Source organism: Apodemus sylvaticus, chromosome 20 (genome assembly GCF_947179515.1).
Source record: "Apodemus sylvaticus chromosome 20, mApoSyl1.1, whole genome shotgun sequence".
Taxonomy (NCBI): Eukaryota; Metazoa; Chordata; class Mammalia; order Rodentia; family Muridae; genus Apodemus; species Apodemus sylvaticus.
This window is the reverse complement of record NC_067491.1, coordinates 56,831,597-56,901,021: the sequence shown is the minus strand read 5'-3', so window position 1 is coordinate 56,901,021 and position 69,425 is coordinate 56,831,597. Positions and strand designations below refer to the sequence as shown.

Genomic DNA, 69,425 nt, shown 5'->3' with positions numbered 1-69,425 from the left:
CATCTTTCTACATACCAACTGCCAGTTAGACCAGCACAATTTATTAAAGATGCTTTCCTTTATCCATTGTATATTTTTTACTTCTTTGTCAAAGATGAAGTGTGCATAAGGGTGTAGTTATATTTCTTAGTTTTCCATTCTGTTTCATTGATCAACCTGTCTGTGATGTACCAATACCATGCAGTTTTTATCACTATTGATCTGTAGTATAGTTTTAGATCATGGGTAGTGATTGCCCCACACATTCTTTTATTGTTAAGAATTGTTTTTGCTATCCTGGCAGGTTTGTTTTTCCATATGAAATTTAGAATTGCTATTTCCATGTCTTTGATGAATTTTGTTTGAATTTTGATGTGGATTGAAATGAACCTTTACAATACTTTTGGTAGGATGGCCATTTTTACTATGTTTAAACTATCAATCCATGAGCATGGGGGATGACTCCATTTTCTGAGGTCTTTTTAGATTTCCTTCATGAAAGACTAGAAGTTCTGGACATACAGATCTTTCACTTGTTTGGTTAGAGTTACATGAAGATATTTTATATAATTTGTGACGATTGTGAAGGGCATTATTTTGATTATTTCTTTTTCAGCCCGTTGATCATTTGTCTAAAGGAAGGATACTGATTTTTTGGAGTTAATTTTGTATCTGGACACTTTGCTAACGTTGGTTATAAGTTGTACTAGTTCTCAGGTAGAAGTTTTGTGGATGTTTACATATACTATCATATCATTTGCAAATAGTGATACCTTGAATTCTTGCCAATTTGTATCCCTTTGATTCCCTTTTGTTGTTGTAGTTCTCGGGCTACACCTTCAATTACTATATTAAAGAGATATGGGGAGAGTTGGCATCATTGTCCTTTTCCTGATTATGGTGGAATTTCTTCTAATTTCTCTCCATTAATTTGATATTGGCTGTTGGTTTGCTATATGTCACATTTATTTTGTTTAGGTATGTGCCTTGAATTTTGGTTCTCTCCATTATTTTAACATGAGGTTGTGTTGATTTTGCCAAATGTTTTTTCAACATCTAATGAGATGATCATGTGATTTTTTTTTCATTTAGATTGTTTATATACTTGATTAGGTTAATGTATTTTCACATATTGAATCAACCTTTCATCCCTGTGTTCTTGTATTCAGTTTCCTAGAATTATATTGAGTATTTTTTCATTGACATTCATAAGGGAAATTGGACTGAAGTTGTCTTTCTTTGTTGGGTCTCTGTGAGGTTTAGGTATCAGAGTAATTATGGAATCATAAAATGAACAAGGTTGTGTTTTTTTCTGCGTTTGCCTTAAGAAATAATTTCAGGAGTATTATTTTTATCTCTTCTTTGAAAGTGTGGTAGAATTCTACACTAAAGCCATCTGGGCCCTGAGCGGTGTTTGGTTGGGAAATTTAATTTTTTTTAAGTTTTTTTTTTTATTTGATATATTTTTTATTTACATTTCAAATAATTTCCCCTTTTCTTTTTTTTAATTTTTTTATTCGATATAATTTATTTACATTTCAAGTGATTTCCCCTTTTCTAGCCCCCCACTCCCAAAAGTCCTGCAAGCCCCCTTCTCTCCCCCTGTCCTCCCACCAACCCCTTCCCAATTCCCCGTTCTGGTTTTGCCCAATACTGCTTCACTGAGTCTTTCCAGAACAGGGGGCCACTCTTCCTTTCTTCTTGTACCTCATTTGATGTGTGGATTATGTTTTGGGTATTCCAGTTTTCTAGGTTAATATCCACTTATTAGTGAGTGCATACCATGATTCACCTTTTGAGTCTGGGTTACCTCACTTAGTATGATGTTCTCTAGCTCCATCCATTTGCCTAAGAATTTCATGAATTCATTGTTTCTAATGGCTGAATAGTACTCCATTGTGTAGATATACCATATCTTTTGCATCCACTCTTCTGTTGAGGGATACCTGGGTTCTTTCCAGCATGTGGCAATTATAAATAGGGCTGCTATGAACATAGTAGAGCATGTATCCTTATTAAATGGTGGGGAATCCTCTGGGTATATGCCCAGGAGTGGTATAGCAGGATCTTCTGGAAGTGAGGTGCCCAGTTTTCGGAGGAACCACCAGACTGATTTCCAGAGTGGTTGTACCAATTTGCAACCCCACCAGCAGTGGAGGAGTGTTCCTCTTTCTTCACACCCTCTCCAACACCTGCTGTCTCCTGAATTTTTAACCTTTGCCATTCTGACTGGTGTAAGGTGGAATCTCAGGGTTGTTTTGATTTGTATTTCCCTAATGACTAATGAAGTTGAGCATTTTTTTAAGATGCTTCTCCGCCATCCGAAGTTCTTCAGGTGAGAATTCCCTGTTTAACTCTGTACCCCATTTTTTAATAGGGTTGTTTGGTTTTCTGGAGTCTAACTTCTTGAGTTCTTTATATATATTGGATATTAGCCCTCTATCTAATGTAGGATTGGTGAAGATCTTTTCCCAATTTGTTGGTTGCCAATTTGTCCTCTTGAAGGTGTCCTTTGCCTTACAGGAACTTTGTAATTTTATGAGGTCCCATTTGTCAATTCTTGCTCTTAGAGCATACGCTATTGGTGTTCTGTTCAGAAACTTTCTCCCTGTACCGATGTCCTCAAGGGTCTTCCCCAGTTTCTTTTCTATTAGCTTCAGAGTGTCTGGCTTTATGTGGAGGTCCTTGATCCATTTGGATTTGAGCTTAGTACAAGGAGACTAGGATGGATCAATTCGCATTCTTCTGCATGCTGACCTCCAGTTGAACCAGCACTATTTGTTGAAAAGGCTATCTTTTTTCCATTGGATGTTTTCAGCCTCTTTGTCGAGGATCAAGTGGCCATAGGTGTGTGGGTTCATTTCTGGATCTTCAATCCTGTTCCATTGATCCTCCTGCCTGTCACTGTACCAATACCATGCAGTTTTTAACACTATTGCTCTGTAGTATTGCTTGAGGTCAGGGATACTGATTCCCCCAGAATTTCTTTTGTTGCTGAGAATAGTTTTAGCTATCCTGGTTTTTTTGTTATTCCAGATGAATTTGATAATTGCTCTTTCTAACTCTGTGAAGAATTGAGTTGGGATTTTGATGGGTATTGCATTGAATCTGTATATTGCTTTTGGCAAAATGGCCATTTTAACTATATTGATACTACTGATCCATGAACATGGGAGGTTTTCCCATTTTTTGAGGTCTTCTTCAATTTCCTTCTTCAGAGTCTTGAAGTTCTTGTCATACAGATCTTTCACATGTTTGGTAAGTCACCCCAAGATACTTTATACTGTTTGTGGCTATTGTGAAGGGGGTCATTTCCCTAATTTCTTTCTCAGCCTGCTTATCCTTTGAGTATAGGAAGGCCACTGATTTGCTTGAGTTGAGTTTATAACCTGCCACTTTGCTGAAGTTGTTTTTCAGCTGTAGGAGTTCTCTAGTTGAGTTTTTTGGGTCACTTAGGTAGACTATCATGTCATCTGCAAATAATGATAGTTTGACTTCTTCCTTTCCAATTTGTATCCCTTTGACCTCCTTATGTTGTCAAATTGTCTGAGCTAGAACCTCAAGTACAATATTGAAAAGATAAGGAGAAAGGGGGCAGCCCTGTCTAGTCCCTGATTTTAGTGGGATTGCTTCAAGTTTCTCTATTTACTTTGATGCTGGCTACCGGTTTGCTGTATATTGCTTTTACTCTGTTTAGGTATGGGCCTTGAATTCCTGTTCTTTCCAAGACTTTAAGCATGAAAGGATGCTGAATTTTGTCAAATGCTTTTACAGCATCCAATGAAATGACCATGTGTTTTTTTTTTTCTTTGAGTTTGTTTATGTAGTGGATTGCATTGATGGATTTCCGTATATTGAACCAATCCTGCATTCCCGGGATAAAGCCTACTTGATCATGGTGGATGATCGTTTTGATGTGTTCTTGGATTCGGTTGGCAAGAATTTTATTGACTATTTTTGCATCGATGTTCATAAGGGAGATTGGTCTGAAGTTTTCTTTCTTTGTTGGATCTTTGTGTGGTTTTGGTATCAGCGTAATTGTGGCTTCGTAGAAGGAATTGGGTAGTTTTCCTTCCGTTTCTATTTTGTGGAATAGTTTGAAGAGAATTGGTTTTAAGTCTTCTTTGAAGGTCTAATAGAAATCTACACTGAAACCATCTGGTCCTGTGCTTTTTTTGTTTGGAAGTCTTTCTATGACTCCTTCTATTTCTTTAGGCATTATGGGACTGTTTAGATGATCTATTTGGTCCTGATTTAATTTTGGTATTTGGTATCTGTCAAGGAAATTGTCCATTTCCTCCAGATTCTCCAGTTGTGTTGAGTACAGGCTCTTGTAGTAGGATCTGATGATTTTTTGGATTTCCTCAGTTTCCGTTGTTATATCTCCCTTTTCATTTCTAAGTTTGTTAATTTGGATACTTTCTCTGTGCCCTTTGGTCAGTCTGGCTAAGGGTTTATCTATCTTGTTGATTTTCTCAAAGAACCAGCTCCTGGTTTTGTTGATTCTTTGTATGGTTCTCTTTGTTTCTACTTGATTGATTTCGGCCCTGAGTTTGATGATTTCCTGCCTTCTACTCCTCCTGGGTGAAATAGCTACTTTTTGTTCCTGGGCTCTCAGGTGTGTCATTAAGCTGGTAATGTATGCTCTCTCCATTTTCTTTTTGGAGGCACTCAGGGCTATGAGTTTTCCTCTTAGCACTGCTTTCATTGTGTCCCATAGATTTGGGTATGTTGTGTTTTCATTTTCATTGAGTTCTAAAAAGTCTTTAATTTCTTTCTTTATTTCTTCCTTGACCAAGGTAATATTGAGTAGAATATTGTTCAGTTTCCATGTGTATGTGGGTTTTCTGTTGTTTTTGTTCCTATTGAAGACCACTTTTACTCCATAGTGATCTGATAGGAGGCATGGGATTAGTTCGATCTTCTTATATTTGTTGAGGTCTGTCTTGTGACCAATTATATGGTCAATTTTGGAGAAGGTACCATGAGGTGCTGAGAAAAAGGAATATTCTTTTGCTTTTAGAATAGGATAGAATGTTCTGTTTATATCTGTTAAATCTAGTTGGTCCAAAGCTTCAATTAGTTTCATTGTGTCCCTGTTTAGTTTCTGTTTTCCTGATCGGTCCATTGAGGAAAGTGCAGTGTTGAAGTCGCCCACAATTACTGTGTTAGGTGCAATGTGTGCTTTGAGCTTTAATAAAGTTTCTTTTATGAAAGAGGGTGTCCTTGCATTTGGAGCATAGATGTTCAGGATTGAGAGTTCTTCTTGTTGTATTTTTCCTTTGACCAGCAAGAAGAGTCCCTCAGAGTCTCTTTTGAAGACTTTGGGTTGAAAGTCAATTTTATCTGATATTAAAATGGCTACTCCAGCTTGTTTCCTGAGATCATTTGCTTGTAAAATTGTCTTTCAGCCTTTTACTCTAAGGTAGTGCTTGTCTTTGACCCTTAGGTGTGTTTCCTGTAAGCAGCAAAATGTAGGGTCCTGTTTACGTATCCAGTCAGTTAGTCTATGTCTTTTTATTGGGGGCATTGAGTCCATTGATGTTAAGAGACATTAAGGAATAGTGATTGTTACTTCTTGTCATTTTTGACGTTATTTTTTTAAATTTGATTGATTAACCTCTTTTGGGTTTGATGAAAGGTTACTATCTTGCTTTTTCCAGGGTGAAGTTTCCCTCCTTGTATTGGTGTTTTCCTCCTATTATCCTTTGTAGGTCTGGGTTTGTGCATAGATATTGGGTAAGCTTGGTTTTGTCATGGAATATCTTAGTTTCTCCATCTATGGTGATTGAGAGTTTTGCTGGATATAGTAGTTTTGGCTGGCATTTGTGTTCTCTTAGAGTCTGCTTGAGATCTGCCTAGGATCTTCTAGCCTTCATAGTCTCAGATGAAAAGTCTGCTGTGATTCTGATAGGTCTTCCTTTATATGTTACTTGGCCTTTTTCTCTTACTGCCTTTAATACTCTTTCTTTGTTTAGTACATATGATGTTTTGATTATTATGTGACAGGAAGTATTTCTGTTATGGTCCAGTCTTTTTGGAGTTCTGTAGGCTTCTTGTATATTCATGGGCATCTCTCTCTTTAGGTTAGGGAAGTTTTCTTCCATAATTTTATTGAAGATATTTTCTGGCCCTTTAAGTTGTAAATCTTCACTCTCATCTATGCCTATAATCCTTAGGTTTGTTCTTCTCATTGTGTCCTGGATTTCCTGGATATTTTGGGTTACAAGCTTTTTGCTTTTTGCATTTTCTTTAACAGTTGAGTCCATGGTTTCTATGGTATCTTCAGCATCTGAGATTCTTTCTTCTATCTCTTGTATTCTGTTGTTGATGTTTGCATCTATGTCCACTGATTTCTTCCTAAGGTTTTGTATCTCCAAAGTTGTCTCCCTTTGAGTTTTCTTAGTTGTTTCTACTTCTGATTTTAGATCCTGGATGGTTTTGCTTAGCTCCTTCAGTTGCTTGTTTGTGCTTTCCTGTAATTCCTTAAGAGATTTTTTTGTTTCCTCTTTCATGACCTCAGCCTCTTGACCAAAGTTCTCCTGTATTTCTTTAAGTGTTTTTTGTGTTTCCTCATTATTGGCTTTTGTATTCTCCTGGATTTCTTTCAATGATTTTTGTGTTTCCCTTGCAAGGGCTTCTAACTTTTGATCCATTTACTTCTGAATTTCTTTAAGTATGTTCCTCATGTGTTCCTGTACCAGCATCATGACCAGTGATTTTAAATCCAAATCTTGTTTTACTGGTGTGATGGGGTATCCAGGCCATGCTGGTAAAGGAGAATTGGGTTCAGATGTTGCCATATTGCCTTGATTTCTGTTATTGGCGTTCCTGCGTTTGTCTTTTGCCATCTAGTTCTCACTGGTGTTAGTTGGTCTTGTCAATGCTGGACTCACCAGTGCATGCTGCCCCTTCCCAGGTGGCCTCTGGTGAACAGCTTACCTCCTGCACTGCCTGGAGACAGGGTGCTGATGCCCAGGCTGTTCAGATCCCGAAGCAGACACCTGAAGGCTCCCGCTGGGGCATGCTGGATTCACTGGAGCACACCGACTTCTCCCTGCTGGGGGCCTGGAAGCCCCTCTTGCCTCTTACAGGACCTGGAGATGAGGTGTTGCCGCCCAGGCTGATCTGGATCTGTAAGCGGAGAGATCTGAGGGCTACTGCCAGAGGCCTCCAGACTCGGGAAGTTTAATTTTTCAATTTCCTTAGATGATATGTCATTTGATGGTGTACCTGATCCCAATTTTATTTTGGTACATGGTATCTGTCTAGGAAATCATCCATTTCATTTAGATTTTCCAGTTTTGTTGAGTATAGGCTTTTGTACAAAGATATGAATTTGTTTTTAATTTTTCGGCTTCTGTCGTTATGTCCCCTTTTTAATTTCTGATTTTGTTCATTTATATTCTGTCTCTGGGCCCTTTAGTTAGTTTGGCTAGGGGGTTTATCTATAATGTTGATTTTTTTAAAGGAACAGCTTTTGGTTTCTTTATTTGTATTATTCTCTTTGTTTCTACTTTTTTGATTTTGGTTCTGAGCTTGACAATTTCTTACCCTCTCCTCCTCTTGGGTGTGTTTGTTTCTTTATGTTGTGGGGCTTTCAGGTGTGCTGTTAGTGTGTTAGTGTGTTAGTGTAAGATCTCTCCAGTTTCTTTACTAGGGCCCTAAGTGCTATGAATTTTCCTCTTTTCCCTGCTTTCACTGTCTCATAAGTTTTGGTTGTTGTGCCTTCATTTTCATTGAATTCTAAAATGTTATTCATTTCTTTCTTTAATTCTTCCCTGATGAAGTTATCATTAATAGAGAGTTGTTCAATTTCCATACGTACATGGGTTTTCTGGGAGTTTTGTGTTGTTTTTGAAATCTAGCCTTAATCTGTGATAATCTCATAAAATGCACAGGATTATTTCAATCTTCTTGTACCTGTTGAAGCTTGTTATGTAACCGATTATATGGCTAATTTTAGAAAAGGTAATATAAGCTATGGAGAAGAAGGTATATTCTTTTGTTTTAGTGTAAAATGTTCTCTATATATTTGTTAGATGCATTTGAGTCATAACCTCTATTAGTGTCACTGTGTCTCTGTTTAGTTTCTGTTTCAATGACCTGTTCTTTGGTGAGAGTGGGGTGTTGAGGTCTTCCACTATTACTGTGTATGATTCAAGGTGTGTTTTCAGCTTCATTAAAGTCACCTCTTATGAATGTGGATACCCTTACATTTGTGGCACAGATGTTCAGAATTTAGACTTTCTCTTGGTTGATTTTTCCTTTGATTAATATGAAGTGTCGTTTGCCATCTCCCTTGAAAATTTTTGGTTGAAAGTCTATTAGCTATTAGAATGACAACTCCTGCTAGTTTTTTGGGACTGTTTGCTTGGAAGACTTGCTTCAAGCCTTTAACTCTGAGGTAATGTTTACCTTTGTCATTGGGGGTGTGTTTCTGATATGCAGCAAAATGCTAGATCCTTTTTGCATGTCCAGTCTGTTAGCATATGTCTGTTTATTGGGGAATTGAGCCTGTTGATATTGAGAAATACTAATGATGGAATATTTTAGTTCCTGTTATGTTTGTTGTTGTAGATGGCATTATATGCACGTGATTCTCTCCTTTTGATTATTTTGTTCTGAGATAACTCTTATCTTCTTTTCTTATTGGTGAAGGTACCTTCCTTGTGTTGGAGTTTTCCTTATAGAATCCAAGTAAACATCAAAGCAGTCATCCACCATGATCAAGTAGGCTTCGTCACAGGGATACAGGGATGGTTCAATATACAGAAATCTATCAATGTAATCCACTATATGAAGGAACTCAAAGGAAAAAAACACATTATCACTTCATTAGATACTGAGAAAGTATTTGACAAAATCCATCACCCCTTCATGATACACATAATCCACTATATAAAAAAAAGTCAAAGAAAAAAAATCACATGACCATTTCATTAGATGCAGAGAAAGTATTTGACAAAATTCAATACCCTTTATGATAAAAGTCTTGCAAAGATCATAAATTCAAGGACCATACCTGATAATAGAAAAGCAATACACAGCAAAGCAGTAGCCAACATCAAACTAAATGGAGAGAAACTTGAAGCAACCCCTCTAAGATCAAGAACTAGACAAGGCTGTCCAGTCTCTCCCTACCTGTTCAATATAGTACTCAAAGACCTAGCAAAAGCAATTAGACAACAAAAGAAGGTAAAAGGCAAACAAATTGGAATGGAAGATATCAAAATATCACTATTTGTAGATGATATTTGCCTAAAGGAGTACTACTCAGTTATTAAAAACAACAAATTCATGGAATTCTTAGGCAAATGGGTGGAACTATAAAATATCATCCTGAGTGAGGTAACCCAGTCACAAAAGAACACACATGGCATGCACTCACTAAAAAGTGGATATTAGCCCAGAAGCTTGGAACACCCAAGATAGAATTCATAGACCAAATGAAGCTCAAGAAGAAGGAAGACTTCAGTACTTCTTAGAAGGGGGAACTAAATACCCACAGGAGGAGATACAGAGACAAAATGTGGAGCAGAGACTGAAGGGAAGGCCATCCAGAGACTGCCCCACCTGGGGATCCATCCCTCATACAGTCACCAAACCCAGACACTATTGTGGATGTCAGCAAGTGCTTCCTGAAAGGAAGATGATATGGCTGTCTCCTGAGAGGCCCTGTCTGTGCCTGACAAATACAGAAGTGGATACTCACAGCCAACTAATGAACGAAGCACAGGGTCCCCCAAGGAGGAACTAGAGAAAGGACCCAGGGAGCTGAAGGATCTTGCAGCCTCGTAGGAGGAACAAAAATATGAACCAACCAGCACCCCCAGAACCCCCAGGGACTAAACCACCAACAAAAGAGAACACATGGGGGAACCCATGGCTCCAGCCACATATGTTGAAGGGGATGGCCCTGTCAGACCTCAATGAGAGGAGAGGCCCTGGGTCCTGTGAAGGCTCCATGCCCCAGTGACGGGGAACGCCAGGATAGGGAAGTGGGTGTGGGTGGTGTAGTAAGCAGGTGGAGGAGGGATGGGATAGGGGTTTTTGGAGGGGGAATGAGGAGAGGGGATAACATTTGAAATGTGAATAAAGAAAATATCTAATAAAAACTGAGTGAAATAAAAAGTAACAAACACATTGAAAGTAAGAGCATTGTTACATCAGAGCAGGAGGAGGGAGCAAGCTTAGAAGAAGAATACAGAGTTTAATATCTTAAATATAAGGCAACTTTATAAAATAAGAGCAATATGCACAATGCAGAGAAAAAGAGGCAAAAACAAGAAACTACAGAGAGAGTGGAAGGAGCAGGTAGGACCCTCCTTACCACAGGACAGAACATGTCTTTTCTTAAAAGCAAGGCAAGCTTAGTTGTACTAAAGAGGACAAAGCGTTCTGCTATGGACTTGGGTTAAATTCATTTAGCAACAAACTTGAAGAAGCTTTTTTTTCTCTATGCAATAAATATTGGAGCTCATTTTTCATCCAGAAAGAATGATTTCATTCTGTGCTGGTGCTTGATGTTTTGTTCCAAATGCATTTGTAAGTATAGATGTGTGTGTGTGTGTGTGTGTGTAATTATGAGATAAGGATGTAGTTTGGCCCAACTGGTTTTAATGGAGATATATGAATGTGTAAGCATGAATCCATATGTAATTTTATGTGAGTTTATCCATGTTTACTTATGTAAAAACATTCTTCTGCAAATTTGACTCTTCTTCTGGTTCAATAGAAGTTTATTGCTCCAAATCTCTCCCTAGCCAAACAAGCAAGAGGCATCTGGACATGAGGGGAAGGGTTCTAGCAAGCAATCCCTTACTTAATCCACCACTGTTTTTTTTTTTTGTTTTTTTTTTTTGTTTTTTTTTTTTTAGTTTTTTTTTTATTATTCGATATAATTTATTTACATTTCAAATGATTTCCCCTTTTCTAGCCCCCCCACTTCCCGAAAGTCCCGCAAGCCCCCTTCTCTTCCCCTGTCCTCCCACCCACCCCTTCCCACTTCCCCGTTCTTGTTTTGCTGAATACTGTTTCACTGAGTCTTTCCAGAACCAGGGTCCACTCCTCCTTTCTTCTTGTACCTCATTTGATGTGTGGATTATGTTTTGGGTATTCCAGTTTTCTAGGTTAATATCCACTTATTAGTGAGTGCATACCATGATTCACCTTTTGAGTCTGGGTTACCTCACTTAGTATGATATTCTCTAGCTCCATCCATTTGCCTAAGAATTTCATGAATTCATTGTTTCTAATGGCTGAATAGTACTCCATTGTGTAGATATACCACATTTTTTGCATCCACTCTTCTGTTGAGGCATACCTGGGTTCTTTCCAGCATGTGGCAATTACAAATAGGGCTGCTATGAACATAGTAGAACATGTATCCTTATTACATGGTGGGGAGTCTTCTGGGTATATGCCCAGGAGTGGTATAGCAGGATCTTCTGGAAGTGAGGTGCCCAGTTTTCGGAGGAACCGCCAGACTGATTTCCAGAGTGGTTGTACCAATTTGCAACCCCACCAGCAGTGGAGGAGTGTTCCTCTTTCTCCACACCCTCTCCAACACCTGCTGTCTCCTGAATTTTTATTCTTAGCCATTCTGACTGGTGTAAGTTGAAATCTTAGGGTTGTTTTGATTTGCATTTCCCTAATGACTAATGAAGTTGAGCATTTTTTAAGATGCTTCTCCGCCATCCGAAGTTCTTCAGGTGAGAATTCTTTGTTTAACTCTGTACCCCATTTTTTAATAGGGTTGTTTGGTTTTCTGGAGTCTAACTTCTTGAGTTCTTTATATATATTGGATATTAGCCCTCTATCTGATGTAGGATTGGTGAAGATCTTTTCCCAATTTGTTGGTTGCCGATTTGTCCTCTTGATGGTGTCCTTTGCCTTACATAAACTTTGTAATTTTATGAGGTCCCATTTGTCAATTCTTGCTCTTAGAGCATACGCTATTGGTGTTCTGTTCAGAAACTTTCTCCCTGTACCGATGTCCTCAAGGGTCTTCCCCAGTTTCGTTTCTATTAGCTTCAGAGTGTCTGGCTTTATGTGGAGGTCCTTGATCCATTTGGATTTGAGCTTAGTACAAGGAGACAAGGATGGATCAATTCGCATTCTTCTGCATGCTGACCTCCAGTTGAACCAGCACCATTTGTTGAAAAGGCTATCTTTTTTCCATTGGATGTTTTCAGCCTCTTTGTCGAGGATCAAGTGGCCATAGGTGTGTGGGTTCATTTCTGGATCTTCAATCCTGTTCCATTGATCCTCCTGCCTGTCACTGTACCAATACCATGCAGTTTTTAACACTATTGCTCTGTAGTATTGCTTGAGGTCAGGGATACTGATTCCCCCAGATTTCCTTTTGTTGCTGAGAATAGTTTTAGCTATCCTGGGTTTTTTGTTGTTCCAGATGAATTTGATAATTGCTCTTTCTAACTCTGTGAAGAATTGAGTTGGGATTTTGATGGGTATTGCATTGAATCTGTATATTGCTTTTGGCAAAATGGCCATTTTAACTATATTGATTCTACTGATCCATGAGCATGGGAGGTTTTCCCATTTTTTGAGGTCTGCTTCCATTTCCTTCTTCAGAGTCTTGAAGTTCTTGTCATACAGATCTTTCACATGTTTGGTAAGAGTCACCTCATGATACTTTATACTGTTTGTGGCTATTGTGAAGGGGGTCATTTCCCTAACTTCTTTCTCAGCCTGCTTATCCTTTGAGTATAGGAAGGCCACTGATTTGCTTGAGTTGATTTTATAACCTGCCAATTTGCTGAAGTTGTTTATCAGCTGTAGGAGCTCTCTAGTGGAGTTCTTTGGGTCAATTAGGTAGACGATCATGTCGTCTGCAAATAATGATAGTTTGACTTCTTCCTTTCCAATTTGTATCCCTTTGACCTCCTTATGTTGTCAAATTGCCCGTGCTAGTACCTCAAGTACAATATTGAAAAGATAAGGAGAAAGGGGGCAGCCTTGTCTGGTCCCTTATTTCAGTGGGATTGCTTCAAGTTTCTCTCCATTTAGTTTGATGCTGGCTACCGGTTTGCTGTATATTGCTTTTACTATGTTTAGGTATGGGCCTTGAATTCCTGTTCTCTCCAAGACTTTAAGCATGAAGGGATGCTGAATTTTGTCAAATGCTTTTTCAGCATCCAATGAAATGACCATGTGGTTTTGTTCTTTGAGTTTGTTTATGTAGTGGATTGTATTGATGGATTTCCGTATATTGAACCAACCCTGCATTCCCGGGATAAAGCCTACTTGATCATGGTGGATGATTGTTTTGATGTGTTCTTGGATTCGGTTGGCAAGAATTTTATTGAGTATTTTTGCATCGATGTTCATAAGGGAAATTGGTCTGAAGTTCTCTTTCTTTGTTGGATCTTTGTGTGGCTTTGGTATCAGCGTAATTGTAATCCACCGCTGTTTTAAAATAAGGTGCTAAGTGCCCGTCTGATTTGAAGATGCTATAATTTTGGTTGTATGGTTTTGGCTTCTTTATCAAAAGACAAGTGTCCACAGGTGTGTGGGTTTAATTCTGGGTCTTTGATTCTATTCGGTTGATTAACCTGACTGTCCATGTCCACTATCACGCAATTTATATCACTATTGCTCTGTAGTACAGCTTGAGGTCAGGGATGGTGATTCTTTCAGAAGTCTTTACTTGTTCAGAATTGTTTCGTTCATGTGAAACTAAGAATTGCTCTTTCCATGTCAGTAAATTATTGTGTTGCTATTTTTATGGGGATTGTATTGAATAAGTAGATTTCTTTTAGTAAGATGCCCATTTTTACTGTATTAAACCTATCAATCCATGAGAATGGGAGACCTTTCCATCCTCTGATTCCCCAGTATGGCAATTCTAAACCTTCCTTCTTTCAGTGATCTACTGTCTGGGAAATCTAAAGTCCCACCTCTGTCTCCCTGTCAAGTCATTTGCTACCAGGAAATTTATTTAGCATTTAGCACAATCTGGGAGGAAGGACAGTGCCTCACACTTAGACATGCAAATTCTCCTATAATTTGGGAACCCCATTAAGATAATATTAGCAATAAACCAAATCTATAACTGTATATTCTTACATGTAAGTGGATATTAGACAAAGAGTAAAGAAGAAGGTTGAGGCTTGACTCGGCTGGCATCAGGGGTGAGCCTGGGCAGGGCCATGCTGCACCACTTCTGATGGGGTGGAACCAACCCTTCAGGTTCCAGGATGCAGTGACTCATCAGGCGTCCTAGGATCCTGCTGGACGGAGGACACCGGGCTCAGGAGGCCAAACTCAACTGCTCCGTTCACAGCATGTGGGGCGGAGGCCCTGGAGTCTGAGCTGAAGGCACGACCGAGGAGTGGAGTGGCTTGTGTGAGGCGCTGCTGTGGCTGCTGCTGGTCGCTGCCATGGGAGCGCTGAGCTGTGGCTTCCTCCTCAGGCTCCTGGACATGAGTGGCAATGAGCTTGCAGCTCTGGGACCTGAGCTGCTGACACTGAGTGGCCCGCGCATGCTGCTGGTCAGGAACAACCGGCTGGGTGGCCCAGGCTTGCTGCCCAAGGGCCTGCCTAGCCCAGTTGCTGCTCTGCTGCACCTTGCAGGTCCTCAAATTCAGTGGCAACAGCTTCCAGGAGCTGCCTGCCTCGCTGTTGGAACTGCATGTGCTTCAGACCTTCAGCCTGGGCTGGGCAGCAATTAGCTGCAGAGCATCCTGGCAGAGATGGAGAACTTGCAGAGTTTAGAATGTTTATACCTTGGAGTAAATGTCATTGAAGAAATCCCACCAGAAGAATTAGCAAATCTGCCTTCTCTGAGTTACTCGGTGCTGCATGACAAGATCCAAAGTGTGCTTACTCAGCAATCACAGTTGCCTTCGCTTCGATCCTCAGTTTTCATAACTTGGTGACATACCTGCCTCGAGAGATCCGCAATCTTATTCCCTGGAAAAGTTGAGTTTACGAGGAAACCCGTTGGTTGGTTGTTTTGTTAGAGATTTTACATGACCATACAGCTCTTCTGGAATTAGCCTTAAGGACCATTAAGATCCGAAGTATTTCATACACACACTATGGACTTCCTGGGAATCTTCATAGATCCTTGGGTTCAGCCAACAATTGTCCAAAACCCAAAGTGTGGTGGAGTCTATTTTGACTGTGGTGTCAGACAAATTAAGGTTGTGGGTTTCTGTGGGAAGTACCGTCTTCCCTCATGCACTGCGTGCTCCAGAATGCTCCTCCCACTGCACTCTGCCTCACACAACTCCACATCCCAGAGTGAGTCTGACTCAGAAGATGCAGCCAGTGCACACAGAATGCAGAAAGTTCTTCATGGTTGGGGAGCAGTGGGTATTGATAAAACACAGAGCAGAAGTGACTTAAAAAGAAACCGGGTCTTGAAGTTGATTGGAGACCTGAGCGTTTTTCGTCTTGAATGTCCATGTAAGACTTTGCCATGGTGTGAAAGAAAGGTTTTGCATTTTATCTTCACATTTGGCAGGAGTGAGTCTGGTCCCGAGTTTAGATTCTTTGAGTGTAATTTATTATCAATGGCAGTTCAAAATTAAGCTGATTGACCACAATTTTCATGTAAGTCTTTGAAGAAACACTAACAGCATGGTTCATTCTGAAGAACAGTCATGTTTGCAATCAGTCAGAACAACCTCGGACAGCTGAGTTGATTAACGAAGTCATCACAGTCCTCTTACCATGGCTGGTTTATGCTGAACACTATACACAAATAAAATGAACCTTCTCCTTGTGTTACCCCTGGACTGTTGAAAGCCTTTCTAAACAACTAACTTGACAGTAAGGCCTATAACTTTTAATATATTTAAACCAGCTCTTGGCTTGTGTGATTGTTACTAACTTTATATAAACTAGCAATTCCTTAATCCTAGCAAGATTATGGAAGCTTAATATAGAAATTATTTCAGGGCAACCTATAACCTGACACTGTGCAAAACACTTGGAAATATACTTTAACTAGCTGAATAATTGTATACATAATACCTGAGTTCTGAGGGCCTGGAACTCTGTAGAATGGACTGGCCTGGAACTAAGAGATCTCCCTGGAAGAACTCCCAGAGGGGACATCTTCCAGATGGCAATTCTAGGGGTCCTCTGCCTCCCTAGTTGCTGATATTATAGGTGTACACCAACATCTGCTTCCATGGCCATCTTAACTTTATTTGTGTTAACTGCAATGATCTCTTCTAAGTAAATGTCTTTTACACTTAATGAGAGGATAAAGTCTTGATCTGTGTATTCACCAAGAGGCAGAATAATAGTTTTGGACCTCCCAAAAATCTAGATGACAAGTAGTCTAAGAACTGCTAAGTAGTCTAAGAACCTGCTTTACAACATCAGACTAAATGAGGAAAAGTCGGGCATAGTTGTGCACACCTTCAGACCTGCACTTGGGAGGTAGAGGCAGAAGAACAGGACTTCAGAGTTAACCTACGCTCCATAGTACATTTGAGGCCAGCCTGGGCTACACACATGAAAACTTGTCTCAAGGTGGAAGGGGGCGGATTTTAACCACCACGCGTGTCTCCTTTGTTCCTCTTGTTTACTAAGCCAAGACTTCCTCTACATTTAAAAGAAAAACTACAACTACATAAGTATAGTGAAGCAGAGCCTATTGTGTTCAGTAGAGGAGTTCACAGAGCCAGCAACCACTGAACACGGAAGAAAGCATTGAGAGAACATTAAATACATTGTATCACTAAGGTGGGGAAGAAAAATAGTAACAGAAAGTGTTGTCATCGGAAATTAATAAATTTTACTAACTAGTTGATTAGGAATAAAATACTAAAAATATAAGCTAACATTAAAAAGCATGTAACTGTCACTGCTGATCATTATCCAACCTGTAACAGGAAGTCTAGTTGGTAAGTGCCAAAAGTAGTTTAAGATTGCAGTGGGGCATCAGGTGATCTCTTGAAGAGTGCTTTATTAGAAGCCAACTGTATACAGAATCCTTGCATATTACATTTCTTTTTTATTTTTATTTTTTATTTTTATTTTATTCGATATATTTTTAAATTTCAAATGATTTCCTCTTTTCTGGTCCCCCACTCCCCGAAAGTCACATAAGCCCCCTTCCCTCCCCTGTACTCGACCCACCCCTTCCTACTTCCCTGTTCTGGTTTTGCCTTATACTGCTACACTGAGTCTTTCCAGAACCAGGGGCCACTCCTTTCTTCTTGTACCTCATTTGATGTGTGGATTATGTTTTGGGTATTCCAGTTTTCCAGGCTAATATCTGCTTATTAGTGAGTGCATACCAGGACTGATCTTTTGAGACTGGGTTACCTCACTTAGTATGATATTCTCCAGCTCCATCTATTTGCCTAAGAATTTCATGAATTCATTGTTTCTAATGGCTGAATGTATATATACCACATTTTTTTGGATCCATTCTTCTGTTGAGGGATACCTGGGTTCTTTCCAGCTTCTGGCTGTTATAAATAGGGCTGCTATGAACATAGTGGAGCATATATATCCTTATTACATGCTGGGGAATCCTCTGGGTATATGCCCAGGAGTGGTATAGCAGAATCTTTCGGAAGTGAGGTGCCCAGTTTTCTGAGGAACCTCCAGACTGATTTCCAGAGTGGTTGTACCAATTTGCAACCCCACCAGCAGTGGAGGAGTGTTCCTCTTTCTCCACATCCTTGCCAACACCTGCTGTCTCCTGAGTTTTTAATCTTAGCCATTCTGACTGGTGTAAGGTGAAATCTCAGGGTTATTTTGATTTGCACTTCCCTGATGACTAATAAGTTGAGCATTTTTAAAGATGTTTCTCTGCCATCCAAAGTTCTTCAGGTGAGAATTCTTTAACTGTGTACCCCATTTTTAAATAGAGTTATTTGGTTTTCTGGGGTCTAACTTCTTGAGTTCTTTGTATATATTGGATATTAGCCCTCTATCTGATGTAGGGTTGGTGAAGATCTTTTCCCATTTTGTTGGTTGCCAATTTGTCCTTTTGATGGCGTCCTTTGCTTTACAGAAACTTTGTAATTTTTTTTAAATTTTTTTTAAATTTTTTTATTCGATATAATTTATTTTCATTTCAAATGATTTCACCTTTTCTAGCCCCCCACTCCCCGGAAGTCCCGTAAGCCCCCTTCTCTTCCCCTGTCCTCCCACACACCCCTTCCTACTTCCCCTTTCTGGTTTTGCCGAATACTACTTCACTGAGTCTTTCCAAAACAAGGGGCCACTCCTCCTTTCTTCTTGTACCTCAATTGATGTGTGGATTATGTTTTGGGTATTCCAGTTTTCTAGGTTAATATCCACTTATTAGTGAGTGCATTCCATGATTCACCTTTTGAGTCTGGGTTACCTCACTTAGTATGATGTTCTCTAGCTCCATCCATTTGCCTAAGAATTTCATGAATTCATTGTTTCTAATGGCTGAATAGTACTCCATTGTGTAGATATACCACATTTTTTGCATCCACTCTTCTGTTGAGGGATACCTGGGTTCTTTCCAGCATCTGGCAATTATAAATAGGGCTGCTATGAACATAGTAGAGCATGTATCCTTATTACATGGTGGGGAATCCTCTGAGTATATGCCCAGGAGTGGTATAGCAGGATCTTCTGGAAGTGAGGTGCCCAGTTTTCAGAGGAACCTTCAGACTGATTTCCAGAGTGGTTGTACCAATTCGCAACCCCACCAGCAGCGGAGGAGTGTTCCTCTTTCTCCACACCCTCTCCAACACGTGCTGTCTCCTGAATTTTTAATCTTAGCCATTCTGACTGGTATAAGGTGAAATCTCAGGGTTGTTTTGATTTGCATTTCCCTAATGACTAATGAAGTTGAGCATTTTCTAAGATGCTTCTCTGCCATCCGAAGTTCTTCAGGTGAGAATTCCCTGTTTAACTCTGTACCCCATTTTTAAATATGGTTGTTTGGTTTTCTGGAGTCTAACTTCTTGAGTTCTTTATATATATTGGATATTAGCCCTCTATCTGATGTAGGATTGGTGAAGATCTTTTCCCAATTTGTTGGTTGCCGATTTGTCTTCTTGATGGTGTCCTTTGCCTTACAGAAACTTTGTAATTTTATGAGGTCCCATTTGTCAATTCTTGCTCTTAGAGCATATGCTATTGGTGTTCTGTTCATAAACTTTCTCCCTGTACCGATGTCCTCATGGGTCTTCCCCAGTTTCTTTTCTATTAGCTTTAGAGTGTCTGGCTTTATGTGGAGGTCCTTGATCGATTTGGATTTGAGCATAGTAAAGGAGACAAGGATGGATCAATTCGCATTCTTCTGCATGCTGACCTCCAGTTGAACCAGCACCATTTGTTGAAAAGGCTATCTTTTTTCCATTAGATGTTATCAGCCTCTTTGTCGAGGATCAAGTGGCCATAGGTGTGTGGGTTCATTTCTGGATCTTGAATCCTATTCCATTGATCCTCCTACCTGTCACTGTACCAATACCATGCAGTTTTTAACACTATTGCTCTGTAGCATTGCTTGAGGTCAGGGATACTGATTCCCCCAGAATTTCTTTTGTTGCTGAGAATAGTTTAACTATCCTGGGTTTTTTGTTATTCCAGATGAATTTGATAATTGCTCTTTCTAACTCTGTGAAGAATTGAGTTGGGATTTTGATGGGTATTGCATTGAATCTGTATATTGCTTTTGGCAAAATGGCCATTTTAACTATATTGATTCTACCAATCCATGAGCATGGGAGGTTTTCCCATTTTTTGAGGTCTTCTTCCATTTCCTTCTTCAGAGTTTTGAAGTTCTTGTCATACAGATCTTTCACATGTTTGGTAAGAGTCACCCCAAGATACTTTATACTGTTTGTGGCTATTGTGAAGGAGGTCATTTCCCTAATTTCTTTCTCAGCCTGCTTATCCTTTGTGTATAAGAAGGCCACTGATTTGCTTGAGTTGATTTTATAACCTGCCACTTTGCTGAAGTTGTTTATCAGCTGTAGGAGCTCTTTAGTGGAGTTTTTTGGGTCACCGATGTAGACTATAATGTCGTCTGCGAATAATGATAGTTTGACTTCTTCCTTTCCAATTTGTATCCCTTTGACCTCCTTATGTTGTCGAATTGCCCGAGCTAGTACCTCAAGTATAATATTGAAAAGATAAGGAGAAATGGGGCAGCCTTATCTGGTCCCTGATTTCAGTGGGATTGCTTCAAGTTTCTCTCCATTTAGTTTGATGCTGGCTACCGGTTTGCTGTATATTGCTTTTACTATGTTTAGGTATGGGCCTGAATTCCTGTTCTCTCCAAGACTTTAAGCATGAAAGGATGCTGAATTTTGTCAAATGCTTTTTCAGCATCCAATTAAATGACCATGTGAGTTTGTTTATATAGTGGATTGCATTGATGGATTTCCGTATATTGAACCAACCCCGCATTCCCGGGATAAAGCCTACTTGATCATGGTGGATGATCGTTTTGATGTGTTCTTGGATTCGGTTGGCAAGAATTGCGATGGTTATGGTTCCTCTTCACAGCAATCAAACACTAAGATGGAAACTGGTGCCATGGCCTGTGGTGTTGCCAAGATCAGACAAATCATGCTTTCATCTGGAGGAATACAGAAGACTTTCAGACTTTGAACTAAAGTGCAGATGGACAATTCAAGCAAGGTTTATTGGGTTATAGTAGTAGTATCATGGAAGACAGTGATGCTTGGGGTTATTTAAACTGTGAGGGCTCAGGTAGAAAGATTCAGGGGAGAATATTATTAGTATGGTGCCTAGAAAAATATTCTTGTGATATTTTGTCTAAGAGCATTGCTGCTTTCTACAATTATGTTAAGATCAATCTGAGGCTAGATTGAACATAATATGCATTAAAAGTTTTGACAGAGGACACTTAAAGCAGCCTAGCATTGCCTGTGTCATGTGGTTCTTTTTGGTCTGACTTATGAAGTTTTATAATGAAAAGGAACAATCTGAACTAGGAAAAATACAAAATGTACAGTCTGAAAAAGAGAGCACCAGGACATTTAAAGCAACTAAATCCTGTACTCAAGGACATTTAAAAAAATTAAAGAAGTGCCTGATGCTAGATGAAATACAAGGAATGGTTGGCATCAAGGTAAGACAAGACCCAGCCAAACTTCCAACTCATGAAAAGGCCTGAGACATACCTTAATACTAGCACTAGGTAGGCAGAGACAAGTAGACTTCAGAGTTCAAGGCCACCATGTTTCTTCAGAGCAATTTCTAAGCCGTTCAACCTCAGGCACTGAAGAAAACCATTGAAAACAGAAAGCTGGTGAAAAATGTATTTGAAAAATAAGAATGTTTTAATAAGGAGGATATTTTCAGCACAACAAGCAACAGAACTTGGCAGTCTTGGCCTTGTGGTCATGTCAGAGTCAAGGTTACAAGACAGGTTGTGAAATCTCCCTCCATGTTGAAGGGAATTCTCAGAGGTCAGACATGTTAGGGGTGACTCTGCATAGAGGTCAAGAGAGGCCATTGCATGAATCTGTGAAGGTGAAGCCTGGATTGCCTTGGAGACCCCAAGATGTTAGAGATGCCAGGGCCCTGGGATATCTGCTGAGGAAAGCTGCTAACACAGGGCCGAATCACCCCAAGAATAAAAGTGTATTGCACTCTACATGTATGAAAGGAGTTGGAGATCTGAAGAGCGTTTTGACATCATACATGAAGATGCAGAGTTTGGAGTCTGTTCAGCTGGTTTTTAGTCTCCCTTTGCCCAGTATTTCCTCATTACATCCTCTTTATACCCTTTGGAAATGGTAATGTATATATCCCCTGCCATTATGTTTTGAAAGTATGTGACTTGCTTCTTCATTGTGATTTTACAGGGGATTACAGTGAGATTGCATGAGACTCAGACAAGACTTTGCTTTCAAACAAAGCTGTTCCTGTGATAGACAATGGGGATATTCTAAGTAAGACTAAATTATTTTTGCATGATGATGATGGACTATTGATGCAATGGAGTAGAATGTAGTAGCTTGAGTGAAAATGGCCCTAAAGTTGCACAGGGAGTGACACTTTTAGGAGGTGTGGCCTTGTTGGAGTAAGTGTGGCCCTGTTGGAGGAATTGTGTCACTGGGAATGGGCCTTGATGTTCCAAATGCTCAAGCCAGGTCCAATGTCTCTTTCTCAGGAGCTTGCCAACTCAGTTGTAGAACTCTTAGCTATCTCTTCAACATTATGTCTACCTGTATTCCACCATGCTTCCCAATATGATGATAATAGACTACAACACTGAACTATAAGCAAGCCCCAATTAAATGTTTTTCTTCAGAAGACTTGTTGAGTTCTGGCTGCCTTCCCAGAGGCCATTTAAGTGTCCAGGACCCTATGTAGGACCACACCTAATGCCCACAATTTCCCTTTTTTTTTTACTTTTATTTTTTTAATTTTTTTATTTGATATAATTTATTTACATTTCAAATGATTTCCCCTTTTCTAGCCCCCCCCACCCCCCGAAAGTCCTGTAAGCCCCCTTCTCTTCCCCTGTTCTCCCATCCTCCCCTTCCCACTTCCCAGTTCTGGTTTTGCTGAATACTGTTTCACTGAGTCTTTCCAGAACCAGGGGCCACTCCTCCTTTCTTCTTGTACCTCATTTGATGTGTGGATTATGTTTTGGGTATTCCAGTTTTCTAGGTTAATAACCACTTATTATTGAGTGCATACCATGATTCACCTTTTGAGTCCGGGTTACCTAACTTAGTATGATGTTCTCCAGCTCCATCCATTTGCCTAAGAATTCCATGAATTCATTGTTTCTAATGGCTGAATAGTTCTCTATTGTGTAGATATACCACATTTTTTGCATCCACTCTTCTCTTGAGGGATACCTGGGTTCTTTCCAACATCTGGCAATTATAAATAGGGCTGCTGTGAACATAGTAGAGCATGTATCCTTATTACATGGTGGGGAATCCTCTGGATATATGCCCAGGAGTGGTATAGCAGGATCTTCTGGAAGTGAGGTGCCCAGTTTTCGGAGGAACCGCCAGACTGCTTTCGAGAGTGGTTGTACCAATTTGCAACCCCACCAGCAGTGGAGGAGTGTTCCTTTTTCTCCACACCCTCTCAAACACCTGCTGTCTCCTGAATTTTTAATCTTAGCCATTCTGACTGGTGTAAGATGAAATCTTAGGGTTGTTTTTATTTCCATTTCCCTAATGACTAATGAAGTTGAGCATTTTTTAAGATGTTTCTCCGCCATCCGAAGTTCTTCTGGTGAGAATTCTTTGTTTAACTCTGTACCCCATTTTTTAATAGGGTTGTTCGGTTTTCTGGAGTCTAACTTCTTGAGTTGTTTATATATATTAGATATTAGCCCTCTATCTGATGTAGGATTAGTGAAGATCTTTTCCCAATTTGTTGGTTGCCGATCTGTCTTCTTGATGGTGTCCTTTGCCTTACAGAAACTCTGTAACCTTATGAGGTCCCATTTGTCAATTCTTGCTCTTAGAGCATACGCTATTGGTGTTCTGTTCAGAAACTTTCTCCCTGTACCGATGTCCTCAAGGGTCTTCCCCAGTTTCTTTTCTATTAGCTTCAGAGTGTCTGGCTTTATGTGGAGGTCCTTGATCCATTTGGATTTGAGCTTAGTACAAGGAGACAAGGATGGATCAATTCGCATTCTTCTGCATGCTGACCTCCAGTTGAACCAGCACCATTTGTTGAAAAGGCTATCTTTTTTCCATTGGATGTTTTCAGCCTCTTTGTCGAGGATCAAGTGGCCATAGGTGTGTGGGTTCATTTCTGGATCTTCAATCCTCTTCCATTGATCCTCCTACCTGTCACTGTACCAATACCATGCAGTTTTTAACACTATTGCTCTGTAATATTGCTTGAGGGCAGGGATACTGATTCCACCAGATTTTCTTTTGTTGCTGAGAATAGTTTTAGCTATCCTGGGTTTTTTTTGTTCCAGATGAATTTGATAATTGCTCTTTCTAACTCTGTGAAGAATTGAGTTGGGATTTTGATGGGTATTGCATTGAATCTGTATATTGCTTTTGGCAAAATGGCCATTTTAACTATATTGATTCTACTGATCCGTGAGCCTGGGAGGTTTTCCCATTTTTTGAGGTCTTCTTCCAATTCCTTCTTCAGAGTCTTGGAGTTCTTGTCATACAGATCTTTCACATGTTTGGTAAGAGTCACCCCAAGATACTTTGTACTGTTTGTGGCTATTGTGAAGGGGGTCATTTCCCTAATTTCTTCCTCAGCCTGCTTATCCTTTGAGTATAGGAAGGCCACTGATTTGCTTGAGTTGATTTTATAACCTGCCACTTTGCTGAAGTTGTTTATCAGCTGTAGGAGCTCTCTAGTAGAGTTTTTGGGTCACTTAGATAGAATATCATGTCGTCTGCAAATAATGATAGTTTGACTTCTTCCTTTCCAATTTGTATACCTTTGAACTCCTTATGTTGTCGAATTGCCCGAGCTAGTACCTCAAGTACAATGTTGAAAAGATAAGGAGAAAGTGGGCAGCCTTGTCTGGTCCTTGATTTCAGTGGGATTGCTTCAAGTTTCTCTCCATTTAGTTTGATGCTGGCTACCGGTTTGCTATATATTTCTTTTACTATGTTTAGGTATTGGCCTTGAATTCCTGTTTTCTCCAAGACTTTAAGCATGAAAGGATGCTACATTTTGTCAAATGCTTTTTCAGCATCCAATGAAATGACCATGTGGTTTTGTTCTTTGAGTTTGTTTATGTAGTGGATTGTATTGATGGATTTCCCTATATTGAACCAACCCTGCATTCCCGGGATAAAGCCTACTTGATCATGGTGGATGATCGTTTTGATGTGTTCTTGGATTCGGTTGGCAAGAATTTTATTGAATATTTTTGCATCAATGTTCATAAGGGAAATTGGTCTGAAGTTCTCTTTCTTTGTTGGATCTTTGTGTTGCTTTGGTATCAGCGTAATTGTGGCTTTGTAGAAGCAATTGGGTAGTTTTCCTTCTGTTTCTATTTTGTGGAATAGTTTGAAGAGTATTGGTGTTAACTCTTCTTTGACGGTCTGGTAGAATTCTGCACTGAATCGATCTGAACCTGTGCTTTTTTTGGTTGGAAGACTTTCTATGACTCCTTCTATTTCTTTAGGCATTATGGGACTGTTTAGATGGTCTAGTTGGTCCTGATTTACTTGGTATTTGGTACCTGTCAAGGAAATTGTCCATTATCTTCAGATTCTTCAGTTGTGTTGAGTACAGGCTCTTGTAGTAGGATCTGATGATTTTTTGGATTTCCTCAGTTTCCGTTGTTATATCTCCTTTTTAATTCTAAGTTTGTTAATTTGGATACTTTCTCTGTGCCCTTTGGTCAGTCTGGCTGGGTTTATCTATCTTGTTGATTTTCTCAAAGAACCAGCTCCTGGTTTTGTTGATTTTTTGTATGGTTCTCTTTGTTTCTACTTGATTGATTTCAGCCCTGAGTTTGATGATTTCCTGCCTTCTACTCCTCCTGGGTGAAATAGCTTCTTTTTGTTCTAGGGCTTTCAGGTGTGTCATTAAGCTGGTAATGTATGCTCTCTCCATTTTCTTTTTGGAGGCACTCAGGGCTATGAGTTTTCCTCTTAGCACTGCTTTCATTGTGTCCCATAGATTTGGGTATGTTGTGTTTTCATTTTCATTGTGTTCTAAAGAGTCTTTAATTTCTTTCTTTATTTCTTCCTTGACCAAGGTTTCATTGAGTAGAGTATTATTCAGTTTCCATGTGTATGTGGGTTTTCTGTTGTTTCTGTTGCTACTGAAGACCACTTTTACTCCATAGTGAGCAGATAGGAGGCATGGGATTATTTCGATCTTCTGATATTTGTTGAGGTCTGTCTTGTGACCAATTATATGGTCGATTTTGGAGAAGGTACCATGAGGTGCTGAGAAAAAGGTATATTCTTTTATTTTAGGATACAATGTTCTATATATATATCAGTTAAATCTAATTGGTCCAAAGCTTCAATTAGTTTCATTGTGTCCCTGTTTAGTTTCTGTTTTCCTGATCGGTCCATTGAGGAAAGAGCAGTGTTGAAGTCACCCACAATTATTGTGTTAGGTGCAATGTGTGCTTTGAGTTTTAATAAAGTTTCTTTTATGAAAGAGGGTGCCCTTGCATTTGGAGCAAAGATGTTCAGGATTGAGAGTTCTTCTTGTTGTATTTTTCCTTTGACCAGCAAGAAGTGTCCCTCAGAGTCTCTTTTGATGACTTTGGGTTGAAAGTCCATTTTATCTGATATTAAAATGGCTACTCCAGCTTGTTTCCTGGGACCATTTGCTTGTAAAATTGTCTTCCAGCCTTTTACTCTAAGGTAGTGTTTTTCATTGACCCTGAGGTGTGTTTCCTGTAAGCAGCAAAATGTAGGGTCCTGTTAACGTATCCAGTCAGTTAGTCTGTGTCTTTTTATTGGGGCATTAAGTCCATTGATGTTAAGAGATATTAAGGAATAGTGATTGTTACTTCCTATCATTTTTGACGTTATTTTTTAAATTTGATTGCTTAACTTCTTTTGGGTTTGATGAAAGGTTACTATCTTGCTTTTTCCAGGGTGAAGTTTCCCTCCTTGTATTGGTGTTGTCCTCCTATTATCCTTTTTAGGGCTGGGTTTGTGGATAGATATTGGGTAAACTTGGTTTTGCCATGAAATATCTTAGTTTCTCCATCTATGGTGATTGAGAGTTTTGCTGGATATAGTAGTTTTGGCTGGCATTTGTATTCTCTTAGAATCTGCATCAGATCTGCCCAGGACCTTCTAGCCTTCATATTCTCAGGTGAAAAGTCTGCTGTGATTCTGATAGGTCTTCCTTTATATGTTACTTGGCCTTTTTCTCTTACTGCCTTTAATATTCTTTCTTTGTTTAGAACATTTGGTGTTTTGATTATTATCTGATGAGGGGGGATTTCTGTTCTGGTCCAGTCTGTTTGGAGTTTTGTAGGCTTCTTGTATATTCATGGGCATCTCTCTCTTTAGGTTAGGGAAGTTTTCTTCCATAATTTTATTGAAGATATTTGCTGGCCCTTTAAGTTGTAAATCTTCACTCTCATCTATGCCTATAATCCTTAGGTTTGTTCTTCTCATTGTGTCCTGGATTTCCTAGATATTTTGGGTTACAAGCTTTTTGCATTTTGCATTTTCTTTAACTGTTGAGTCCATGGTTTCTATGGAATCTTCAGCATCTGAGATTCTTCTATCTCTTGTATTCTGTTGTTGATATTTGCATCTATGTCCACTGATTTCTTCCCAAGGCTTTCTATCTCCAAAGTTGTCTCCCTTTGAGTTTTCTTAGTTGTTTCTACTTCTGATTTTAGATCCTGGATGGTTTTGCTTAGCTCCTTCACTTGCTTGTTTGTGCTTTCCTTTAATTCTTTAAGAGATTTTTGTGTTTCCTCTTTGATGACCTCAGCCTGTTGACCAAAGTTCTCCTGTATTGCTTTAAGTGTTTTTTGTGTTTCCCCCTTGTTGGCTGTTGTATTCTCTTGGATTTCTTTCAATGATTTTTGTGTTTCCCTTGCAAGGGCTTCTAACTTTTGATCCATTTTCTCCTGAATTTCTTTAAGTATGTCCTTCATGTGTTCCTGTACCAGCATCATGACCAGTGATTTTAAATCCAAATCTTGTTCTACTGGTGTGATGGGGTATCCAGGACATGCTGGTAGAGGAGAATTGGGTTCAGATGTTGCCATATTGCCTTGATTTCTGTTAGTGACGTTCCTGCGTTTACCTTTTGCCATCTAGTTCTCACTGGTGTTACTTGGTCTTGTCAGTGCTGGACTCACCAGTGCAAGCTGCCCCTTCCCCATTGGCCTCTGGTGCACAGCTTACACCCTGCACTGCCTATAGACAGGGTGCTACTGCCCTGGCTGTTCAGATCCCGAAGCAGGCACCCGAGGCTCCCACTGGGCCCCGCAGGATTTACCTTACCGGAGCACACCAACTTCTCCCAGTTGGCAGGCCGGAAGCCCCGCTAGCCTCTTGCAGGACCTAGAGATGTGGTGTGGCCGCCCAGGCTGATCTGGATCTGGAAGCGGAGAGAGTTGAGCTGAGGGCTTCTACCTGAGGCCTTGCCCCAGATTGTGTCTGTGGACCAGATGGAGCCCGTGTGTACCCCCAGGGAGCGCTGACGGTGTATGCTGCTGTGACCTCCCCTGTGTTCCGCTCACTCCGCTGGGCAGCTGATTCCCCAACCGGGCTGGCGCTCAAAAGGTTAGCCTGGCCGCCCAGGCCCTGAGTTCAGGCAAAAGCCTGGGAGGCCAAGGTCCGAGCAAAGGTCCCCTAGGGCTATGACTGTTAGTTGGGTCCACCAGGTGACCTGGATGGCGGGCGTGCGCGCCCGCGCTCCCCGAAAGCGCCGGGAGAGTCTGCTGTGCTAACAACCTCCTGGGCGGGTTGACTCACAGATGGCCCACAAAGCCGCCCAGTTCTTGGGGTCAGTCCTGTGCCTTTTGGGGCCTAGACCCCCGCTTTGTTAGCCTGTTACGTGTCTGCCCGCCAGAGCTCTCTGGTGTCCTGCAGGCAAAATGGCGGCGTGTGCGCAGGCCCAGGCAAAAAATCTCCTGGCTGGATTGGCACCCCGATGGCCCCCCGAACAGCCCAGGGCCTGGGTGCAGGCCAATGCCCGTTGGGCTCAGCCCCCCCGCGGTGTTGGCCTCGGATTATGTTTGTGTACCTCAGTCTGTCCGATCTCTGGAGTCCGAAACCAAGATGGAGATGAGCCTCTCCTGACTGGCGGGAGGCCAAGTTCTGAAGTGGCTTCTGTGCAGTGAAAGGCCCTGCACAACTTCAGCTACTTGCAGCCTGGCTGGTCAGCGAAGGTCAGTGTTCGTGGGCACAGGGCCTAACTGGACCCTGTGTCGCCTTGGTTCCACTGCTGATGGCCCTTCACCTGGACCAGCCACTGCTGCACTGACACCTGCTCTGCTGCCGCCCCACAATTTCCCTTTAAAGTAGGCCTAACATCACCTAAAGGCACCCAATGCTCTGGGTTCTATATTCTGGTCCATGACTCTGGAAGCTTTCCCAGAGGCCATGTGGGCACTAGGGACCCAAGGTAAGACATGGTCCCCTGCATATGAGCTCCCCTTAAAGTGTACCCAAAAGCCATAAACTACACCCCATCTCCTGGGCAACCATATTAGACACTACAATGTTGCTAGATCTTTACATTCCCAGAGGTCATGCCAGTTCTAGAGATCAAGAGGTGATGGTATTTCCCCAAATCCAAATCCAAGAGGTTGTCCAGGCCAAAAAGTCTTAGAAAAGAGACCGCACTGGACCTGAAGTCTGACTGATCACCAGAACTGCAGGCAACCCAGGACAGAAGATCAGAACAGAAACAAAATTCAAGGAAAACAATACTCCTGTGGTAGAATTAGGGCTGAGGAGGAGGGCAACTCTGTAGGAGGATCAGCAGTCTCAATTAACTTGGACCCCTGAACTCTCTCAAACACTGGAACATCAAACAGGCAGCATACATCAGTTGATATGAGGCTCCCAACATATGTACAGCAGAGGACTGCTGGATCTGTGTTCATTCAGAGATGATGCACTTAACCCTCAAGAGACTGGAGGCCCAAGGAAGTTTAGAGGTCAGGTGGGGTGGGGTGGGAGTTTGGAAAATCCTGTGGAGAGAGGGGGTAGGGAGGAGGTGGGATGTGTAATAGTCAGGAGGGCAGATGGGTGGGAATAAAATATGGAATGTAAAATTTTTTAAAAAAATTAAAAAGAAAGAAAAGACCAAACCTCAGAATAATAGCTATAGAAAAAATATTCCCAGGTCAAAGGATCAGGAAATAACTTTATTTCCAGATAAATAATTTTATTTTCAATAAAATTATAGAGGAAAATTTCCCCAAACTAAAGAGATATCCTTAAATGTACATGTAGCTTACAAAATACCACATAGATTGAGCCAGAAAAGATCTTCCACCAAAAGATAATCAAATATATATGTATATGTATTTATGTATATATTATTAAAAAACTATATATAGGAAAAATATTTAAAGCAGAAAGGGAAAGACGGAAAGTAACATTTGAAGGCAAATGTGTTTAAATTTCACCAGAATTCTCAACAGATACTCTAAAACCCAGAAAGACCTAGAAAGCTGACTTACAGACTTTAAGACACCAGATATGTCATTCCAGACTATGATATCCAGCAAACCTCTCAATCAACAGAGATGGAGAAAATAAGATATTCTGTGGGAAAAGACACTAAATAACATCTACAAATCCAGCCCAAAGAAGATACTAGAAGGAAAAATCCATTCTGAGCAGGTTAACACCAAAGAAAACACAGCAAATAAAAAGTTGCACAGGAAAAAAACCAAAGGAAAGTACACACACACACACACACACACACACACACACAGACATACACACACACACAACATGTCTCCAGTACCTAAAAGGTCATCTTGCATACAGCTCCACAAGTGAGCCCAGTTCTCTGCTAAGTGGAAGCAAGGCCCAGATCTGAGTGCCCCATCATCATGCTGGTCTTGAGACGGACTCAAGACCCAGATTTACTGTACGCTTGTACTAGGGCAAACCTAGTATTTAGGCCACGAAAGGCCACTCTAGGACAGACCCAAAACCTAGGATGCAAGTAAATGCTACACACACTCAGATGCTTGGTATCTTAAACACTGAATGCGTACTGGACCTAAGGGCAACTCAAGTTCCTTTGGTCAGTCAAATCTCATGGTGTAGAGGCCATATATTTATTGCACAAAGACTGGTCAAGTAGCCTCTAGCATCAAATAGTGACTGCTTTGTAATATTAGTAACCAGGAGGACATGCAATGACCTCTTAAGGATCCAGTGTCCAGAGGACCCAGCCCATTTTTATTACAAGGCAGGGCTAGTGCGCAAGCAGTCACATACTGTTCCTCAAGGCAAAAGCAGTGACCAGGGATGGGACTTCAGAGTGACAACGTAACAGGAGAACAACTAGGGGAGGCAAAGAAAGGGCATGTTCCAGGAAGGCGCAATAGCCAGGGACCACCATATTGTACTTCCATGTCGGATAAAATATCCACAGCCTATCCCCTAAGTGACCTCATAGAAGACCCAATTCTATGGAGCTGGGTCTTAGGCTGTGTACAAAGCAGATCAGTATCTATGGGGCACTATCATACTTTTTACTATTTTAAGCATTTGTACCTAGCAGATGCACACACTGATCGACCCCAAGACGGGTCTAGTATCCTAGGTGCCAAGTATATAATGAACAGGTGTCAGGCTTCTATCAAGATTGTCACCAATGAATCAATGATATCACATGACATTAGTAGTATTCCGGGAGCTCAAACTTCTTCCCTTTAGGGAAGGTTCAATACCACTGGTCCATTGTCATGTGTAGCAGGAACAGAGGTTCTCTAGAGCTTATTTTGGGAACAGGACACCCACTTCTATCAGCAGCCCCTTCCATGACCCTATTGGGGACTATTTGTTCAAATAAAGTTTCAGCTTATTGTTGTACCACATATTCCCCTACGACAGGGGCCCACAATCCTCTGCCAGCAGCTTTTGAATTTTCTGCCTAGACCTATGGCTAGGACATACAATTACTAGTCCATCCCATGGACATACTCCCTAGATGAACATACTATATCCATTGAAGAACCTTTTAACAGTCATGTCATGAATGAACTTTCCATCCTACCATGCCCAGGTTGCACACCCTTACCTGAAGTACATAGAGGGGCCTCTGAATAAAAGTGCCTTGCTTCTTGAGATCACTCTGGAGGATGTTCTTGTCAGGGCCCCCGCCTATTGTTCCAGAGGAAGAAACATATACTGGCTGTGCGACAGACACTGCCAGAAAGTTCCTCCACATCAACGATGGCTTCTGAGAACATCTTCAAGCCATCAACTCTTTAAGGGAATGAAGTCAACAGGCAATGTAAAAACAAGTACAGAAAAATTCTAGTCACAGTAAATGTTTGTGAAGGTCTCAATACCTGGGGTTATGATAAGGGCTTGAACCCATGAAATGCTTCCTCAAGACACAAGTCAAGGAAGAAGAATGCCTAAAAATGCAAGAGATACAAACCTGTCACCACAGCACAAAGGACCTAGAAAAAAAATGTGAGTTGATTAGCCTGCGCTTCACATTAGCAACCTGCTTCAGAGAAAGAAAGGGCCAAGAAATCCTGACATTTATATCAAGATAGGTAAAATGAGAGTGTAATATTCTGAGAAAAGGAAGCTACAAAAGGAGTAAAATATTGGATAGAGGGACCAAACACCTGATGCTAAAATGATGCTGGCCTAAGAATGGGAATGAGCCAGTGTGTAGCAGGAAGAATTCAGAGATGTACTTCAAACCATGAATGTGGTAGATTATCATCAATTACCCAGGTTCTGTTCACCAAGCCCAGTAGAATGGTGACTGGTGGCATTGGGCAGCTGAACTTTCTTTTGAAAAGAAAATAATCATCATTCTTTTGCAGATACAGAGGTTTATTCAAGGTTGCCATGTGTGTGTGTGGGGGGGGGGGCGGCTCTTCTTGGTAACACTTCTGTTGCTGGCACAGCATGGTACCAAGCTCTCTGTCCGAATCCTGGGTCTTCACCCAGACACACAATACCTAAAATCAAAAACCATACAGATTCCACACTCTGGGTCCTTTGAAAATTGATCAGTTCTGCACACATGTGTTGATGTCACTACTGTGGGTAGTGCCAACCCAAAGAGCACCCAGTTATCTCTCTTTGCCCCCATGCACACAAGAATGGAGGTGATGGAAGGACGGAATTTGAGAAGTGCCTTGCCCAGGTCACTTGGCTCTTGCCAGAACAGAAAGGAACTCTTCCCAGTGAGGAAATTCTTCAAGATGACTCAGATAGTGTTCCCTTACAACCGTGGTAAGGCTAAGGTGCCAGATGTTCCTGGAATCAGAACACATCTTTCTTTTCTTGTTCTTAGCCCACCCATTTGTGGGACAGGCTTTGCCCTACCTCTGTATCAATGAACAGGTGCCTCTTCTATCAAGAAGACCTGAATAAAAAAGGATTTGCTAAGAATTACAAAAAGTCCAATTGTGCATCCCTTGTAAATAACTACCCACTCCCAATGGCCTGAGCCAGGAAAATGCCATGTGCCCCTCTTCCCCCCAGGTTGTCTGTGATGAAAAAGGCGACAATTCCCAGGTCCCTACAGGTGAGGCTGGCTGCAAACCTTGTTCTGTGTTGAGTGATGTCACTGGTGTTTTCTGCAGTTTCCAGAGCATCAGGCTTTGGAATGCTCACTGATTGGGTCCAGAAGCATCTGGCCTTTCCCTGCCTGCAATGGACATGAGAATGAAGCAGCAGCACACACAGCAGAAGCAGGAGCAGCAGGAGCAGCAGGAGCAGCAGGAGCAGGAGCAGCAGCAGGAGCAGTAGCAGCAGCAGTATGGCAGAAGTAGCAAGGACATGATCATGCCAGGAGACAGCTCTAAGGGAAACTGATCAATATACACCAAATAGTTTGTAATACAGAGTGGTGTCAGGGGACAGAGGGGTTGAGTTCCTCTTTAACACATTTGAAGTTCTCTTTGTCTTTATACTTGGTGGGAATGGGGCAAGTCACCATGGGCCACCCAAAGGAAAACTTACATTGTCCTGTCAGGGGGACTCATCTGTTTTACCATCAACATCGCCCCCCCACCCCAACCCCCACCCCCACCCCACTGCAATGCTTTTTACCAGCACCTTCTCTGGAGTCAAATGTCAAGCACTTCAGATCTCACCTTGGATCTCCTCAAAAGATGGTGCATAGGTAAGCCTCACCTTGCACATGGCTGTGTACCCTGGGCCAAAGTGGGGAGCAATGCCCATGCTCACTTCCCATGACTCCCAGAAAGGATGAGAATAGGGAGTTACTTTGTCCGAAGGGAGTGGAGACAAGAGAAAATTGATTTGGGGAAAGGTTATAGAAGGCAGAGTCACTCAAACTATGAAATTACCTTGTTTGTAACGTGGGCTCTCTCCACTTCAAGGAAACAGCATTAGTACTGACTGTGCCTCTTTGTGTTTCTCTGTGTGTGTGTATTGTGTGGGTGTGTTGTGTTTCCAACCAGATGTAAAGAATACTCATCAAATGGTTCAAATTTGAGTGCAACATACACAATCAGAGACTAGAGCTGGTAGTTTTGTGAGGGCTTCAGGGTCTCTCTCAGTGTGACTATGCAGTAATCAGGATGCTCTGCTCTGCATCAGAGCTGTGGGTCTGAACCATCTCCACCCACTCTGTATTTACTTCTGGACTCGAATGGATACTCATGGCTTCGCAGTTCTGTTACCACATCTTATAATATCAGACATATCTGTTGGATACATGCAACAGGTCAGGTCTTCTGGGTTCCTTCATCTGCCTCCAGGACCACTCTCTCCTCAGCTCACAAGTACAACTGGAGACAGGCTGCTGAGCTGACATTCTCACTGTGCATGAAGGTTCTCTGAAGTCTGGTGTTTCTTCTCAGTATCCTTGGTAACCACTAGCACTCCATGGATGTTTCTTCCAGGGGCTTCTGAGTGCTGTGAATATTAACTCACTGGGCCACAGCTATCCTGGGACTGCTGCCCAGTGTGGAACTCCCTACAGGGGATGGGAGGAAAATCATTCAGAACTTCTCAGAATCTTCCTTCAGACTTCAGGGGAAAATAACATTTTGCCTCTGATTTAAGCCTGAACTATAGAAAGATCTTCTCTCTGCCATACAGCCACCTGAAAATCCTGTCTGGCTCTGTCCTCCCTGCTCCTGTCTGCATCCTCAGCAGACTCCTCTCTACTCTCTGGTATCATCCTCCAGGGACCACAGGGCCTCTGATAGCCCTTGAAACAGACAGAAGAAATCTTAGAAATCTGCAGGACTTATGCATGGCTGTGCTGGCCCTGTGATGGCATGGTACCTCAGGCTGATTCCGCCCAAGTGCTCCATTGATCCCTTCACACATTTCCAGCATCCTTGCCTAGCATTAGGCCACTATCCTCTGCTGTCTACATGTTGCTCAAGTTTTGAGGAAAGGTGTAGTCTTAGGAGGAGGAAGAACAGGATGGGACTTTTCTCTCTGGCATGATAGACCCAATGTCACCAACACCCTTAGTGTGCATGCTGGAATATGTTAAGGGAAGGAGAAACTAGAGAGTGCATCCTTTCCAATCACACCCCACCTACTTGTTTCAGCCTGTGTCTCTGAAGCACTCTTCATTGGATGCCATGACCTTGTTATTTTTCACTGGGAGGCAGCAACACAAGTTCCTTAAGGCTTTGGAAATCCTCTTCTTCAGGCTCCTCCAGGCCCGATTTCTCAGGGGGACTCTGTGAATACCCTGGGACCTCCTTCGGAGCTGCTCCTGATGGACTGTTTCCCTTGAGGATGAGCTAGTGTCTTGTAAGGATTCGATGCCTATATTCTCTTCCTGGTTCTCCTCACTGGGGGAAGGGCTGCTGGTTCTGGACTCCCAGGAGGACATGCTGCTACTTGTGTCTGTAGCACTAGAGCTCTCTTGGGCCATATCTTGCGTGTTTTCAAAGGTTGAGGATTGTGTGGATATGAAAAGTGACCATGGGGCTCCTGATGATGAGGTTAGCGTTGTTGTTGTTGCCTTTCTTTTTCTTGATGATGATTTTGTGGAATTGATGCTTCTCTCCTTCTCTCTGCATGTACTCTTTCCAACATGAGGCATAAGCCCTTGGAGTGGGTAGGTGTTCTCCAGAAAGCTACTCTCAAGGGAAGAAAGGCTGGGAGGTACACTATGCCTCCTCCTACAGCCTTTCCTTCCACATCCGGGCAGCTCAGAGAGAGTGGGCAAAGTGAAGGTGGAAAGAGTACGGGCACTGGTTCCCTTCCTTACAGGCCAGGGAGGGTTGGGGGCTTTTGTAGGGTCCAGAGTACTGCCCTGCCCTCCATCGTGATAAAATTGGGGCTGCCTTTTATGCTTCTTTTTTATAATCAAATAAGTCGCCATATCATGATTGTACTTCCGTTCCCTCAAAGCCTCCCTGAGCTCTTTAATGTTGTACCCCATAAGAAACATGTCAAAAGCGAGGTTGGATTCTGGTTCTCTTGGGATTTCCTCTGAAGATCTCAATGGGTCTTGATCATGGCACAGCCACGGGTGTACCAATATTTCTTTAATGGATGGCCTCATTATGGGGTCTATAGTCATTAATCTCTTTAATAGGTCTCGAAGCTCTGGAGACAGGTGATACGGGATCCAACAGCTCCGGGCTAGGATCAGATGCTTTATCTTGGAGTGCACTGTCTCTCGGAAGGGAAGGTGGCCAATAACTAAATAGTATAATACTACACCGAGACTCCAGATGTCAGTTGGGAGGCCATCATATTGTTTGTGATCAAACACTTCAGGAGCACAATATTGTGGTGTGCCACAAAATCCTTTGAACTTTTCCCCAGAGGCCAGTCTTTTGCCTAAGCCAAAGTCAGTCAGTTTCACATGCCCCTCCCAATCCAATAGGATGTTCTCGGCCTTGATGTCTCGGTGGACAATATTCTGACTGTGGATATAGTTGACGGCCAAAGAGAGTTCTGTAAATATCCTACGTGCCTCTTCCTCGTCCAGATGCCCACACTTGTTGATGTGTTTCAGCAGGGATCCCCGGGCTGCATATTCCATCACCAGGTACGTTTTGTGCCTTGTCTCAAATATCTGGAACAACTGTATTATGTGACTATGGTTCAGGGATTTCACAAGATCTATCTCAGAGATGACCAGGAAGTCTATATTTGTGCCCCTTTTCAATATCTTGATGGCTACCATGGTCCGGGTCTTAAGGTGGAGAGTCACTTTGACTTCTGCAAAAGAACCTTTATCTAGGGTGCGCAGGATATAGTAATGCTGTGCCAGGGGGTTCCCTTCATGACAACTGGCCTCGAGGTCCCCCGACATCACACTTCCATTCTCTTGGTCACCAGGAGCTACAGCAAGCAAAGATGGCAGGGAAAACAGATCAGAATTCCTTCTACGATAGGTTACTACTAGAGATTCTGAGATTAAGAGACACAGACACTTCCATAGACGAGTCTGGCTCTGCCTAAGGACACAGGGAAACCAGAACAAAGCAAAGACAAACACAGAGGATGGAAAGAAGGAAGAAGGCTCAGAGCAGAAAGAGAGCAAGGGTGATGGAAGATAAAATTTTAGCCAGGAGAACAAGGATCCCCATTTCAAAGGAGCAGAACATTGACAAGCTTACCCATGACGTCCATCATGAAGGACTGAGCTAAAGGCCACACTTGAACATCAAGATAGCTTTACCCAGAAATGTGTGGGATGCAATTTGCCCCAGTAGATACAGTATCTACACGGGATGGGGGCAAAAGTCACACAGCACCTATGAATAAGAATGAAAATTTGTCAGTATTTTTCTGGAATGGATGTTGAGATCACTCTGATATACAGAACATCTTAGTCCAACAGAGATATATACCACAATTTTTTCCTTATATGCAGGATACTGGTGGTTTTAGGTTGAATTAAAAAGAAGGGGAACTCTGAGGGGACTGGAGGATAAGAGGCAGGATGAGCTAGAGAGTAACAGACAGTGACAAAGTCAAAAGAGAAGTTAGGAAAACAAATATGGAAGTTGGCCAGGGAGGGACGCTGCTCAGGTTTCTTCCCACATTTCATCCCAGCACTCCAGAGGCAGGCAAATCTTTGAGTTTGAAGCTACCCTGGTCTACACAGAAAGTTACAGGTTGGCCAAGGCCATACAAAGAAATCCAGTCTCCCAGGAACAATAAAACAAACTGAAGAAGGAAAGAGAAAGGAAGAAAGGAAGGAGAAAGGAGTGGGAAGGAAGGAAAACACATGGATGTTAATCCAGAAAGCAAAATGAAAATAATTAAACAAACAAGCAAACAACAAGAAGGCAAAGCTGTAAACAAAGCTCCCAAATGAATGAAATCACATACACAGAAACCCAAACCTCTGAGTTTACGGAAACAGCAGGAAAGAACTCAGTCTGTGGACATGTAGCTGATGTTCAATGTCGAAATCCAAACAATCACCGATGTCCAAATCTGATCCAACTACGGAGTCCTGTAGTTCACTACCAAACAGCTCTCTGCACAGAAGGACACAAAACAGCCCGGACAGTGCACTATATGATCAGCTCTTGGTCATTCCTCACAATGGCTCTCTCTGACATCAGAGCATTAGTGACCAATCAGAGCTGGCACAACCCACAGTGATTTTTCTCACTCCTTACAAGGTGCTCTGTCTGTTACTGTTCATTTCATTGAGAGCAAGCACTGGACAAGAGACACCTTAAGGGAGGGAGAGCTTTATTTAGATTCATGGCATGAGGGGTTTGGAGGGTATGTTGGGGTTCCCCCACTAGGGTTTTAGTCTCATGTCAAAAGGAATGTTTTAGATGGGTTGGGGACAAGAGAATCTCTCCCCCCCTCTCTCTCTCTCTCTCTCTCTCTCTCTCTCTCTCGTGTGTGTGTGTGTGTGTGTGTGTGTGTGTGTGTGTATGTGCACACATTTGAGTGTGTGTTTCCAACCAGATGTATAAAAGTACAACAAACTTCATTTTGGAGATTTGGGGGTGAGGAAGCATCCAGGAGAGGGGCTCTCTGCTCCAAGACCAAGCAATCAAAGCTTGTCCTGGATTCTTAGCAGGCACAGATTTCTAAGGGTAGATATTTCCCTTAGAAATAGGTGAAGATTGCTGGAATGTCATGTCCTGATCTTCTGGAGCTCAGAGTTTGGTGGTTTTTTTTTTTTTCCCCCTCAGGAACTAGTGGGTTTTTTGCTTAGTGATTACTCAGTTTTGTTTTTTGGTGTTTGTATTTACTTGTTTCACCCTGTTTCTTCCACATATGCTCCATTGGCCAGGCTGGGAAGTCCTTTCAGGCCACAGGTTGCTTTTGCTTAGGTTCTAGGGCTCAGTCATGGAGCTCTTCAGGACAGGTGGAAAGGACACTGCCCCATGGCAGCCCCTGTTGTGGCACCTCATGTTGATGGCAGGAAGAGGGTGGAGAGTAAGCACACCGCAGTGGTGGCTCCTGCTGAGGTACCTCATGGTGGTCACAGGCTGAGGCACCTCGCGGATGTCACAGGCTGATGTACCTCACGGTTGTCACAGGCTGAGGCAGAAAAGGACATGCAGTGGCCTTGGCGGCTTCTCAGCTGTAACCTCACAGGAATGGGGACAGGGAACGTTAACAACTCAGGCACTACAATCTGAGCAGAATGTAATAAAGCTTACAACTAACAACAAATAAATCCCCAAGAAATTTACAAACTCCTGGAAATAAAAGAAAGCATTACTGAATAATTATGTTAATGAAGAAAAAGATTTTCAAAATGTGAAAGCATAAAATTCCAACATTACATAATCAGTGTCACATACTTAAAGTAGTCCTATGAGGTAAATAGATACCTATAAGTGCTAACATTAATAAAAGAAATCAGTAAAACAAATATGTTAATTTAATGAAACCTGAAAATTTGGAGAAAAAAAATTCAAACTTAGTTGTTCTGTAAGTCTCTGGTGAGCCTTAGCTTACCAGGATCTCCTGAATGAAAAACTCAGAGTCAGGAATCGATGTAAAAAACAAGAGGAATTTGTCATTCTAACATGATGGCTCACGCTGCACATAGAGAGAGAACGACCAAGTGCAACCCACGTAGCAGGCCTTTATACAGTCCTCAGGGCCGCCGCCATTAGGCACAATGTGATTGGAGGAGGGGGGAAGAGGAAGAAGAGGAGGAGGAAGAGGAGGAGGAGGAAGGGGAGGAGGAGGAAGGGGAGGAGGAAGGGAAGGAGGAAAGGGAGGAGGGAGGGGAGGAGGAAAGGGAGGAGGAAGGGGAGGAGGAAGGGGAGGAGGAAGGGGAGGAGGAAGGGGAGGAGGAGGAAGAGGAGGAGGAAGAGGAAGGGGGAGGAGGAGGAGGAAAGAAAAAAATGAAAAGGAGGAAATTAAGAAAGAAGATACAATACTAAAAAATATTCCACAACACACTTGCAAACAGTGCAGCAGCAGCAGCGGGGGAAGATGGCTGAGGCTGTTCCGCAGCATGCATGGACCGTGGAGCAGGGAGCAGCTGCCCAAGAAGGAAGGACATCATCAAGTTTCTGCAGTGTCCCGGTTCAGATTCGTTTCTCACAGAGCATAAATTACAGGGAAACATAAAAAAATGTAACTAAGACTGCTAATGAGGACCATTTGGTTAGTGCCTATAACCATCTTTTTGAAAGTGTCTCAAAATTGCTGAAACTGGAAATAAAGCGTCTGAACAGGTGAGAAACGTGAAACTTGGTGACGATAAACCCAAAGAATCCAAGTCTGAGGAGACTCTCGAGGGTCCACCAAAATATACAAAATCTTTTCTAAAAAAAATGGAGATAAAAACCAACATTCCTAAAAAGCGAGATGTTGTTCACTGCTGGTAAATGGGGACACTCCCAGATGGAACTGTTTTTGATCCTAATATTCAAACAAGGTCAAAGAAGAAAAATGCCAAGCCTTTTAAGATTTAAGGTTGGAGTAGGCAAGGTTAACAGAAGATAGGATGGAGCAGTCTTGACTATGAATAAAGAAGAAAAGGCTCGACTGGAGATTGAACCAGAATGGGCCTACGGAAAGAAAGGACAGCCCGATGCCAGAATTCCACCAAACTCCAAGCTCACTTTTGAAGTGGAACTAGTAGATATTGACTGAAACCGGTACTTCAGATCGGACGTCAGCAAGGATAAAAACCTAATGTGGCCAATTGGAGCTTGTTACTATCGTGAGGGAAGAGCCAACAGGAAAATTTAAAGAGTTAAAGTTTGTTTACTTGATCTCAACTTTTGAGAAATTTAATTCCCAGTAACTCCCCTTAAATCTCAGACATATTCCTACAGTCATGTAAAGTATTCAAGAGAGCTGCTTTTCCTTTTACCTCATAAACTAAACGGCTCAATAGAAATGCCATGGATTGTTAAAAAAAAACACCATACTTGCAAACAGAATACAAACATGCATCACAAAGATGGCCCACCATGTTGACTTGAACCACCTGAATATAAGGATAGTTAAATATATGCAAGTCTGTAATGTAATAAGCCACATTAGTGAATTTAATTATCCAATCTAGATCATCTAGATGCAGAAAATTTATTTGATAAATACATTATGCCCTCATGATAAAATTCTTAGGAGAATGTAGAACCACAGGGACAATACTTCAGCCTAGTGAAAAGATATATGTGAGTAACCCTCTGCCAACATTATCTGATATGGATTAAAGATTAAATCAATCAACCCCTCTGAATTCAGTAATGGGACAGAGACACCTGGGGCTCCAAACATTGTCAATAGCACTTGCTATCTTCACTATTCTCAAAGTGCAGCTGAGGTAATAAGCAAGGGAAGGAAATTAGAGGCACACAATTAGGAAGGAAGATATCCAACTATCCCAGTGTACAGTGGACAAGATGCTAGATATTAGAGATCCCAGGAATCTTAACAAAAACCTTCTAGAAATGACAAATTCAGCAATGTAGCTGCATAGAGATTCAATATGCATAAATCAATAGCTTTTATATATCTAAAACATTAAAAAATGAGAAAGATCATGAGCATACTCCACTCCACCAGACTCAAAGAAAATAAAGTGCCTGGAAATGAACAACAAGGAGGTGATGGGAATCTACAATGGAAGTTTTCAACCTCTGAAGAAAGACATAAAGACAATGTATTATTCCTGGATTGGTAAAGTGAATATTACATCAAATGAATGAGTATTATACCAAAACTTTTTTTTCCTTTTTTTAAATTCGATATATGTTTTATTTACATTTCAAAGATTTCCCCTTTTCTAGCCCCCCCACTCCCCGAAAGTCCCGTAAGCCCCCTTCTCTTCCCCTGTCCTCCCACCCACCCCTTCCCACTTCCCCGTTCTCGTTTTGCCCAATACTGCTTCACTGAGTCTTTCCAGAACCAGGGGCCACTCCTCCTTTCTTCTTGTACCTCATTTGATGTATGGATTATGTTTGGGGTATTCCAGTTTTCTAGGTTAATATCCACTTATTAGTGAGTGCATACCAGGATTCACCTTTTGAGTCTGGGTTACCACACTTAGTATGATGTTCTCAAGCTCCATCCATTTGCCTAAGAATTTCATGAATTCATTGTTTCTAATGGCTGAATAGTACTCCATTGTGTAGATATACCACATTTTTTGCATCCACTCTTCTGTTGAGGGATACCTGGGCTCTTTCCAGCATCTGGCAATTATATATAGGGCTGCTATGAACATAGTAGAGCATGTATCCTTATTACATGGTGGGGAATCCTCTGGGTATATGCCCAGGAATGGTATAGCAGGATCTTCTGGAAGTGAGGTCCCCAGTTTTCGGAGGAACCGCCAGACTGATTTCCAGAGTGGTTGTACCAATTTGCAACCACACCAGCAGTGGAGGAGTGTTCCTCTTTTTCCACACCCTCTCCAACACCTGCTGTCTGAACAGAACACCAATAGCGTATGCTCTAAGATCAAGAATTGACAAATTGGACCTCATATAATTACAAATTTTCTGTAAGGCAAAGGACACCATCAAGAGGACAAATCAGCAACCAACCAATTTGTAAATATCTTCACCAATCCTACATCAGATGTAGGGCTAATATCCAATATATATAAAGAACTCAAGAAGTTAGACTCCAGAAAACCAAATAACCCTATTAAAAAATGGGGTACAGAGTTAAACAAAGAATTCTCACCTGAAGAGCTTCGGATGGCGGAGAAGCATCTTAAAAAATGTTCAACTTCATTAGTCATTAGGGAAATGCAAATCAAAACAACCCTGAGATTTCACCTTACACCAGTCAGAATGGCTAAGATACCAAAACTTTTTATATGTTTGATTCAACCCCCCTGAAAATCCTCATCTCATCCTTCGTTTCAATAGAAAAAAGTGAACCTTACCTTCATATGGAACCACAAAAGTCCCCGGGGTGCCAATAGCATCAGAAGCAAAGAGGAAAATATTGTGGGGAATACCATTCCATATCTTAAGATGTATTACAGAGCCATAATATTAGGGTCAATTTGGTCCTGACCCATAAAAGATCAAATAAACAAAATCAAGGATGCACACGACTTCATGTTGTGAGGTAATTGCACCAGCAAACAAAAATGTTTTTTAATATTTTTTATTTAATATTTCTTTTTACTTATTCACTTTACATACCATTTACTGCTCTTTTCCTGGCCACTCCCTCATATCACCCAACCCTCTTTCCTTTCTGAGCCAGTGGGTGCCACCTCTGGTTACACATCCACCCTGGAACATCAAGTCTTTGTTATGCTAAGTGCATCCTCTACTACTGAGGCCAGAAAAGGCAGCCCAGAGAGAACATATCCCATATCTAGGCAACAGCTCTTAGGATAGATAGTTCCTGCTCTAGTTGTTTGAGACCTGCATGAAGAGCATGCTGCGTATTTGTTATATATGTATGGGGAGCACTAGGTCTACCCCTGTGTGTTCTTTAGTTGGTGGTTCAGTTCCTGAGAATCCCAAGGATACAGGTCAGTAGATCTGTCTGTCTTCCTGTGGAGTTCCCATTCCCTTAGGGCCCACAATCCTTCCTATTCTTCCATAAGAGTCGCCAAGCTCCATCCAGTTTGTCTGTGGCTGTCTGGATCTGTCTGAGTCATCTGCTGGGTGGAGCCTCTCAGAGGACAGAAGACAGTCATGCTAGACTCCCTTCTGCAAGCATAGCAGAGTATAGTGTCAGGGATTGGTGCTTGCCCTGGGATGAGTTTCAAGTGGGGGCAGGTATTAGGTGGCTCTTCCCTCAGTCTCTGCTCCATTCCTCATGGCTGCATTTTTTTGTAGACAGGATAAATTTTTGGTTGGAATTTTAAGGTGGGTTGGTGTACTGGCTGGTTTTGAGTGTCAACTTGACACAGGTTGGAGTTATCACAGAGAAAGGAGCTTCAGTTGGGGAAGTGCCTCCATGAGATCCAACTGTGAGGCATTTTCTCAATTAGTGATCATGGAGGGAGGGCCCCTTGTGGGTGGTACCATCTCTGGGCTGTATTCTTGGGTTTTATAAGAGAGCAGGCTGAGCAAGCCAGGGGAAGCAAGCCAGTAAGAAACATTCCTCCATGGCCTCTGCACCAGTTCCAGTCCTGACTCTTTTAGTGATGAACTGCAACGTGGAAGTGTAAGCTCATTAAAACCTTTCCTCCCCAACTTGCTTCTTGGTCATGAAGTTTGTGCAGGAATAGAAACCCTGACTAAGACAGTTGGTGTCCCTATGACTCCCCTGGTCTTCCTGCTTCCTTGTTTCAGGAGGTGGCCTCTTCAGTTTCTGTATCCCCCAATCCTTGGAGTCACAGCTAAAGACATCTCCATTGATTCTTGAGGGTCTTCCTTATCCCAGGTCTCTGGCTTCTCTTGAAGATGTCACCTATACACCCTCCTATGAGAAGCAGAATTCCATTTATTCTAATGGTCATCTAGACATCCCTTCTGTCCCTCCCCACACCTGATCCTTCCCCATTCCCCTTTCTATCTCTTCTCCCACCCAGTTCCCAGTTTCCTCCCTCCATCTGCCTCTTATCACTATTTTATTCCTCCGTCTACGTGAAGTTCAAGCATCCTTGCTTGTAACATCTTTCATGTGTAGCTTCTTTAGGTTTGTGGAATGTAGCAGGAGTATCCTGTTGCTTATGTCTAATCTCCAGTTACAAGTGAGTACATAACATGCAAACATATAAACCATTTTCTTTATCCATTCTTTACTGGACAGACATCTAGGTCGTTTCCAATTTCTGGCTTCTACATGTACAACTGCTATGAAGAGGATTATCAAGTGTCTCGTGGGATGGGGAGCATCTCTTGTGTATATGCCCAGGAGTGGCATAGCTGGGTCTTGAGGTAGAACTATTCTCAGTTTTCAGAAAAACTGCCAACTTGATTTCCACAGTGCTTGTACAAATCTGCAATCCCAGCAGTAATGGAGGAGAGTTCCCCTTGCTCCACATCCTCACCAGCATGTGCTGCCACTTGAGATTTTTTATCTTAGCCATCCTTACCTATGTAAGATGGAATCTCAGTTATGCTGAGATTTCCCTGGTGAGTAAGGACTTTGAACATTTCCTTATGAGCTGCTCAGCCATTTGAGATTACTATGTTGAGAAATCTCTGTTTAGCTTTGTGCCCCATATTAACTGGGTTAATATGGGTTGTTGCTATTTAACTTCTTGAGCACGACATCTCTGTCAGATACAAGGTTGGTGAAGGTCCTTTCCCAATCTGTAGGCTACTGTTTTGTCTTGCTGACAGTGTCCTTTGCCTTACAAAAGCTTTGCAGTTTCATGAAGTTCCCTTAATCAATCATTGATCTCAGAACCTGAGCCATTGGTGTTCTGCTTAGGAAGTTTTCTTCTGTCAGAATGAGTCTGTAGCTGTTTTCCAGCCTTTTACTCGGAGGTAGTGTTTGCCTTTGACACTGAGTCTGTTAGGCTATGTCTTTTTTCTTGGGGAATTGAGTCCATTGATGTTAAGAGATATTAAGGAATAGTGAATGTTGCTTCCGGCTATTTTTGATGTAATTTTTATATTTGTATGATTATCCTCTTTTGGGTTTGTTGAAGGAAGATTAATTTCTTGCTTTTTCTAGTGTGTATTTTCCCTCATTTTGTTGGTGTTTTCCATTCATTATCCTTTGAAAAGCTGGATTTGTGGAAAGATATTGTGTAATTTTTTTTTGTCATGAAATACCTTGGTTTCTCCCTCTATGGTAATTGAGATATTTGCTGTATATAGCAGTCTGGGTTTGCATTTGTGTTCCCTGAGGGTCTCTATGACACCTGCCCAGGCTCTTCTGACTTTCATAGTCTCTGGTGAGAAATTCAATGTAATTATGATAGGGCAACCTTTATATGTTACTTGACCTTTTTCCCTTACTGCTTTCAATATCCTTTCTTTGTTTAGTACATTTGGTATTTTAATTATTATGTGAGGGGAGTAATTTCTTTTCTGGTAAAAATCTATTTAGAGTTCTGTAGGCTTCTTGTATGTTCATGGGCATCTCTTTCTTTATGTTAGGGACATTTTCTTCTATAATTTTATTGAAGACATTTACTGGCTCTTTAATTTGGAAATCTTCACTCTTTTCTATACCTATAATCCTTAGGTTTGGTCTTGTCATTTTGTTCTGGATTTCTTGGATGTTTTGGGTCAGGAGCTTTTTGCATTTTGCATTTTCATTGACTGTTGTGTCAATGCTTTCTATGGTATCTTCTGCATCTGAGATTCTCTCTTCTCTCTCTTGTATTCTGATGTTGATGCTTGGATCCGTGACTCCTGACTTCTTTCCTAGGTGTTCTATGTCCTGAGTTGTTTACTTTGTGATTTCTTTATTGTTTCTTCCTTCATTTTTAGATCCTGTATGGCTTTGTTCAATTCCTTCACCTGTTTTGTTGTGTTTTCCCTTAGTTCTTCAAGGGTTTCTCCCGGTTTACTTGTGTTCTTCTGTGTTTCTTTTAGGGGGTTATTTCTGTCCTTCTTGAAGTTCTCCATATTGCCTGATTTCTGTTAATAACATTCTTTCGTTTGACTTTTGACCTCTGGTTATCTCTGGTGTTAGTTGGTCCTGCTGTCACTGGCTGGTGCTTGTACCTCCTGTGTGCCTGCAAGCCTATCATAGCACCCCTGGGTGACCGGCTTTCCCCTGGCACAGATTGCTGTGGGGCTTCCCAGATCCTGGGTGCAAGTTAGGTCCTGGCAGACCAAGTCCCAATGATCTTACACTGGGGTGTTCTCTGTGTTCCTGGCTGCAACAGCCTGCTCAGTCACAGGAGAGAAGATGTTGGCCTTACCTTTAATTTCGGGACTCAATGCAGAGCAGATGTCCCCTAGCAGATTAGGTACACAGATGGCTGTGGTGGCACTGCCCAGCTCCTGTGTGCATGTAGGATCCTGGGTGGGGCGTGTCCCAAGTCCTCTTCTACTCAGTTGATCTCTACGTACTTGTCTGCACCTCTACAGCGTCACAGGAGCAAAAATAGTTGCGCCTCATCTGTAATGGCGGGACTCCCTCTAACTGCCTCCCTGAAGGGTAGATGACCCCTGGCAAGGTAGGTGCCCAGTTGTCTGTGGTGCTGCCAAGCTCCTGGATGTAGGTGGAGCCCTGGTGGGGTGTGTCCCAAGCACTCTTCTACTCGGGTGATCCCCGTGTACCTGTCTACACCTCTACACAGTCACAGAAGCAAAGATGTAAAAACAGTTCTTAACAATAACAGAATGGCTGGGAAATCACCATCCCTGACTTCAAGCTCTACTACAGAGCAATAGTGACAAAAGCTGCATGGTGTTGGTACAGAGACAGACATGCTGATCAATGGAATAGAATTGAAGACCTAGAAATAAAACCACACACTTATGGACACTTGATCTTTGACAAAGAAGCTGAAAATATACAATGGAAAAAAGAAAGCATCTTCAATAAACAGTGCTGGCCTAATTGGCTGTCTGTATGTAGAAAAATGAAAATAGATCCATATTTGTTACCTTGTGCAAAGCTCAAGTCCAAGTGCATCAAAGACCTCAACATAAAACCAGATACACTAAATATAATAGACAAGAAAGTGGGAAAGAGCCTTGTACCCACTGACATGGGGAAAACTTCCTAAACAGAAGTTCAAAGGCTCATTCTCTACCATCAAGAATTGATAAATGGTATCTCGTGAAACTGGAAAGCTTCTGTAAGGCAAAGGACATAATCTATATGACAAATTGGCAACCTACAGATTGGGGAAAAAATCCTCACTAACACCACATCCAATAGAGGGCTAATATCCAAATTTATTAAGAACTCAAGAAGATAACACACACACACACACACACACACAAACAAACACAAACCAAAAATGTATAGAACTAAACCAAGATTTCACAACTGAGGAATCAAATGGCTGTGAAGCACCTAAAAAAATGTTCAAAGTCCTTCCTGATCAGGGAAATGCAAATCAAAATGTCCCTGAGATTCCACCTTACACCAACCAGAATGGCTAAGATCCAAACCTCAGGTGAAAACACTTGTTGGAGGGGATGTGGAAAAAGAGGAATACTCCTCCATTGCTGGGGGAATTGCAAATTGGTACAACCACTCTGGAAATCAATTTGGAGTTTCTTCAGAAAATTGGAAATAGATATTTCTGAAGACCCAGTTATACCACACTTGGAAATATATTCAAAAGATGCCCTACCATGCCACAGGGGTACGTGTTCCACTGTGTTCATAGCAGCCTTATTTGTGATATCCAGAAGCTGGAAACAACCTAGATATCCCACGACAGAAGAATGGATTCAGGAAATGTGGTTCATTTACACAATGGAATACTACTCAGCTGTTAATAACAAGGACATCCTGAGCTTTGCAGGCAAATGGATAGATTTAGAAAATATCATCCTGAGTGAAGTAGCTCAGACAAGACCCCAAAGGAAATGTATGGTATATACTCAGTAATAAGTAGATATTAGCAAAAAAAAAAAAAACCAACCAAACAAACAAACAAAAGACAGAATACCTGAGATACAGTCCCTAGAACTCAAAAAGGTCAACAAGCTGAAGTGCCAAGTGAGGACGCCCCAGTTTCACTTGCAAGAGAGAAGACAGCAATCACAAGTGAGGAGGGATGGAGGGAGGGACCTGGGAAGGAGAGTAGACATGGCAGGGAAGAAGAGGGAGAGGGGAGAGAGGGAACCTGATCTGACATTTGTAGAGGGAAAAGGATTGAAGCCCTGAGAGCCAGAAAAAAGAATGAGAATAGGCAACCTTAGAAGACAGGTTGGGGGGACCCTCCAGAATGCACCAGAGACCTGGGAGTTGAGATACTCACAGGACTAAAAGGAAGGGACCCTAGACAAAATGCCTGACAGTAGAGAGAGGGAACTTATAGAGCCTACCTCCAGCAGGAAGACAGGACTTCAAATGAGTGAGAGGGGACCCATCCCACAGTCATAACTCTGACCCATAATTGTTCCTGTCTGAAAGAATATGGGAATGGAAATTGAGAGGAGCCTGAGGAAAAGAAGGCCCAGCGACAGATTCAAAGTGGGATCCAGTGCAAGGGAAGGTCCCAAGGCCTGGCACTATTACTGATGCTATAGAGCGCTCACAAAAAGGGACCTAGCATGACAACACTCTGGGAGACCCAACAAGCATCTGAAAGAGTCAGATGCAGATAATTGCACCCAACCAATGAACAGAAACAGCTGACCCCTGCTGTTTAATTAGGGAAGCTGAATGAAGCTGAGGGCAACCTTGTAGGAGGTCCAGCAGTCTCAATTAATCTGGACCCCCGGAATCTCTCAAACACTGGATCACCAAACAGACAGCATATGCCAGCTGATATGAGGCCCCTAGTACACATAAAATAAAGGACTGTCAGGTCTGTGTTCAGTCAGAAGTGATACACCTAACTCTCAAGAGACTGGAGGCCCCAGGAAGTTTAGAGGTCAGGTGGGGTGGGTTTTAGTGATATCCACGTGGAGACAGGGGGAGGGGAAGTGGTATGGCATGTGGAACAGTTGGAGGGTAGACAGGAGTTGGCAGGGTGGAGAATAAAATATGGAGTGTATAAAAATAATTAATTTTAAAAATTATATTAAAAAATAATAGGAAAAGAAGAGGGTAAAGATTCCCAACTCCAAGGACCAGAAAAATGTCTTAAGCAAAATCATAGAAGAAAATTTCCCCAACTTAAAGCGAGAGATAACCATAAATGTACAATAAGCCAAATAGATTGGACCAGAAAAGAAAAATCCTCTCATCACATAATAATCAACATACTAAATGCATACAACAAAGAAAATATTAAAAGTTGTAAGAGAAAAAGGGCAAGTAACATAAAATTGCAGACCTATTAGAATTACACCAGGCTTCTCAAAATGTATGAAAGCCAAAAGAGCCTGGATAGAGATCATGCAGACATTAAGAGAACAAAAACCGTCAACTCAGGCTTCAGTCGACTTCAAAACTCTCAATCATCATAGATGAAGAAACCAAAACATTCCATGACAAAAGCAAATTTAAGCAATATCTACCTACCAATCATCCATGATCAAAGCAATCATCCATCATGATCAAGTAGGCTTCATCACAGGGATACAGGGATGGTTCAATATACAGAAATCTATCAATGTAATCCACTATATGAAGGAACTCAAAGGAAAAAAAAACACATTATAACTTCATTAGATGCTGAGAAAGTATTTGACAAAATCCATCACCCCTTAATGATACAAGTAATTCACTATATTAAAAAAAAAACTCAAAGAAAAAAATCACATGACCATTACATTAGATGCAGAGAAAGTATTTGACAAAATCCAATACCCTTTATGATAAAAGTCTTGGAAAGATCATAAATTCAAGGACCATACCTGATAATATAAAAGCAATACACAGCAAAGCAGTAGCCAACATCAAACTAAATGGAGAGAAACTTGAAGCAATCCCTCTAAAATTAAGAACTAGACAAGGCTGTCCATTCTCTCCCTACCTGTTCAATATAGTACTCAAAGACCTAGCAAAAGCAATTAGACAACAAAAGAAGGTAAAATGCAAATAAATTGGAATGGAAGAAATCAAAATATCACTATTTGTAGATGATATTTGCCTATGGGAGTACTACTCAGTTATTAAAAACAACAAATTCATGAAATTCTTATGCAAATGGGTGGAACTAGAAAATATCATCCTGAGTGAGGTAACCCGTCACAAAAGAACACGCATGGCATGCACTCACTAAAAAGTGGATATTAGCCCAGAAGCTTGGATCACCCAAGATCGAATTCATAGACCAAATGAAACTCAAGAAGAAGGAAGACTTCAGTACTTCTTAGAAGGGGGAACTAAATACCCACAGGAGGAGATACAGAGACAAAATGTGGAGCAGAGACTGAAGGGAAGGCCATCCAGATACTGCCCCACTTGGGGAACCATCCCTCATACAGTCACCAAACCCAGAAACCATTGTGGATGTTAGCAAGTGCATCCTGAAAGGAAGATGATATGGCTATCTCCTGAGAGGCTCTGTAGGTGCCTGACAAATACAGAAGTGCATACTCACAGCCAACTAGTGAACTAAGCACAGGATCCCCAATGGAGGAGCTAGAGAAAGGACCCAGGGAGATGAAGGATCTTGCAGCCTCGTAGGAGGAGCAAAAATATGAACTAACCAGCACCCCCAGAACTCCCAGGGACTAAACCACCAAACAAAGAGTACACATGGAGGAACCCATGGCTCCAGCCACATATGTTGAAGGGGATGGCCCTGTCAGACCTCAATGACAGGAGAGACCCTGGGTCCTGTGAAGGCTCCACGCCCCAGTATAGGTGAACGCCAGGATAGGGAAGCGGGTGTGGGTGGGGTAGTAAGCAGGTGGAGGAGGGAGGGGATAGGGGCTTGGAGGGGAAATGAGGAAAGGTGATAACATTTGAAATGTGAATAAAGAAAATATCTAATAAAAAAGTGAGCGAAATAAAAAGTAACAAACACATTGAAAGTAAGAGCATTGTTATATCAGAGCAGGAGGGGGGAGCAAGATTAGAAGGAGAATGCAGAGTTTAATATCTTAAATATAAGGCAACTTTATAAAATAACAGCAATATGCACAATGCAGACAGAAAGAGGCAAAACGAAGGAACTACAGAGAGAGTGGAAGGAGCAGGTAGGACCCTCCTTACCACAGGACTGAACAGGTATTTTCTTAATAGCAAAGCAAGCTTAGTCTTCCTAAAGAGCACAAACCTTTCTGCTATGGACTTGGGTTAAATTCATTTAGCCACAAACTTGAAGAAGCTTTTCTTTCTCTATGCAATAAAGATTGGAGCTCATTTTTCATCCAGAATGAATGAGTTCATTCTGCACTGGTGCTTGATCTTTTGCTCCAAATGCATTTGTAAGTATAGATGTGTGTGTGTGTGTGTGTGTGTGTGTAATTATGAGATAAGGATGTAGTTTGGTCCAACTGGTTTTAATGGAGATATATGAATGTGTAAGCACGAATCCATATATAATTTTATGTGAGTTTATTCATGTTTACTTATGTAAAAACATACTTCTGCAAATTTGACTCTCTTCTTCTGGTTCAATAGACGTTTATTGCTCCAAATCTCGCCCTAGCCAAACAAGCAAGAGGCATCTGGACATGAGGGGAAGGGTTCTAGCAAGCAATCCCTCACTTAATCCACCGCTGTTTAAAAATGAGGTGCTAAGTGCCAGTCTGATTTGAAGATGCTACAATTTTGTATAGTTTTGGCTTCTTTATCAAAAGACGTGTCCACAGGTGTGTGGGTTTAATTCTGGGTCTTTGACTCTATTCGGTTGATTAACCTGACTGTCCGAGTCCGCTATAATGCAATTTATTTCACTATTGCTCTGTAGTACAGCTTGAGGTCAGGGATGGTGATTCTTTCAGAAGTCTTTACTTGTTCAGAATTGTTTCATTCATCCTGTTTTTTTGTTTTTCCATGTGAAACTGAGCATTGCTCTTTCCATGTCAGTAAATTATTGTGTTGCTATTTTGATGGGGATTGCATTGAATAAGTAGATTTCTTGTAGTAAGATGCCCATTTTTACTGTATTAAACCTATCAATCCATGAGAATGAGAGATCTTTCCATCCTCTGCTTCCCCAGCATTGCAATATTTTTTTCTTCAATTTATTTTTTAAAAAAATCTCTTTGCAGCCTGACTGCAGTTCCCCACCTCCTCTTCTAGTTATGATCTTACAAATCCCTCTCCCCCCATATTCCCCTCTACCCTGTGCACAGAGAAGAGGAAGACCCTCTTGGGTACCAACGTAGTCTGGGACATCTAGTCCCAGGGAAAGGTGACAGCATGGCAATTCTAAAACTTCCTTCTTTCAGTGATCTACTGTCTGAGAAATCTAAAGTCCCACCTCTGTCTTCCTGCCGAGTCATTTGCTACCAGGAAATTTATTTAGCATTTAACACAATCTGGAAGGAAGGACAGTGCCTCACACTTAGACATGCAAATTCTCATATAATTTGGGAACCCCATTAAGATAATATTAGCAGTAAACCATATCTACAACTGTATATACTAACTTGTAAGTGGATATTAGCCAAAGAGTAAAGAAGAAGGTTGAGGCTTCCATCAGGCGTGAGTGCCTGGGCAGGGCCATGCTGCACCACTTCTGATGGGGTGGAACCCTTCAGGTTCAGGGATGCACTGCCTCATCAGGCTTCCTAGGATCCCGCTGGATGGAGGAGACTGGGCTCAGGGAGGCCAAACTCAACTGGTCTGTCCACAGCATGTGGGGCATTGCTCGCAGGAGGCGCTGCTGTGACTGCTGCTGGTCACTTCCACGGGCACGCTGGGCGGTGGATTCCTCCTCCTGCTCCTGGACATGAGTGGCAATGACCTCGCAGTGCTAGGACCCGACCTGCTGACACTGAGCGTCCGGCGCATTCTGCTGGCCAGGAACAACCAGCTGGGCGGCCCAGGATCGCTGCCCAAGGGTCTGCCTGGCCCAATCGCTGCTCTGCTACAGCCTCCAGGTGCTCAACCTCAGCTGCAACAGCTTCCAGGAGCTGCCCGCCTCCCTGCTGGAGCTGCCAGAGTCTATGGGGGTCAGAAGAGGGCACCAGATCCCCTTGAACTGGAGTTAGAAGCTGCTGCTGTGAGCTGCTGTGTGGGTGCTGGGATCTGAACCCTCATCCTCTGCAAGTGCACTGAGCGCTCCCAACCCCAGAGTCCACTCTCCAGTCCCTCATCACCTTAAAGGTTGAGGCAAGGACTCTCACTCAACCTGGAGCTGTGCAGTCCTGTTGGACTGGCCAGCAAGCTGCAGTCCTGGGATAAGGAATGCACTGCCTCCTTTGACATGATTATTAGGGTGGCTCAGGTCCTCTGGCTTGCACAGGGGGCACCGTCCTGGCTGACCGTCTCCCCAGCTCCTTAGGCAGCTTCTAGTTATTAGCTGTGTTATGTATGTGCTTGCCTTGGATATTTTTTGTTGCTGCAAAACTGTGACTCTTGTCTGTGTCTGTTTGGGACTGTACTTAAGATCAAACCCACAGCTTTGACGGGACACCGAGTCACAGGGACAGTGGATACTGAGGTCATTGTCTATTTCATGGCTCACATGAGGGAACTGAGGGTGGCCCTGTTAGAATGAGGTCTGTGGTCTGCATAGAGGTCAACAGTATTGGACATACATTTCACTTTTGTTTTCTGGGTGCTGGGGTGGGGCTGGGGACTCTGCCTTAGCCTTATTGTATCTGCTAAGCTTGGAGAGCAGCTCTGGGAGTGCCCGGGTTGGGGAATGACTCCTCAGAGTCTCCAAAGCATAGGTCTTGGCTGCCGCTCGAGCAGTGACAAATATCTTTGTAAGATGAGGTGATGACCAGCAACCCAGACCGCCAGCTGTCACAGCAGTGGCTGCGACTGTAGTATTGGGAACCTGACCTTGTGCTCCTGCTGGCCATGGCTGCTCCAGGAGCAGGCAGGGGTTGGAGTTGGTGAGCTGAGGGTCAGGAGGGGAGACGGTTGCTCCAGGGCCTCCTGAGGGAGTGTCCCGTGTGCAAGCCTTCCTTCATGTTAAATTTTGTTTCTCAATTTTAGTTTTATTTTATGTGTATGGGTGGTTCGCCTGCCTATTTCCCTTTACCACATGCATGGACGGTAATCGTGGAGGACAGAATTGAGAACAGGTGTTACACATGGTTCTGAGGCACAGTGTGGGTGCTGGAAATTGAACTGAGGTCCTTTGGAAGAGCTGCCAGTGCTCTTAACAGTTACACCATCTCTCCAGTTCCCCTCAGGTTAAATTTTTATTTTTATTCCAGGGGATCTGTATTAGATTCTGAAAACCCACAAGTTAGTCCACACACAACAGTTTGCAACTTCAGTTCCAGGGGATCTGACGCCTCCTTCTGGCTTCTGCAGGCATTGCATGCATGTGGTACACAGAGATGTGTCAAAACACCCATACACACACAATAAAAATAAGTCCAAAAGACAATTTATTTTTATTACTTTTAAGTGTGTGTGTGTGTGTGTGTGTGTGTGTGTGTGTGTCTGAACTTGGCAGTGTCGGCACACGCCTTTAATCCCAGCGCTTGGGGGGCAGAGGCAGATGGATTTCTGAGTTTGAAGCCAGGCTGGTCTACAGAGTGAGTTCCAGGACAGCCAGGGCTACACAGAGAAACCCTGTCTTGAAAAAAAACAAAAAAAAAACAAAAAACAAAAAACAAAAAATGTGTGTGTGTGTGTGTGTGTGTGTGTGTGTGTGTGTGTGTGTGTGTGCATGACTACAGGTACCCTCAGAGGCCAAAGGTCTCAGATTTCCTGGAGTCAGAGTTATAGGGAGTTGTGAAGAGTAGGATGTGGGCGCCAGGAACTGAACTTGGGTCCTCTGCAGAAGCAGTCAGGGCTCTTAACTGCTGAACCAACTCTCTGGCCCTGTTTGCCTGAGTTTCGAGTTGCACTCCTCCGTGGCTGCCAGCTCCCCAAGGAGCTTGTGGCTCTGCCTCTGTGTCTCCATGACCTGAGTGGCTGTCCTTTCTCTCAGGCTGTCCCTCTACTCTGGCCACTCCTCCTTTGGCATGTACTGCATGTTGTTCCTGGTGGTGAGTACCCATCTCCTTCCCGGGAGACCTTATGGGGCCACGCCTTCCCTGGGCCTTGGTCTTCCCTTCTGCACAATGGGGTGTGTGGAGGAGGCACTAAGAGTGGGAGGCCTTGCGACTCTCGCCCCAGGCTGGGCAGGCTGTGGACACTCGTGGGCCCAGCTGACAGCAGGCTGATGTCCCGATAGCTGTACGTGCAGGCCCGGCTCTGCTGGAAGTGGGCCCGACTGCTGAGACCCACCGTTCAGTTCTTCTTGGTGGCTTTTGCCATCAATGTGGGCTATACCCGAGTGTCTGACCACAAGCACCACTGGAGTGATGTCCTCGTCGGCCTCCTGCAGGGAGCCCTGGTGGCCTGCCTCACGGTGAGTACTGCTTGCCTGACCTATAGGATCTGCTCCCTGCCTCCGATGCCCAGCGACTTCTGCCTGCTGTTCTGTCTCCCAGAACTCGCCGCTTGTTGCTACTTTCGTTTCCAACCCAATTCCCCAGTAAAAGAAATGTCAATCGCTTAACAAAACAAGCTACAAGCCTAGATTGGGCAGATCTCCCGCTACACTACTCTATTCCCATCTATATTAGTCCATGTAACTTGCAGTTTCTCCAGGCCAGGAGCTTCTCTACAGCCTAGCTGGTGATCCCTGTAGCCCCTCCCCTCCTATTTATCCCCCGTGGCTCCTCCCCTCGATTCTCAGCTCCTCCCCCTTCCTCCTGACCAATCATTGGCTCAAGCCTTTATTTGAAAAGTTAAGGTGAACTGGGCAAAGAAAATGCCCACACTTCAACTACAGGCAAATGTTGTCCAGAAAGGACAAAGGGACCTAGAAAAGCCAACTGTCAAGCTCTGCCAAGACCGAGTAAGCCAAGTCCTTCATAATTCCTGCTTCACATAAGTGTGTCAGATTCACTGGGCCAAAGTCTGAAGATAGATGTTCCAAAGTTATAGAGACATTACTGGGGAGTGTCCAGGAATCCGGCTGTCTCTGTCATTTCTATAATTTTGGGGAAGCTATGTCCCTGTCCTTCCTGTACACTCAGGTAAAATTTTATTCCTTCTCAGGTCTCTGATGGGGTTGAAAACTACAGAGTCTCACATTTAAGCTTGAGATATTTAGGATTTAAGAAGATGTTGTAGGTCTACAGGGATGTTTTAGGTTGGTAATGCAAATTAGGATAAAATTTGAGTTAGGCACGAAATTTTGAATACACCAAAATTGGACATATAATAGAAAATTTTTCCTTAATTGCCAAATACTATGGATTGAACATTATGAATGTAAATCCTACCAAACAGTTTCTATAAATGGCTCATAATTGTTATAATTGTATTCAGTTTATATTTTAAAGGAAAAGATCCTCTTATTGGACTAAAAGGGGGAATTGTAGAGAGAATATCTTGTGTATTGTATGGATGTATCACCTGACAATTAAAAAGCTTATGGTCTATGGCTTAGGCATAAAATAGGAAGCTGGACATCGAGGAGGCAGAAGGAATTCTGGGATAGAGACAGATGATAAGATTGGCCTGGGAAGATGCGAGGAGATGGATGCATGGTACCTGAGCACAGGTAACCAGCCATGTGGCAGAATGTACATTAAAAAATTGGGTTATCTAAATTATGATCTAGTCAGAGTTGACCCTAGCTATACGGCCAAGGTATTTTCAGTCTGAGTCTTATTTCTGGGAGCATAGGGGCTGGGAAGATCCCAGATAAAACATCTACACTCTTTCCCAAAGAAAGAGTGACCCTGGCGGCGGCGGCGGCGGCGGCAGCGGCAGCAGTGGCTGCTCCAGCTGAAGGGCCATCAGCAGTGGAACCAAGGCGTCACAGGGACCAGTTAGGCCCTGCGCCCACGACCACTGACCTTCGCTGACCAGCCGGGCAGCAAGCAGCTGCAGTTGTGCGGCGCCTTTCCTGCACGGAGGCCACTTCAGAACTCGGCCTCCCACCAGTCAGGAGAGGAGCATCCATCTTGGTTCCGTACTCCAGGAATCGGACAGACTGAGGTACACAAACATAATCCGAGGCCAACACCGCGGTGGTCTGAGCCCGACGGGCGTTGGCCTGCACCCAGGCCCTGGGCGGGTCGGGGGGGCCATCGGGGTGCCAACCCAACCAGGAGGTTTTTTGCCCAGGCCTGCGAGCGCGCCGCCGCCATTTTGCCTGCAGGACGACAGAGAGCTCAGGCGGGCAGACCTGTAACAGGCATAGCCTAAGGCTAACAAAGCGGGGGTCCAGGCCCCAAAAGGCACAGGACTGACCCCAAGAACTGGGCGGCTTGGTGGGCCATCTGTGAGTCAACCCGCCCAGGTGATTGTTAGCAAAGCAGACTCTCCCGGCGCTTTCTGGGAGCGTGGGCGCGCACGCCCGCCATCCTAGTCACCTGGCAGACCCAATTAACAGTCATAGCCCTAGGGGAACTTTGCTCGGACCTTGGCCTCCCAGGCTTTTGCCTGGACTCAGGGACTGGGCGGCCAGGCTAACCTTGTGTGCGACAGCCCGGTTGGCAGATCGGCTGCCCAGCGGAGTGAGCAGAACACAGGGGAGGTCACAGTAGCATACACCGTCGGCACTCCTTGGGAGTGCACACGGGCTCCATCTGCTCCACGGACACAATCTGGGGCAAGGCCTCAGGCAGAAGCCCTTAGCTCTACTCTCTCCGCTTCCGGATCCAGATCAGTCTGGGCAGCAGCATTACATCTCCAAGTCCTGCAAGTGGCTAGCTGGGCTTCCGGGCGGCCAGCTGGGAGAAGTCAGTGTGCTCCAGTGAATCCAGCAGGCCCCAGCGGGAGCCTTCGGGTGCCTGCTTTGGGATCAGAACAGCCTGGGCAGCAGCACACTGTCTACAAGCAGTGCAGGAGGTAAGCTGTGCACCAGAGGCCAACTGGGAAGGGGCAGCTTGCACTGGTGAGTCCAGCACTGACAAGATAAACTAACACCAGTGAGAACTAGATGGCAAAAGGCAAACGCAGGAACGTCACTAACAGAAATCAAGGCAATATGGCAACATCTGAACCCAATTCTCCTCTACCAACATGTCCTGGATACCCCATCACACCAGTAAAACAAGATTTGGATTTAAAATCACTGGTCATGATGCTGGTACAGGAACACATGAAGGTCATACATAAAGAAATTCAGGAGAAAATGGATCAAAAGTTAGAAGCCCTTGCAAGGGAAACACAAAAATCATTGAAAGAAATCCAGGAGAATACAAAAGCCAACAAGGAGGAAATGCAAAAAACACTTAAAGAAATACAGGAGAACTTTGGTCAACAGGCTGAGGTCATGAAAGACGAAACACAAAAATCTCTTAAAGAAATACAGGAGAACTTTGGTCAACAGGCTGAGCTCATGAAAGAGGAAACACAAAAATCTCTTAAAGAATTACAGGAAAACACAAACATGCAAGTGAAGGAGGTAAGCAAAACCATCCAGGATCTAAAATCAGAAGTAGAAACAACTAAGAAAACTCAAAGGGAGACAACTTTGGAGATAGAAAGCCTTGGGAAGAAATCAGGGGACAGAGATACAAATATCAACAACAGAATACAAGAGATAGAAGAAAGAATCTCAGATGCTGAAGATTCCATAGAAACCATGGACTCAACAGTTAAAGAAAATGCAAAATGCAAAAAGCTTGTAACCCAAAATATCCAGGAAATCCAGGACACAATGAGAAGACCAAACCTAAGGATTATAGGCATAGATGAGAGTGAAGATTTACAACTTAAAGGGCCAGCAAATATCTTCAATAAAATTATGGAAGAAAACTTCCCTAACCTAAAGAGAGAGATGCCCATGAATATACAAGAAGCCTACAGAACTCCAAACAGACTGGACAAGAACAGAAATACTTCCCGTCACATAATAATCAAAACACCAAATGTTCTAAACAAAGAAAGAATACTAAAGGCAGTAAGAGAAAAAGGCCAAGTAACATATAAAGGAAGACCTATCAGAATCACAGCAGACTTTTCACCTGAGACTATGAAGGCTAGAAGGTCCTGGGCAGATCTCATGCAGACTCTAAGAGAACACAAATGCCAACCAAAACTACTATATCCAGCAAAACTCTCAATCACCATAGATGGAGAAACTAAGATATTTCATGACAAAACCAAGTTTACCCAATATCTATCCACAAACCCGGCCCTAAAAAGGATAATAGGAGGACAACACCAATACAAGGAGGAAAACTTCACCCTGGAAAAAGCAAGATAGTAACCTTTCATCAAACCGAAAAGAAGTTAAGCATTCAAATTTAAAAAATAACGTCAAAAATGATAGGAAGTAACAATCACTATTCCTTAATATCTCTTAACATCAATGGACTTAATGCCCCAATAAAAAGACACAGACTAACTGAATGGATACGTAAACAGGACACTACATTTTGCTGCTTACAGGAAACACACCTCAGGGTCAAAGACAAACACTACTTTAGAGTAAAAGGCTGGAAGACAATTTTACAAGCAAATGGTCTCAGGAAACAAGCTGGAGTAGCCATTTTAATATCAGATAAAATTGACTTTCAACCCAAAGTCATCAAAAGAGACCCTGAGGGACACTTCTTGCTGGTCAAAGGAAAAATACAAAAAGAAGAACTGTCAATCCTGAACATCTATGCCCCAAATGCAAGGGCACCCTCTTTCGTAAAAGAAACTTTATTAAAACTAAAAACACACATTGCACCTAACACAATAATTGTGGGTGACTTCAACACTGCACTTTCCTCAATGGACCGATCAGGAAAACAGAAACTAAACAGGGACACAATGAAACTAATTGAAGCTTTGGACCAATTAGATTTAACAGATATATATAGAACATTCTATCCTAAAACAAAAGAATATACCTTTTTCTCAGCACCTCATGGTACCTTCTCCAAAATCGACCATATAATTGGTCACAAGACAGACCTCAACAAATATAAGAAGATCGAACTAATCCCATGCCTCCTATCAGATCACTATGGAGTAAAAGTGGTCTTCAATAGCAACAGAAACAACAGAAAACCCACATACACGTGGAAACTGAACAATACTCTACTCAATGATACCTTGGTCAAGGAAGAAATAAAGAAAGAAATTAAAGACTTTTTAGAACACAATGAAAATGAAAACACAACATACCCAAATCTATGGGACACAATGAAAGCAGTGCTAAGAGGAAAACTCATAGCCCTGAGTGCCTCCAAAAAGAAAATGGAGAGAGCATACATTACCAGCTTAATGACACACCTGAAAGCCCTGGAACAAAAAGAAGCTATTTCGCCCAGGAGGAGTAGAAGGCAGGAAATCATCAAACTCAGGGCCGAAATCAATCAAGTAGAAACAAAGAGAACCATACAAAAAATCAACAATACCAGGAGCTGGTTCTTTGAGAAAATCAACAAGATAGATAAACCCTAAGCCAGAATGACCAAAGGGCACAGAGAAAGTATCCAAATTAACAAACTTAGAAATGAAAAGGGAGATATAACAATGGAAACTGAGGAAATCCAAAAAATCATCAGATCCTACTACAAGAGCCTATACTCAACACAACTGGAGAATCTGGAGGAAATGGACAATTTCCTTGACAGATACCAAATACCAAAATTAAATCAGGACCAACTAGACCATCTAAACAGTCCCATAATGCCTAAAGAAATAGAAGGAGTCATAGAAAGTCTTCCAACCAAAAAAAGCACAGGACCAGATGGCTTCAGTGCAGAATTCTACCAGACCTTCAAAGAAGAGTTAACACCAATACTCTTCAAACTATTCCACAAAATAGAAACAGAAGGAACACTACCCAATTCCTTCTACGAAGCCACAATTACGCTGATACCAAAGCCACACAAAGATCCAACAAAGAAAGAGAACTTCAAACCAATTTCCCTTATGAACATCGATGCAAAAATACTCAATAAAATTCTTGCCAACCGAATCCAAGAACACATCAAAACGATCATCCACCATGATCAAGTAGGCTTTATCCCGGGAATGCAGGGTTGGTTCAATATACGGAAATCCATCAATACAATCCACTACATAAACAAACTCAAAGAACAAAACCACATGGTCATTTCATTGGATGCTGAAAAAGCATTTGACAAAATTCAGCATCCCTTCATGCTTAAAGTCTTGGAGAGAACTGGAATTCAAGGCCCATACCTAAACATAGTAAAAGCAATATACAGCAAACCGGTAGCCAGCATCAAACTAAATGGAGAGAAACTTGAAGCAATCCCACTGAAAGCAGGGACCAGACAAGTTTGCCCCCTTTTCTCCTTATCTTTTCAATATTGTACTTGAGGTACTAGCTCGGGCAATTCGACAACATAAGGAGGTCAAAGGGATACAAATTGGAAAGGAAGAAGTCAAACTATCATTATTTGCAGACGACATGATCGTCTACCTAAGTGACCCAAAGAACTCCACTAGAGAGCTCCTACAGCTGATAAACAACTTCAGCAAAGTGGCAGGTTATAAAGTCAACTCAAGCAAATCAGTGGCCTTCCTATACTCAAAGGATAAGCAGGCTGAGAAAGAAATTAGGGAAATGACCCCCTTCACAATAGCCACAAACAGTATAAAGTATCTTGCGGTGACTCTTACCAAACATGTGAAAGATCTGTATGACAAGAACTTCAAGACTCTGAAGAAGGAAATGGAAGAAGACCTCAAAAAATGGGAAAACCTCCCATGCTCATGGATCGGCAGAATCAATATAGTTAAAATGGCCATTTTGCCTAAAGCACTATACAGATTCAATGCAATACCCATCAAAATCCCAACTCAATTCTTCACAGAGTTAGAAAGAGCAATTATCAAATTCATCTGGAACAACAAAAAACCCAGGATAGCTAAAACTATTCTCAGCAACAAAAGGAAATCTGGGGGAATCAGTATCCCTGACCTCAAGCAATACTACAGAGCAATAGTGTTAAAAACTGCATGGTATTGGTACAGTGACAGGCAGGAGGATCAATGGAACAGGATTGAAGATCCAGAAATGAACCCACACACCTATGGCCACTTGATCCTCGACAAAGAGGCTGAAAACATCCAATGGAAAAAAGATAGCCTTTTCAACAAATGGTGCTGGTTCAACTGGAGGTCAGCATGCAGAAGAATGCGAATTGATCCATCCTTGTCTCCTTGTACTAAGCTCAAATCCAAATGGATCAAGGACCTCCACATAAAGCCAGACACTCTGAAGCTAATAGAAAAGAAACTGGGGAAGACCCTTGAGGACATCGGTACAGGGAGAAAGTTTCTGAACAGAACACCAATAGGGTATGCTCTAAGAGCAAGAATTGACAAATGGGACCTCATAAGGTTACAGAGTTTCTGTAAGGCAAAGGACACCATCAAGAGGACAGATCGGCAACCAACAAATTGGGAAAAGATCTTCACCAATCCTACATCAGATAGAGGGCTAATATCCAATATATATAAAGAACTCAAGAAGTTAGACTCCAGAAAACCAAACAACCCTATTAAAAAATGGGGTACAGAGTTAAACAAAGAATTCTCACCTGAAGAACTTCGGATGGTGGAGAAGCATCTTAAAAAATGCTCAACTTCATTAGTCATTAGGGAAATGCAAATCAAAACAACCCTACGATTTCTTCTTACACCAGTCAGAATGGCTAAGATTAAAAATTCAGGAGACAGCAGGTGTTGGAGAGGGTGTGGAGAAAGAGGAACACTCCTCCGCTGCTGGTGGGGTTGCAAATTGGTACAACCACTCTGGAAATCAGTCTGGCGGTTCCTCCGAAAACTTGGCACCTTACTTCCAGAAGATCCTGCTATACCACTCCTGGGCATATACCCAGAAGACTCCCCACCATGTAATAAGGATACATGTTCTACTATGTTCATAGCAGCCCTATTTGTAATTGCCAGATGCTGGAAAGAACCCAGGTATCCCTCAACAGAAGAGTGGATGCAAAAAATGTGGTATATCTACACAATGGAGTACTATTCAGCCATTAGAAACAATGAATTCATGATATTCTTAGGCAAATGGATGGAGCTAGAGAATATCATAGTAAGTGAGGTAACCCAGACTCAAAAGGTGAATCATGGTATGCACTCACTAATAAGTGGATATTAACCTAGAAAACTGGAATACCCAAAACATAATCCACACATCATATGAGGAACAAGAAGAAAGGAGGAGTGGCCCCTGGTTCTGGAAAGACTCAGTGAAACAGTATTCAGCAAAACCAGAACGGGGAAGTGGGAAGGGGTGGGTGGGAGGACAGGGGAAGAGAAGGGGGCTTGCGGGACTTTCGGGGAGTGGAGGGGCTAGAAAAGGGGAAATCATTTGAAATGTAAATAAATTATATCGAATAAAAAAAAAAGATAAAAAAAAAAAAGAAAAGAAAAAAGAAAGAGTGACCCTTAACAGAGGCCCTAACAAAGGGAAATCGAGGGGGGCGGGGGGGAGAGAGTGTGTTGGGTAGAGAGGCATATACGTGGAGGCAGGGGGAAGGAGGATGGAGACGGTTTGGGGTTCTTAGGGGAGGGGGAATATCAGTAAAGGTTTTACCATTGGCAATGTAAATAAAGATGATACTCAATTAAAAAAAGGTAAAAAAAAAAAAAGAAAGAAAAGTTAAGGTGGGGAGAAGCTTCACAAGGCAACTTCTCATCTGCAGCCCCTCTGAGGAGTAGAATTGGCATCAAACAGACCCTCAATGCTGGCCCCACCCATCCACATGACTACCCCCACTCAGCTTCTCCCTCAGGGCCCCCAGAAGACGTTCTTTGTCTTCCAGTCCTACTCACTTCCTTTCCCCCTCCCCAGGTCCGCTATGTTTCAGATTTCTTCATTCGCGGCCGCCCCAGCCCTGCCAGGAGGGTGAAGAGCCAGAGCGCAAGCCCAGTCTGTCGCTGACACTGACCCTTGGTGACCGACCCTAGCTGCTATGGAAGCTGGAAAGTCACCTGTGGGCCAGTCATGTGTTGGCCCCATGCCCCTGATCAGGCACTCCTGGCTTTGGAGCTGTCCCGGGGTCCTGGCTGGTGACTGTGGACCAGGGTCTTGGGTGCCTGTCTGGCCCTGAGTGTGGGCAGGGCCCATCCTCAGCATTCCTTGACTATCGCATGGCCTCAAAAGATGCGGTCCTGCTCGGAGGGCTTCTCTTGTCACCAACAGGTTGTCGAGGAGGGCCATCCCAGCATGGCCCCGGGAATGGTTGGCCCGAGATTGTTCACAACGTCAGCACCCTCCTTGATGGCCCCGAAGGTGATGAACACCTTGTTTGCCTGCGTGGGCAGGTGGCCTTGGCCTTGGGAAGATGGCTGCCAACCCTTGGACTGCCTGGAAGGTCACACGTTGCTTTTGGTCTGAATCCTTTCCTCAAGCCTGTGGAAGATTACTGCTCAGGGCCTCCAAGCCCCTCTCTCAGGCTTGATGTGCTGTCCTGTCCCCACTCTGACTATGTGGACCAAATGTGTAGCCAGGCATTGGAAGTAGGTCCTCCTAGATCTGCCCTTCCTGATTGTTTCAAAACACTTTAAGTTACTGTCTCATGGGAGGGTGTGTTATAAATTTTGTACCAAATGTCTCTGCTGTGCATGTTGCTTTTCAAGCTCTCCTGGTGAGGCAGAAGGTCCTCCTGTGCTTACCTAACCTCTCAGTGCATCATTGTGCAGGACCTGCCAGTCTTAGGAGAGACTTGGGGAACAGAGACCTGTCCTGGGTGTCTTGTATATAGGCCAAGACAGAGGCCTCATAGCCACTGTGGCCTTCCTCTGTGCGTGGTGGATACTTATCCTAGGTCCAGCTTAGAAAACCGAGACCCTTCATGGTCAGTGCTGGTGAGGTGCCTGATCGTGCTCCCAGGGTGCCTGGCCCGTCTCCCAGGGGCAGCAGGAGGGGTGCAGGTCTTGCTGTATGCCAGGACAAGGTGTGTGTTTCTCTGGGAATGGGCGGGCTCCTTATGCCCTTCAAGTCTTTGTGTCTGGGAGCATGGGGGGACAGTCAAAAGTACCGACTCCCCCCTCCATTTCCTTCCTCTCCTTAGAGCCTGGGTCAGGATCCTCTGTATGCCACTGGCAGACACTAAAATCCAGGAGGCCCAAGGAATTCAGCTCAACTCAGAGAGCATGCCAGATGCCTCTGCCCTTGGTAGCTGGTGTTCAGCCTTTGACAGCCTGCATTTTCACGGGGATCCTCCCTGTTAAGTGACTGCGTGCCAGCATCCTGCAGCCAATGCTCTGTACTGTAGGGTCCTACAGGTCCCAGCTGTTCTGTTAGAGGCAGAAGTTCCCAGTGAAAAGGCAGGCTCACATCCTGAGCACAGCAGGGCTCTGCTTGTACAGATCCTCTGTTTGGCCTGACTGCAGCTGAGCTGAGCCTCTCCCAGGCACCCATGCCTGCCTCTCTGCCTCACTGCCCGGTGCTGGCTCTGTTTAGCAGGCACAGAGACTGTGGGTGTGGGACGGGTGCCTGTGACACTGGCACTGGGCGGTTGAGGTAGTAGAATGGGGAGTGTGAGACCAGCTTGTGCGACAGTGATTCTCCTGTGTGCCTGCGCATGTTCGGTGTGTGTGTGTGTGTGTGTGTGTGTGTGTGTGTGTGTGTATTTGCATGTGGAAGTCAGAGGGCAACCTCAAGTGTCCATTCTTAGATGTTTTCTTTCTTTCTTTCTTTCTTTCTTTCTTTCTTTCTTTCTTTCTTTCTTTCTTTCTTTCTTTCTTTCTTTCTTTCTTTTCTTTCTCTCTCTCTCTCTCTTTCTTCTTCTTCTTCTTCTTCTTCTTCTTCTTCTTCTTCTTCTTCTTCTTCTTCTTCTTCTTCTTCTTCTTCTTCTAAATAAAAAACAAGGTCTCTCATTGGCCTGGAACCTCACCAAGTAGGTGACCTTACATTGTGGATTTCACACTTCAGTCAAGTCCCTGAAACAGTGGTTCTCAACATGGGGGCTTCACAACCCCCACAGGGGTCATGTACCAGACATCCTGCAAATCAGATATTTACATGATGATTCATAATGGTATCAAAATTACAGTCAAGCTGTAGCAATGGAATAATTTTGTGGTTGGAATAATTTTGTGGTTGGAGAGATGGCCCAGTGGCTAGTGTGCATGGTAACTCATGACTGCCTGTTAGCTTCATCATCAGTGGTACCTGATACCTTCTTCTGACCACTGTAAACTGGGCACTGTACATATGTGCCCATACACCCCCTCCCAAATCCCATCCACTTAAAATAGAAGAAAAACATTTGTATTTATTTATTTATTTATTTATTTATTTATTCACTCTAATTTATTCATGCATTCACCTGGTTGATGCCCTCCCTCTTGGTCTTCCCCTCACTCAGTCCCTCCCCCCTGTCACCCATCTCCTTCTCCTCTTAGAGGACCTCCCTCGGCTATCCCCTACCCTTGTGCATCAAGTCTTTGCAGGATTACACATATCCTCTTTCACTGAGAAAAGACAAGGTAACCAAGTTAGGGAAAAATATTTCACAGCTTTAGGGATACACGCCACTCTACCTGTTGGAAGACCCACATGAAGACCTAATTACACATTTGCTACATGTGTGTGGGGAGGCCTAGGTCCAGCCCATTCAAACATCTTTGGTTGGTGATTCAGTCTCTGAGAGCCCACAGGGGTCCAGGTTAGTTGACCCTGTTGGTTTTCCTGTGAGTTCCTATCCCCTTCCAGGCCCTCAATCCTTCCCCCAAATCTTCCATAAGATTCTTGTAATGGCTATTCCTGGTTGTCAGTTTGACTACGTGTGGAATGAACTACAATTCAGAATTGAGGGGCATACTTGTGATCCCGACCTTGATGCTGGAAGATACAAGTTTCTGATTTGGATCTTGGCATGGAGATCTTGAGGCATAGTGGCCATGAAAAGCTTAGGCCCACGCAAGGTGGTACATGCCTTTTATCCCAGGGAACTGAGGCAAGGAGATCTCCAAGTTCCAGGTCAGCCTAGGACAAAGCAAGTTCCAGATCCAGGTGTGGTGGCATAATCCTTTAATCTGGGCCACACCTTCTGCTGGAGATCTAAATAAGGACATTGAAGGAGGAATATTTGCTCTTCTTTGCCCACTTGCACTTACTTGCCAGCATGTCTGTTGGAACCTACTTCTACAGAAGATCAGCTGACACAACCAGCCTCGTGGAGACTGAGCAACTACTAGATCCTTGGACTTCCCATCCACAGCTGACCATTGCTGGGTTATTTGGATTACAGACTCTAAGTCATCACAATAAATTCTCTCAATATAGAGAGACATTCCATAAGTTCTGTGACTCTAGAGAACCCTGACTAATACAAGTCCTCCAGGTCCATCCCATGTTTGGATGGTTCAGTCAGCTTCTGAGTGGACCCTTTCAGAGGACAGTTATGCTTGGCTCCTGTTTGGAATCATAACAAAGTATCATCGTGGTGTCATGAACTGGTGCTTGCCCATGGGATGTGTCTCAAGTTGGGCTGGTTATTGGTTGGCCAATCCCTTAGTCTCTGCTCCATCTTTACCCCTCCATTTCTTGTAGACAGGATAAATTTTGGGTCAGAAATTTTGTGGGTGGGTTGGTGTCCCTATCACTTCACTGGGGTTCCTGTCTGGCTACTGGAGGTGGCCTTTTCAGGCTTCATATCTCCACTGCTGTGAGTGTCAGCTAAGGTCATCCCCATTGATTTCCTGGGGCCTCCCCCATCCCAGGTTTTTGGCATGTCTTTGTGATGCCTCCAGCCCCCAACTCTGCGAGTTGCAGATTTCTGTTCATTCTCCTGGCCTTCTGGGCCCTTATATCTCCCCACCTGATCCTGAACCCTGTATCACCTCATTCACCTCCCTATCCCCTCTCTCACCCAGTTCCCTCCCTCTGTCTATCTCCTATGACTGTTTTATTACCTCTTCTAAGTGAGATTCAAGCATACTCACTTGAACCTTCCTTCTTGCTTACCTTCCTTGGGTCTGTGGAATGTAGCATCGGAATCCTATATTTTATGGCTAATATCCACAATGAAAACAGAGCTTAGAGGAAAACCCATAGCTGTGAGTCATTTCCCTGTCCCCCAAAGAAAGAAAAAAATGGAGAGAGCATACACTATCAGCTTAACAGCACACCTGAATGCTCTAGAACAAAAAGAAGAAAATACACCCAAGAGGAGTACCCAGCTGGAAATAATCAAATTTGAACTGAAATTAACCAAGTAGAAACAAAAAGAACTACATGGAAACCAACAAAACCAGGGGTTGGTTCTTTAAGAAAATCAAAGGGAGACATAAGGACAGAAACTGAGGAAATGCAAAAATATTATTAGATCTTACTACAGAAGTCTATACGCAACAAAACTAGAAAATCTGGATGAAATGGACAATTTTCTAGACAGATACCAGGTACCAAAATTAAATCATGAGCAGACAAACTATTTACATATTCCCATAAGCCCTAAAGAAATAGAACTAGCCATTAAAAGTCTCCCAACAAAAAAAAGCACAAGACCAGATGGTTTTACACCAATATTCTTCAAAGTATTCCACAAAATAGAAAGAGAAGGAACACTATCCAATTTGTTTTAAGAAGCCACAATTATGCTTATACCTAATCCACACAAAGAGCCAACACTGAAAGAAAATTTCAGACTAATTTTCCTTATGAATATTGATGCAAAATACTCAATAAAATTCTCACAAAAAATTAAAGAACACATTAAAACAATCATTCACCATGATCATGTAGGCTTCATTCAGGAATGCAGGGATGGGTCAATATATAAAATGTTCACCAACACAATACCTCATTATAGGAACAAACTCAAAGAGAAAAACCACACAATCATTTATTTCATTAGGTGCTGAAAAATCATTTGACAAAAT

General features: G+C 42.7%; 3 pseudogenes; 2 read left to right on the top strand and 1 right to left on the bottom strand.

Annotated features, from left to right (window-relative positions):
- The first annotated feature begins 10,242 nt into the window (after nucleotides 1-10,242).
- LOC127670607 (leucine-rich repeat-containing protein 58-like) lies at nucleotides 10,243-15,539 on the top strand (annotated as a pseudogene).
- A 20,510-nt stretch (nucleotides 15,540-36,049) lies between these two features.
- On the bottom strand, nucleotides 36,050-36,858 carry LOC127670606 (sperm motility kinase X-like; annotated as a pseudogene).
- A 16,497-nt stretch (nucleotides 36,859-53,355) lies between these two features.
- On the top strand, nucleotides 53,356-64,502 carry LOC127670604 (phospholipid phosphatase 2-like; annotated as a pseudogene).
- Nucleotides 64,503-69,425: the final 4,923 nt, after the last annotated feature.